The 72,089-nt window shown below is 37.2% G+C and overlaps 1 protein-coding gene across 2 annotated transcripts; it reads right to left on the bottom strand.

The window, feature by feature from the left end:
* Positions 1-24,442: 24,442 nt before the first annotated feature.
* On the bottom strand, positions 24,443-67,841 carry LOC140156827 (uncharacterized). Of its 2 annotated transcripts, XM_072179821.1 has the most exons (14): positions 67,756-67,841; positions 59,955-60,244; positions 59,107-59,205; positions 57,917-58,015; positions 56,570-56,671; positions 55,205-55,303; positions 54,264-54,362; positions 36,395-36,493; positions 35,575-35,652; positions 33,825-33,920; positions 32,597-32,677; positions 31,280-31,405; positions 30,626-30,724; positions 24,443-29,573 (listed from the first exon to the last, which is right to left on the bottom strand). In XM_072179821.1, exons 2-14 carry the CDS (start codon positions 60,132-60,134, stop codon positions 26,625-26,627), a joined length of 4,206 nt encoding a protein of 1,401 aa, XP_072035922.1. In that variant the 5' UTR covers positions 60,135-60,244; positions 67,756-67,841; the 3' UTR covers positions 24,443-26,624. The 2 variants fall into 2 exon arrangements, with proteins under 2 accessions (XP_072035922.1, XP_072035923.1); XM_072179822.1 differs by lacking the exon at positions 33,825-33,920 and having other exon boundaries at positions 24,444-29,573.
* Positions 67,842-72,089: the final 4,248 nt, after the last annotated feature.

Here is a 72,089-nt window from a genome sequence, read left to right as displayed (position 1 = left end):
TCATAGTCTTTAACATATTTATCACATTTGACAGGTGTACTGCCACATGATCTAAACAAAATCATGACACCGTTTTCAGGTACTAAATTACGATAAATCGGGGAACCTTTTTATTTTTTGTTGTTGTTGCAGGCATTCGCATCAGTATCTTTTCTGTTGTCTTGCTCGCGATATCGAAACCATGGAAGACTGCTTACCAGAATCAGATCAATTTTCGTCATGCGAGGACCTCATGCGTAATCAATTATTGCGCATATTCATGTGGATATTGGGACTGAGCGCTCTTCTTGGCAATGGGTTCGTGATCTTCTGGCGACTAAGTCCATCACAACGACGACGTCATCGTAAAAATCCCGTACAATCGTTGCTTGTTTTAAATCTTGCAATAGCAGATGGCTTGATGGGGGTCTACATGATCATAATCGCATCGGCTGATATGTACTTTCGCGACGTGTACATCTTTTACGAAGCATACTGGCAGAAACACGCATTATGTAAATTAGCTGGGCTTCTTTCTGTCCTATCTAGTGAGGCGTCGGTTTTGTTTCTTACTGTTATTAGCATTGATCGGTGGTTATGTATTTGTTTCCCATTTAGCGACATCAAGTTCACACCGAAATGGGCAGGTATTGCTATCGCGTCTATATGGATTGTCACATCAATTTTGAGTCTCATTCCGATGATGGCACCAGAATACTTCAATGACCAGTTCTATGGAAGATCAAGCGTGTGTTTGGCTCTTCCGCTAACAAAAGAGCGCCCAGCTGGTTGGCAGTACTCGGTAGCTTTATTCCTTGGTTTGAATTTATGCGCAGAAGCTGTTATTGCCATTTGTTACGGACACATTTACGTGATTGCTAGATCATCATCGCGCAGCATTGAACGCCGTAGTGGCAACGTTCGCTTAGAGCAGATTGAACTGGCAACCCGGATGGCGTTTCTTATCATTACTGATTTCATTTGCTGGATGCCAATCATCATCCTCGGATTCTTATCGCTTTTTGATGTGGCTACTATTTCACCAGATGTCTATGTTTGGATCGCAGTTTTTGTATTACCAATAAATTCGTCGTTGAATCCGTATCTTTATACGATACTCACGAGAGAATTGACCAGGCGAAAGAATAAACGACTTGAAGCTGCCAATTCGCAAGCTAATTCAACATCATTGTCAAATGTCAACGATATGATAGGTTATTGTAGATATTTTATCTCATTCATGATACGTTCGTCATATTGGCACCACCTTCATCATCATCATCATCATCATCATCATCATCATCATCATCATCGTCGTCGTCGTCGTCGTCGTCTTCTTCTTCCTCCTCCTCCTTCTCATTCTAATCCTCATTATCATTATCTTCATGATCATCTTCATATCTCTTCTCAAACAGAATCCGACGTTTTGTACGCTGCGATTAAAGACATCCGCAAGCATCGCATTTTACCCTACCTGGAGGCAAGTCGACATCAATCCTTTACATTATCAGCATATTTGAATGATTCTGCGATTCAATTCACTGCAAGAGACATCACTATTATCAGAGATGATATATTACGAGCCTTGGAATATTTGAATCACCAAAAAGGTTTATATCAATGTGTAGAGCCAGATTATATTTTGATCGAAGAGGTAAGATTTAGGAATGCTATGAGATAGGTGACGCAATATAGATATCTGGCAAGAAAATGTGAAAAAGCATCTTGATTTTAATAGCACTTTGAACGTATTTGGATCACGCAAAATGTCAGGTGCAATCGATAAAATTGTGTATGACTTATAGTAACCAAAGTTCTTGATATCTGATCCAGAAATTGCACTTACTTTGTGTACGTTTCAGCAACATCTCCAGTTGCCAGTTGATTTTCCATCTGGGGATTTTCTTCTAGAAACTCATCAAAAATGTGCGAGAGTTGATACTGTCCGTCGTCTCTGTTCTACGCTGGATCAGATATCAAGAACTATGGTTACTGAGTTTTATACTCTACCGATCCTGATGAATTTATTCAACCATGTATAAGACTTACTTTTATAATTTTTAAAGCTCCTTAAAATGTTCAATGGTAATTATTATAAATCTTGAACAACCAGACTAATAGTTAACCCCTGAGCACTACCTGCCGATCTACATTGCCTCTGATTGGTCAATTATGTGATATCTTCACTTTAAGTACCAATCAGAATGGAGCTTTGCAAATAATTCACCCCAATTTTTTTTGCGTGGTGAAATTATTCTAACAATGTTGCTGATTGGTCCAATCGATAATGAAAACTTCTTTTTGGCCAATCGGCAGGTAGTTCTCATGGAGTTAACATGATTTCCTATTTATTACAGATTGACGATACAATACAAGGTGCATTCCTGATGACAACCTGCAATTCAAGTCAAACAACGTCATCTTTGGAACGGCCAAAAACTGGTACTAATTCTGAAGAAAAAACTAACGAAGTTAATGTTGAGTTTCTACGTCCACCACGGCCAGTTGGTGATGATGTGGTATTTCCTTATAAGGACCAATTAGGTGAAATTATGAAGAAAATGAACTTGAAACTCGTGGATGACGTCTAAAGAAAATGTATCTTATCTTTTCTTGCACTGTCTGTATGACTTCTTACTTATTCGCCGAATATTTATAGTTTAGAATAGTTAGCTATACTAAAGTTAATTTGGGATGTTGAATTTCAATTTGTTGTCTGTCAATCTGTATTTGAAACCCATCATCCTCAAAAGTACCTTAAAATGTACCCATAGGGCCTACGACCAAAAATTTAAAGACTCTCCAAATTTACCCCAAAACAGGATTTTTGTTTGTCTTGGATCTCAACAACGTACCATGATATGCGTACGACTTGTGGTTGGGGAGTTACGGTGCACAAAGAAGGTCCATGATAAATTTGAATGCTGCACTGAAATCAAAAATTAAAGTTACGCCGACTTTCATGTTTTCTTATAGCTTTTAAGGGATTCAGGAAAAGAGTATTTTGCAGTTCAGGAGATGGAATATTAAAAAGGCAAAAGCCACGATCCCGTTGATCTTGTTACACACTACCCAGACGTCGCAGATAGTCCCTCCGAAACTTTTGCTTTCGAAACCCCTGATATAAACAAGCAAGTTGCTAACTTTTACTCAAAAATGCCGTACGCTTTTGGATATTTTTTTAAAAACAAAACAACAAACAAACAGAATTTGTCTATTTAGGACACGATCGCATTTGGATCTTCTTGAACTTTCTGTCGTCTTATCAGTATCATTGTTGCGTGTTCTGATTCTGTGATATGATGAATATTATGTATCACATCACCTTTACCACCACTTGCACTCCCATTAACCTATACCACAAATCCACTTGTAATTTTGTACAGTAAATAATAGCTAGAGTGACATGCTACCATGTAAATATTGTGAAGATGTTTATAGTTTTGTTCATTATTTTACAATTAAGTCAATCGCTTACCGTAAATCGGCTATGACAAAGAGTATGAGCATTTATGTCATCAGCGGTTAGACAGCGCATTAATTATCGTATTTTAAATTGCCTATAATTCTGTTTGTAACATCTTGTACATTGTAGCTTACTTTATAATTAATACCGTTTCCAAATTTGGTAGAACCTCAAAACCTCAGACCCAAACTAACTTGGATGTACGTGTAATCCGATTATCACTATGTCAACTGGATCACGCTTTTGATTTCTGCACCACGATCGAAATGATCGCAACACAAAGTCTATGGCATGCATTACCAATTCCAAAAGGTGCGTGATCTAGTTACCAAGGAGTTGTGTAACCACTTCGCTGGCGAATAACAATGCCTCATTTCAAATATATAGTTTTAGTTTTGGTTTTGGTTTTGGTCACGTGTTTTCCTATTGTCCTGCCTAACCACATGAATCATAAGATATCGAACTCATTGTTTCTACCTTTTGTTTAAAACCGAACATTTGTGACAGTCAGTTTCGGTTTTGGTTTCAGTTTCTTATAAGTGGTGTGGATCGTAAAATTATTTGATTTGAAGTTACCTACTCTAAGTATACAAAAGAAATGTTTAAATTTCGCAGTGCAATATTCACGAGCAGAGAAGTCGAACAAAGAAGTCTACATTTGAAAGCATTGATTTGGTTTGAAAGCATTGACTTGAGACTACGAATTAGCCTAAGCTGATTTCACTGTGAAAATATATAGACCATCAAAATATTTCCACAGACATTACAATAGGCACTTGACAGATTATGACTTCAGTGTTATAAACACTATTATACACAATTCTATTTATGTGCATGTCGCATGACGGAAGATCAATATCATAGAAAGCTGGTTTAAACTAACTTTTATTCAATTTATTTATTGGAGAATAGAGAGAGAGAGATAGAAGAGATCGCCAGGGAAAGAGGGTAGGGGTGTGTGAGGGGGAGGGGGAGGGGGAAAGGGTAAGGGAGAAAGAAAAACAGAGGGGAGAGAGCATTGGAAGTGGGAAGGGAAGGAGGGGGAGGGGGGCTCAAGAGTGGTGTGGAATAATAGGGAAGAGTCGATATCGAGTGTGGGGATGGGGAGGGAGGAGGATATATAGGTGGCGGAGGGAACATAGGTAAGAGGTATGGGTTGTGCTTTCCGGGGAATAATCTACAGGGAGTGTTCATTAATACTTTGGTAGGGGGGCTGGTCTTCCTCCAATTTTTCGCTCCAAAACTTTTTTGACCCCCCCTCGATGGACCGCTAAAATTTTATGACCCCCCACTTTTTACAGACAAAACTTTTTTGACCCCCCCGCCATTATCGTATAACAAACATTATATACTTAATAGTGTTGTTTCCAGTGGTGTCTTTCTTTCTTTCTTTCTTTGGGTTTTAATGGCGCCTTCAGCTACTATGGCTATTTGCGCCAGTTACATAATCTCCAGCATCCAGTACCTTCAAACAAAACCATAACAAAAACAAGCTAGCACATGGAGCTAGTGAGTTAGGATTTATACAAATTACAGCATTGTCTTCAAACATTTAATATTACATCACCATTACTACACATTTAAGTTGTTATTTAACAATAATGTATATATGTTGTAATGTAAAAGGTGAAAAAAACACCTTTTACCCACACATTTCCTGTACACTTACCACACCTGAACTATACACTATGTACATAAGATGCATCTTGACTCACAGAGCCAAGTCACAAATCTCAACAAACTCCAAAACCGCCCCTATTGGTGGACTTGATCCACCTAAAAGCCCTTTCAAAGAAAAAACAACTCCCAAGTTCTCAACCTTTTCCCTTAGTTCAGCCCTTTGCCTGCTATACTTAATACGACAACCTAATAAGAAATGTTCAACTGTATCTAACACATGACAGACCTCACAACGACCATTCGGGTGCTTGCCTACCAGGAAAAGAAAATGTTTGAGGGACCTGCATACACCAAAACGCAGTCTGTGTAACGTTACCTCATGTTTTCTGTTAACCGACCAGTAGTGCATTTTGTATGATACCTCCGGACAAATTTGTTTCAGTGTATTGTTTGCATTGTATGTATTCCAGTGCTTTTGCCATTCCAATTTGAGTTTATTTTTCAAAATATGTTTAACCTCCGATTTATTCAACTTAAGTTGCACATCAACTATTTTTCTAACAGAAGCTTTCTTCGCAACCATATCAGCCCATTCATTTCCAAACAAACCACAATGTGCCGGCACCCAAACAATGCATACCGCCATCCCTTGATCATAAATAGAGAAAATCAGCCTTTGAATTTCTACAATAATCTTATTACCTGCATCAAAAGTATTTACTGCCAGAATAGCACCCATACAATCACTTAAAATACAAGTATCCAATGGTTTCACTTCATCAATCCATAACAACGCCATCAAAATAGCCACTAATTCAGCAGAAAAATAGAAATACCAGAGGGAAGCCTAAACCCTTGGAATATTTGAATGACGGAACAACAAAACCACATCCAACATGTCCAACACTAGACTCGACCGACCCATCTGTATATATGTGCAAAGCCGTACAGTATTGTGAGTTTATCTCCTTAACAGCCATTTCTCGTTTTTCAGCAACGTCCATGTCTTTGTGTAACATTGTGTGAATATTTGTTGAAATATGTATATTTCTATAGTCCCAATATGGTATTGTTGAGGGTTTATTTGAAAAAATCTGCCATTTTATTTCCTGTATCCGAACCTCAAAAGGCAGACGCTGCCTTTTAAGCCGCACTCTCCCAGTGTAAAAATAATGTTTTTGCCAATAATCGGTGAGCAACTTTTCATTAGGATGGTTTTCATAACATCTTATTGCAATAGCATAGTTATTTGTTAAAAAATCACGCCTCATATGCAGGGGTGGTTCCCCACACTCAACTTGAAGTACAGTTAATGAGGTTCTGCAAACTGCACCTGCACATATTTTAAGTGCTTTATACTGGATACTATCAAGCTTCCTCAAAGAGTCATGGGATGCTGAGGCAAATGCCTCGCATCCATATTCAAGAATAGGTCTGATCATGGCCCTATATATACTCAGCAGCATTTTCCCATCAGCTCCCCATTCATTTGAGGAAATACATCTCAACAAATTAATTCTTATTTTACATCTCTCCCGTACATAATTCACATGTTTCGCCCAGGTCAATTTTTCATCAAAATTTAAACCAAGAAACTTAGTGACCTCTTTAAATTTAACTGCCACCCCTGCAAGCTTCACCTCAATATTAGCCTTAATTCTTTTACGAGTAAAGAACACCCCCACTGTTTTCGGACTGAGATCTTAAAGCCCCATCTCTTACACCAGCTGGAAATGTTATCCAAACTCTCCTGAACTTTTTTGGTAGCATACTTTATGTTACGATTTGTCTTCCAAACCGCCACATCATCATCAAATTGTGACACCTGCACCCCCTCCAAAATTGATGGGAGATCATTAACACATACATTAAAAATCAGTGGACTAATAACACTTCCCTGAGGGACTCCATTTTCTATATTGAATTCATTTGATAAGACCCCATTCACCCTGACCTGTATAATTCTGTTACTAAGGAAATTCTCAATCCATCTCACTATACGACCTCTAACTCCTAACATCTGCAGCTTGATAATGGCCCCTTTGCGCCAGATCATGTCATAGGCTTTCTGAATATCTAGAAAAATGGCAATTGTACTTTCCTTATTTGCAAAACCTTTTTGTATTGATGATTCTAAACTGACTAAATGGTCAGTGGTTTGCCTCCCATACCTAAAACCACTTTGCACGTTACTCAGCAGGAACCACATTAATCTTTTGTTAACCATTCTTTCCATAAGCTTACATAAGGTTGATGTCAGTGCTATTGGCCTATAAGACAATGGTTCGGTAGCACTTTTGCCTGGCTTCAACAGCGGAGTAAGAATTGCTTTTTTCCAAGCATCGGGACATTGTGCTCTAATCCAGATTAAGTTAAATATAATGAGAAGAATCTGTTTAACGTACAGAGGAAAGTGTTTAATAATTTTGTTACTAATGCCATCTTTCCCCGGCGCGGTACATTTTGTTTTCCCAATAGCTGCTTCCAGTTCTGGCATTGTAAATGGTTCATTCAACATGGAATTCTCATCCTTCTCAAACTTAAATTGACTCTCTGCTTTCTCTTTGATCTTTCTAAAATCTTCCTCATAATTTTCCGTACTACTAACCTTGGCAAATGCCTTTCCAAGAAGATTCGCTTTATCCATTTCTGTCACTGCCGTAGTCCCATCACTCTTTAAAACAGGAATGCTTGAGTAAGTTTTTGTTCTACTAATATTACGAACCTTCTGCCACACTAATACTGGGGAGGTATTTGAACTAATTCCATCACAGAACTTATGCCAATCTGCAGCCTTAGCCATTTTGATAGCTCTACGAGCTGCCGCCCGTTTTTTCTTATACTCAATAAAATCTTTTGGAGCCCGTGTTCTACGCACAACTTTCAATGCTTCTTTCTTTTCACCAACTGCCCTTTCACAACTCTCATCCCACCACGGAACAGGGGATTTGTTATTTGATATAATTTTAGTTTTTGGAATGGTTGCCCCACACACTTGGTTTAGTTGCAGTATAAACTTGTCATAAATCTCATCCACAGTTTTTGTGTCATCGGGTTTACTTATTATTTCATGACAATCTTCATCAAACTTTGCCCAGTCTGCTTTTTTAAAGGACCAAGTTGGGGTCCTAGCTCCCTGATTATAATACATTTTAACACCATTTTCAATCCATATGGGGGAATGATCACTGCCCCAATTATCGTTCATAACCGACCAAGTGCACTTACCAGCTAACTCCCCAGAACAAAAGGTCAAATCAATACACGACATTTTGCCTGTACGTATGTCAAGCCGTGTACCTGACCCCGGCCATCATTTAAACATACCAAGTTGAAATTGTCCATAACTTCCTCAATTATATTCCCATTTGCATCATTATCTTTACTGCCCCAAAGCGTATTATGCCCATTAAAGTCCCCGCATACAAAAATAGGACCCTGCAACTTGCCAAGAATTGGGTCCAGAAACTATGGGTTGAGCTTACGATTAGTGTTATAAATGTTAACCAAGCTGATTTTCTTGTGCACTTGTGACTCACAAATTTCAATGCACTGATATTCAACCTCTGCATCCCCAAAATCAATAACTGAGACCGCCATGCCTTTCCGCACCAAAATGCCACACCCACCACGATTTTTCTCGACCCCGTTGATCACCCTATCTTTACGAAGACAATCGTACCCCGGTAACGAAAACTTATGTTTCCCCATCAACCATGTTTCCTGCACACAGATAATGTCCGGCTTTACTGCCATATCGCCAACGGCTTTTTTAAATTCTGCACCATGTCCCCTAACCGACTGAGCATTCCATTGAAGAATATTTACCATAGCAAGAATTAAGAACCCCAACACAAGACCCACTTTGCTTCTATTTATGTCTGCCATTTTTTCCTACTTTTTCACTTCTATATTCACAAGACTTGTATGGGAATTGTGTTTCTGGTACTACCACACTTGTATCACTGTAAAAGTTTTCATCATCCTCTAGATCGGTTTCACTTTCGTACACCTCATCTACCTGCAACTTACTGCCACTCCTATTGTTTGCACTGCGTAATGGTGCAGTTGTATTTTGTGCGAGTCTGTAGTTCTTGTCCCTTCATTCACCCTTTTTTGTTTGATTTAGTTTATTCTTAGCCTTACTGGTTGTATTTCCATTACTGAGATGCTTTGTGTTTTCATTAGCTTCATTGCTGTTTTGATTGTTTGTGTCACTTCTATTTGCCTTACTACCACCATCTGTGGCAGTATTTCCACTTTTCCTAACACTCCCACCACCTGTGGCTGTGCTTCCATTTACCTTGGTACTCCCACCCCCTGCGGCAGCAAGCTTACTTCTATTTGTCTTTATACTCCCACCTCCTGTGTCAGTATTATTTACTCCACTTTTGTTCTTATCTAAATCAAACAGATTCTGTACCAGTGTTGTAATCACCTGTTGTCTTTGTTTTATATTCTTTTCCTTCTCAAATATGGTCATTGCTTCCATTATTAAATGAACAAATTTTGGGACTATTTCAAGAGACGGTTCACTAGTTGTTTGCGTTGACGCTTCACATACAATGGTTATTGGTATTGACACTCTAAATGCAGTAGGTACAAATCCTTGTGACAGCACTGCTTTTTCAACATTTCCTTGCTGACTTCTTTCTAAAATTTCCCCATCATTATCCTGAATTATTTGACTTCTTCCATAATTTCCCGAAGCCCGTTGTTTGACCACTTTAGCCGCCTCGGAATATGACATGTGGTTGTTTACCTTTTCTTTCTGTATTTCTTTTTCAACTTGCATCGTTCTACAACCTGCATATGCTGCCGAATGATTATTACCACATCGACAGCACTTCAAAATTGTGTGGCCCCCCGCACCTCTGGCTCCCCTTACACCTGTCAGCTGTGTGTCCCAACCTTTGGCACTTATAACACCTCATGACGGGTGGTACATATGCGCGCACTTTGTACTTCTCATAACCTAGGCTCACTTCATCAGGACATTGCTTTTTGTTAAACGTAATACACACAGAAAGGGAATTTTCAAGTTTACCATCCACTCTTCTTTTTAACCGTCTTGCCTCTGTCACCCCCAAATATTTGCACCACTCCACTATTTCCAGGTCTGTCACATCCATTGGCACCCCAGATATTACACCCTTACTTTGCAATTCAGATTTTGGATACTCAGTTGTTACTACCCAATCCCCCATACTAGTGATTTTTTTCAATTTTGCAGCCTGAGCTGTTGTGAACCAAGTAACAGCTATGCCATTCTTTGCTTTGTTCACTTTCTTGATACAATCAGTCCCTACTTTATTCAGTGCTTTTGCTATTTTAGTTGGACTTGCCTTGGACAAATTAACATCTGCACTCTGTATTATAACAATCACTGGTTTTGGGTCATGTAGGTTTGGCTGCCTGACTGTTGGAGGTGAAAACTCATCCGGCAGCCCCTCACTGTCCCCTCCGCTGCTACTGCTTCCACCGACAGAGCCACTCGAGCCACGCTTTCGTTTCTTAATATCGTTTGGACCATTCTTCCAACGACTGCGTGACTGGCGTGGCCTGTCAGTAGCCACAGCAGCAGTATCATGGTATGACAGCGAGTAGCCGCCTTCCAAATCCACTTCATTTTGCTGTACATTCAACAAATGCCTGACAGCCGTTGTTGTTTCCTGACAATCCATATCCTCACCATTTTTATTCATGGTATGCCTACCCCTGTCTGGCCCCGGGCCGGGCATGCCGGCCACGTGGCGTTAAGCGAGGCCAAGGGTTAAACCGTTGGCCGTATACAACGTCAACGACAATGAACAAACAATAACCCAAACAAATATTGTACCTCGACAATGCTGTAATTTGAAACCTACTCACCTGCTTCAAACACCGTGCTGAAACAAACCAAAAATAAAATTAGATAACTAGACAAGTCAAACAACCCGTCAAATATTTTAACTTGAACTGAAGGACCGGAGCACAACAGATACACGTCTGTCTTCTATCGCAGCCAAAAAATCTCCTTTCCAGTGGTGTGGTATCTGGGTCACATGTCATTGAGAGAGGTTAATGTTTGAAACATTCCCGGTAGGGCAATTGCGCATGAAATACAAGCACAAGGAAATTTTCATTTATACTTTTAGATTTGTCCCAAATCAGGGTGTTTATCTGATTTTACAGGTATTAATGAAATACATGTAGAGGATTTATTTTGAGGTTCATGCACATCAGCATATAATTTGGATCCGTGGCTATTATGATAGTACAAATGTTAAAATTTGGCCATATTGAAGCTTGAATGGTCAAATATTGTTAAAATTGGAACTAATTTATATTATATGCAAAAAGCTAAAATGGTCAAAAATGAGATTAATTTGGTCACACAAATGTACACAGGTATCAGTTTTGGCCCCCAAAGACCGTGGCACCTGGGCCTGTGCCCACTCTGCCCTATGGTAAATCTACCCATGGGCCTATGTGTACAAAATAATTTTGCAATAAGAATTATAAACTGCAATATTTTCTTGATTTAGTTGTATTTTGATCAGATTGGTACATAATGCATGTTTGAAGAGATATAAAATTCTATGATAAAAAGTGGCAGTATTTGTTAGACCAACCCAGATGTTGCATGTTGCTGATCATCTTTAATGTTATATTAATTAATAGATATGTGTACACTAAGTGCCATCATTTTTTCAAAGAAAAGCACTGAAAAGCAAAACTTGCTCATGTTAAAAGTGATATAGAAGGTCAAAATGCGCGCGAAGCGCGCGAAAATTTTGGGTTTTAAAGCGGAAAACTTTTTTGGCCCCCCTTTCCTGCCACCTAAAACTTTTTGGTCCCCCCCCTCTTTAAGGTCCAAAACTTTTTGGCCCCCTCCTTTTACCAGCCCCCCCACCAAAGTATTTCTGAACACTCCCCAATTCATAATCAAATCATCTACATCATCATGCATCGTTTATATTTCAGACAAATAAACAAAACATCCCCCCACCCCTCAATATATGCACATGATTTCTACATGTAGGTCTAGGCCTCGTATATATCCATCTTTTATGTCTCAACGATGTCTATGCATAACTTATCGGAACTTGGGTGCAATTTTATGGTGTCATGGAAGTGTGCCACCTACGGCAGAGAGCATCAAAAGTCGCCGGCGTTGATAGATATCGATAATTCATATGTTAGCACAATAGGCTATTATATACGTATGGTTATAGGCCATTATACTTTTGATTATATATACCCTCTTGTGTCCTCCCAGCACAAAAGTGTTATGATTGCATACCAGTTCATCTCCACATTTTAATCCCTTGATTTTTGGTTTCTGAACAATAGAGAAACCAAAACTATATATTTGAAATGAGGGAATGCCAATAATATAGTATATACACTTCCGGGTGTGATAACCACAAATCACTACGTAATAAAATGCGAAATACATCGTTAAGGGCTGCGGTATGAACGTTTGGACAGTATTTATTTTGGGACATTAGAGCACATCAGACATATCGAATTGCATTCTGAATACGAAGAATGTCATTCTGATATCAAATAATTTTGATTTTTGAAATTCGCAATTTAATACACATTTTATGGCAAATCATTAAAATTGATATTTTTGATATTTAACAGTACTTGAAGTAAACTTTATAAATCTGATGATTTATACTTAAAGTGTATGTAGGTGGGATGAAAATCCGACGATCAATTGAAAATGTTGACCTTTCGTATTGAAGATATGGATTATTTTTCCCAAAACACAAAAAAAAAATTAGGTCTTTTTGGGAAAAAATCCATATCTTCAATATGAAAGGTCAAAATTTTCAATTGACCGTCGGCTTTTCCTTCCTGCTACATACACTTTAAGAATATATCATTAGATTTATATAATTTACTTCGAGGACTGTTATATATCAAAATTTGAAAAATATCCAAATTTGTCATAAAATTTGTATTATATTGTAATTTTCAAAAATGAAAATTATTTGATATCAGAAAGACATGCTTCGTATTCAGAATGCAATTCGATAGGTCTGAGGTGCTCTCATGTCCCACAAAAAATACTGTCGAAACACAATAAACGCTCATTTTAGATCCCTTAAGCAGCTACAACTTGTGAACAAATGTATAATTGCTGTAGAATGTAGAATTATTATGTTGTTTTAAGTGAAATGAAAAAAGAAATGACCGGTATATATGCCAATCTCAACTACAGCGTTTTCTTAACTTAAACCCATTCGAGGAAGTAAGGAAAATCAATTATGGAAACATCCATGGCTATAACCGGGAGTCTCGTTTATAACATCTCATCTCGACAACCGTATTACGAGTAAATCAGTTGTACTTGACTCAAGGCCAAAATCACCTTTTAACCGAACTCACACGAATGCACAACACAAATACACTGTTTGATTAAGCTAACAAAATCTAAGTCTTTCATTGAAAGTAAAGAATGATTGATACCATTATATAACAAATGCACATACGAAAATAATCACACAATCAAATATAAACACTCTTTTAACTAATCAGTACTTAGCCAGCATTCTGAATCTTGATGGTAATAGAGTTCTTGTAATGTTCTGGACGGCTGATGTATATATCCTTATTTACTTGTCCTGCGAAAATCAGCGAAGTCCATTGTACACTTGCATTTATAAATCCTTGCGTATAAAACCCTCACACGAAAATGGTGCTGCTTTCTCCCAAATAATAAACTCCTTGCGTCGTTCTCTATACACGTTTATAACTCCTTGCGCAGTTCTCCAAATACTAAACTCCTTACGCCGTTCTCCAATACTAAACTCCTTGCGCAGTTCTCCAAATATCTTTACTCCTTGCGCAGTTCTTCTACTTGACAGACTTTAGAAGCTTTGAATCAGTTATCAGCATGACGACGAAGATCACAATAAATCCCTCCTTTTCGGGATGTCTCCACACTATCTTCTCCGTTCAGCGGCTAAATACCTTTGCTATAATTCCAATGCTGATTCAATATTCAACTTTGTGAATATTTTGCTGCACCATACACACAGCTCACTGCTTCATAAGGGAGTGTTCATTAATACTTTGGTGGGGGGCTGGTCTTCCTCCAATTTTTGCTCGAAAACTTTTTGACCCCCCCCTCGATGGACCGCTAAACTTTTTTGACCCCCTGTTTTGACAGACAAAACTTTTTGACTTCCCCCTTATCGTATAAAAAACATTATACTTAATAGTGTTGTTTCCAGTGGTGTGGTATCTGGGTCACATGTCATTGAGGGAGGTAAATGTTTGAAACATTCCCGGTGGGGCAATTGCGCATGAAATACAAGCACAAGGAAAATTTCATTTTATACTTAATTTAGATTTGTCCCAAATCAGGGTGTTTATCTGATTTTACAGGTATTAATGAAATACAGGATTTATTTTGAGGTTCATAGGCACATCATCATATAATTTGGATCCGTGGCTATTATGATAGTACAAATGCAAAAATTTGGCCATATTGAAGCTAATGGTCAACTAATGCAAAAGCTAAAATGGTCAAATATGAGATTAATTTGGTCACACAAATGTACACAGGTGTCAGTTTTGGCCCCCAAAGACCATGGCACCTGGGCCTGTGCCCACTCTGCCCTATGGCTGAGACTATTATACCTGTATAGTCTCAGCCTATGGTAAATCTACCCATGGGCCTATGTGTACAAAATAATTTTGCAATAAGAAATAGTAAACTGAAGTGTGCAGTTTACGTGCAAAGAAATCCAATGTATTTGCAATATTTTCTTGATTTAGTTGTATTTTGATCAGATTGGTACATAATCATGTTTGAAGAGATATACAATTCTATGATAAAAAGTGCCATTATTTGTTAGACCAACCCAGACGTTGCTGATCATCTTTAATGTTATATTAATTAATAGATATGTGTACACTAAGTGCCATCATTTTTTCAAACAAAAGCACTGCAATCAAAAACTTGCCCATGTTAAAAGTGATATAGAGGGTCTCAATGCGCGCGAAGCGCGCGAAAATTTTGGGTTTTAAAGCGGAAAACTTTTTTGGCCCCCCCTTTCCTACCACCTAAAACTTTTTGGTCCCCCTCTTTTAAGGTCCAAAACTTTTTGGCCCCCTCCCTTTTACGAGCCCCCCCACTAAAGTATTTCTGAACACTCCCTATCATTAAATGTCTGTGTAATAAACCTGTTGACATTTGCTTTTATAATTTATAGCAATAAAAAACCCACATCTATTAATAGCCAACTACTTCATTCACCTGCTTATATAGGCTTCTTAGCCTGGCTTGAGCATTTTGTTTGAGCCTGGTCCCATCAGGACCCAAGCGTGTCTCCACATGGAGTGACCGTTTTAACAAACAAACAAACAAACAAACCTCTTCACAACAGGTTGTGCAATCTGGGAAAATCCCAAGAATAATTATACACATTAACCTTTCACATTACATCACTTCCTGCAGGGCTGTCAACTCTCACGCATTGGCCGTGAGTCTCACGCATTGGGTCACTTTCTCACGCCAAGGTAGTATAATCCCACTCCTTGGTAGTAAATCTCACGCAAAATGCTGAAAAATGAGTAACATCTCACGCATCGTCAAAATTATAGATTGTCCCTACCCCCACCTCCGCTTTTCAGATTCCCTAGCGCCGTGGCTCAAATAATCATGGGTTAAAATGAACATTGTAGCAGTCAAGTTAGCTCAATCGATAAGGCGTTCGACAATGGTGCGAGAGGTTGCGGGTTCGAACCCTGGCGGTGCCTAGTACGCTCTCGTGGAAAAATTGAGTTAGCTTGAAATTCCCCTGGACAAGAAACGCACTGCTAATTTGTCTCGTTGTAACCCGTACGAAACTCGGGGAGCTGATCCTGGTTGCGAAGGTTATTTGTGGAATGTCTAGGGTGTGCGCTCTTGAAGCAGCAAAGTCCCCGAAATGCTGTTAAATGGTTTGTGGAATGATGTGGGCCGTAGTGGTCAGCGACAACCTGTAAAGTGTGCTGAGGCTTGTGGATCAACGTCTATGCGTTGTGCCTGTGCGTAGCGCACTATAAATCACTGCGCTTTCTTTCTTTTTTTTAAAATGAACATTGTAGTCGATAAATCCAGGTACGTCTCTGTCTCACGCCAAGCAATTCCAAAAAGTTGACAGCCCTGCTTCCTGGGGGATTTTCCTTTTATGATGCAATATAGAGAATGTTCTTGAAAAGAAGAAAAAAAACAATTATTTCAACAAAGTTAAAAAGTACTGTGCGTTTCCCGTGGCGGGGAATACCTTGCACAATTATTGCATAAAAGTAAGGGGTAGCGTGTCTTTTCAATGTTGGGAAATATCTCGTACAATTATTGCAGCAAAGTAAAGAGTAACGTGTGTTTTCCATGCAAGGGAATACATCACAAAATAATTGCAAAAAAGTACAAAGAATATTGGGTGTTTTGCATGTTGGGGAATACCTTAAAAACTATTGCAACAAAGTAAAAGTAATGTGTGATTTCCGTGCCGGGGAATACCTCGTACAATTATTGCAAAAAAGTAAAGAGCAGCGTGCGTTTTCCAAAGCAGGGAATACCTCTCAAAATCATTGCCACAAAAGAGTAATGTGCGTTTTCCATGGAGGGGAATACCTCGCAAAATCATTGCAACAAAGTAAAGAATAGTGTGTGTTTTCCATGTTGGGGAATTCCTCGCAAAATTATTGCACCAAAGTATGAAGAGTAATGTGTTTTTTCCATGGTGAGGAACTTATTATTTTATTTTTTTGTCAAAGAAACTCAATTATCCCAATTGTGAATAAGCATAGTCAATATAAACTGGCCTCAAAAAGAAACTTATAATTTTTCACAAGGCCATATCTTAAAATCCTCTCCATAAAAATGAACAAAAGTTGCACACAGAATTACTTCAATACTCTACTCTAAACACATGTCAGTAACCAAGCAGTTGTCCAACTGACACAACAGTAAAATGCACTGACATGGAACACCTTTCTGGACCAAAATTCACATCCCAACAGATTTCTTTTGTTGGGTTCCAATTATTCGCCTGTGAATGTGGTCCCGGAAGCTGTTCCGTGTCAGTGCATTTTACTGTTGTGTCAGTTGGACAACTGCTTGGTTACTGACATGTGTTTAGAGTAGAGTTATCCTGTGTGTAATTTTTGTTCATGTACAGGCAAATAACTGGAATCCAACAAAGAAATCTGTTGGGATGTGAATTTTGGTCCAGGAAGGTGTTCCATGTCAGTGCATTTTGCTGTTGTGTCAGTTGGACAACTGAGTGGTTACTGACATGTGTTTAGAGTAGAGTATTGAAGTAATCCTGTGTGCAATTTTTGTTCATTTTTATGGTGAGGATTTTAAGATATGACCTTGTGAAAAAGTATAAGTTTCTTTTTGAGGCCAGTTTAGTTTTGTGTGCAGTGTAATCCAACCCAAATCTCCCAATTATTTTAAGGTAACGCTGTGTTACAAAAGTGGAAACCAATTCATGAATTTGCCAGACAGGTTGTGTTTCTTTGAAAGCTTATTTTATTTTTAAATTTGACCAATTAACTGCTTGGAGCATATAAGTTGAACTGCTAAGGCAGCTTAGCACACAAAAAGGTTATCCTTTGATATAAAATTGGATTGAACTCATATTGGTCGAGCTAAGTTTTAAAATATTTTAGAACTCACAGCGAGACCAATAAATATTGGGCATAAGGCATCCAATTTTATCAGTATTATGTTTTGGATCCAATATTTCCACACACTTGAACTCATCAAAACATAATAAAGTTTAACCTTAGCAGTTAACCTTTTTGTGCTCCATGTAGTTTTAGCACTGAGTTAATTAGTGTTCTAAGCAGTCAATTTGTTCTAAAAATTAAACAAGCTTTCAAAGAAACGTTTCTGTTCAATAACACGCAACACAACAAGTGTGGCGTTTTGTAAAAACCTTTTGTGTGGGGGTTCCACCTATTTTACATGTTCGGTCGAGTATCAGAAACCCTTTTTTGTGTGCGTCCAACTATTTTACATTTGCAGTAGAGTATCGGGGTCGGTTATAGGATGGGCCACAGATGAAAAAAATCCCAGTGAGTATCATTTTGGCCTTGTGCTACCCCAATAATTTTCAATTTTACACTATATTGGGGTTAATTTAGAAAATAAAATCTACATGTACAAAATGAGCTGGAGATTAACAGTGTGGTTTTGATAAAGTAAAAATATACATGTAAAACCCTGTGTAAACTATGGAGTAAGGACCCTTTGCCTTTTCCCTGGCAGGACAGTGTCAGCATCCTTTACTTAAGGGCTGGGGTATGAACGTTTGGACAGTATTTATTTTGGGACATCAGAGCACATCAGACATATCGAATTGCATTCTGAATACGAAGAATGTCATTCTGATATCAAATAATTTTGATTTTTTGAAATTCACAATTTCATACACATTTTATGGCAAATCATTAAAATTGATATTTTTGATATTTAACAGTACTTGAAGTAAACTTTATAAATCTGATGATTTATACTTAAAGTGTATGTAGGTGGGATGAAAAACCGACAATCAATTGAAAATTTTGACCTTTCGTATTGAAGATATGGATTTTTTTTCCCAAAACACCAAACAAAATTAGGTCTTTTTGGGAAAAAATCCATATCTTCAATATGAAAGGTCAAAATTTTCAATTGACCGTCGGCTTTTCCTCCTGCTACATACACTTTAAGAATATATCATTAGATTTATATAATTTACTTCGAGGACTGTTATATATCAAAATTTGAAAAATATCAAATTTTTATAATTTGTCATAAAATTTATTATATTGTGATTTTCAAAAAATGAAAATTATTTGATATCAGAAAGACATGCTTCGTATTCAGAATGCAATTCGATAGGTCCGAGGTGCTCTCATGTCCCACAAAAAATACTGTCGAAACGCAATAAACGCTCATTTTAGATCCCTTAAGGATGCTACAAAAAATATTTATCAAGGTGCTACTGCATTTTCTTTTTTACACCTGGCCACCAGAGTAACATCTGATACTAAGTTCTCTACTATGAAAAAAAGACATTACATGTGTTGTTTCAACAAGGTTAGGCTGTGCACAGTAAAGCAATTCATATCTTTGTTAACACTTTTGAAGGGGGGGTGAAATGAAAGTTCGTCTGTGTTGGTAATCTATAGAAAATTTCTCTATTTATTCAGTTTCAATCACTTTTACAAAGTCATCAGCTGTTTTTATCAAAGTCTAGTTATAAATGCAAACCTGTAACCTGCAGGGTCAAATTTAACATCCTTAAACAACCTCATTTTGATGTTTAAACAAATTTCATATTAAGTTCAAAACATATGACAATAGAAAGCACAATAATAAATACAATTTTCATGGTGATGTGACAGTGACATCAGTGTGCATTTCATCGGGCACAACTTCAAATCGCTAGCATTCATTCGAAGTGATGGCTTTCACACGTACATGCTTAAAACGCTGCTTAGATTTGTGTGTGAAACAGCTGACCTAACGTGTTGATGTCACTGCCACTTCAGGGTGAAAAACTGTACAGGCATGACTTGAACTGAATACATATTGTTCACACACAGTGTATGATACAAGCTATTATGTAACAGTTATTTTTGAAAGAAAAAAACACATTGAAAGATTAATTCTTGAAAGATCCAGATTCATCCATATATGTCCTAAAATGAAAATAAAAAACAATGAAAAATTGGTATAATTATATATAATTGTTTTACCTGCTAAACTTTGAAATCTAAAAACACTATTTAGTGGTCCTTTCATGAGCTAAGTTAATAACACGTAACTTAGTGAAATTCAGCTTACACCTCATTGTCAAGTAGTTAAAACATTATTCGAACAAAACTTAACAAAACTTATAATGCATCAAATGCTTCCAGCGTACATATATTACAGATATATTTTGCCTAAAGAGGGTACATACATTACATATATATTTAGTGTCAAGAGCAAGCAACATGAAGATCAGCCACCTCAACCAAGCATTTAAATCTCTATAGGCTTTTAAAATATGCAAAATATGGATCACATCCACTCAGTCAAAATCATGAATACACGCAACACAACAAGTGTGGCGTTTTGTAAAAAACCTTTTGTGTGGGGGTTCCACCTATTTTACATGTTCGGTCGAGTATCAGAAAACCTTTTTTGTGTGCGTCCAACTATTTTACATTTGCAGTAGAGTATCGGGGTCGGTTATAGGATGGGCCACAGATGAAAAAAATCCCAGTGAGTATCATTTTGGCCTTGTGCTACCCCAATAATTTTAAATTTTACACTATATTAGCCCAAAATAAAGGTGAAATTGTGTGTTTACCAGGCCTAGCAAAGACAACACGGTACACAACATATTGAAGGACAAAGATACTGCAACTGTCATGTACTATAATATGTTTATTTCAATATCATTTTCCCAACACTTAAGTACATATTACGTGGGAAATGCACTGTCTTTTCTTTTTACAACAGAAATTTTTGTGTTCCAAATTATGGTTCCATGTTTTGCAATCATCAAATTAATGAAACTACAACAAGTTTGATTCTATTTACATGGATGTGAACGCATTTAGCACAAATACAATATATTAAACAATAAGCATTCATAATTGATCATATCAAAGTTCTGAACACTCTCTATACTAAATTTCTCATAGTAAAAGTCACACAAATGAGCACTTATTACTTGCTGTATACAAATGACATGGTACATTGCTTAAAAGGTAAATATATCGCCACGAGAGAAAGGCACTGCTTTCAGAGGTAAATCTTACATACACTGAATGTTGCAATATATAGTAACCCTGGTAGTTTACAGGATAGGGCATATAACCTTTCTTTGGCAGGTCTAAGCACCCTGTACGACTAAATAATGCTATAGTTTGAGATATAGCCAAGTCAATGTTTGGTTTTTTGCAAGTTAGCAACTGGCAGGAAGATCACATATATCATATTTCCATCAGCACATTCAATACAACTTTGGTCATATATTAAGTTCAGTAAACCCTGTTAGTTAAACTGATAGGCCCTATGAAATTTCCTAACTAACTAGTTATATGACTGTTTACTAAGTGTTCTGTGAAAATGAAAGATGTCCATGACTTCATGGCTGAATGAGCCCAAATGGAAGACAAAAACTCCCCTTTCCAAAAGTCACGAAGTAGGCATGTGCTTTGTTAACTCAAGGTGTATTGGGGCAAGCAATGGGACTGGCCACCTTACAACACACTGCGCTCAGTTTTGAACCAAGAAGGGGATTTGCATGACTGAATGATCATAAATTTTATTACACATGAGAGTAAATATTCTCTTGGTGAGGATTGTAAACTGCACTCAACCACATGTGTTTTCCATTACTACCAAGCCATGAATCAACTTTCCTGACAAGCATATGCCTACTTTATGACTTTTGAAAAGGGCAGTTTTTGGCTTCCATTTGGGCTCATTCAGACATAAAGTCATAGACATCTTTCTCATTTTCACACAACATATAGTAAACAGTTATATAATTATTTCCAAGTTAGTTTTACTGATACAGAATGTAACCTTACAATGTTATGATGAATTATTGAGAGAGGGACTTATTTCTTGTGATGAGTTTATAATATGTTCAGTAAACCCTGTCAGTTATACTGATAGTCTCCATGAACTTTCCCTGGATGGTGTCAGCACCTTATACTAAATAAAATCTACATGTAGAAAATGAGCTGGAGATTAACAGTGTGGTTTTGATAAAGTAAAAATATTCATGTAAAACCCTGTGTAAACTATGGAGTAAGGCCCCTTTGGCCTTTTCCCTGGCAGGAGAATCTCAGCATCCTATACTTAAGGATGCTACAAAAAATATATATCAAGGTGCTACTGCATTTTCATTTTTACACCTGGCCACCAGAGTAACATCTGATACTAAGTTCTCTATTAGGAAAAAAGTCATTACAACTGTGGTTTCAACAAGGTTAGGTTGTGCACAGTAAAGCAATTTATTGTTAACACTTTCTTTTTTTTTGGGGGGGGGGTGGTTATCATAAAATGAAAGTTTGTCTGTTTTGGTAATCTAGAAAATGTCTCTATTTGTTCAGTTTCAATCACTTTTACAAAGTCATGAGCTGTTTTTGTCAAAGTCTAATTTTAAAAGCAAACCTGTAACCTGCAGGGTCAAATATAACATCCTTAAACAACCTCATTTTGATGTTTAAAATCATACAAATTTCATACTAAGTTCAAAACACATGACAATAGAAAGCACAATAATAACAAACTATACAATTTTCATGCCGATGTGGCAGTGACATCAGTGTGCACTTCATCGGGTGCAACTTCAAGTCGCTAGTGTTCGTGATGTCTTACACGTGCACATGCTTAAAACACCGCACAAATTTGTGTGTAAAACAGCTGACTTAATGTGTTGATGTCACTGCCACTTCAGGGTGAAACATTGTATAGAACTGAATACACATTGTTCACACATAGTGTATGATACAAGCTGTTATGTACTGGTTATTTTTGAAAGAAAATGCACATTGAAAGATTGATTCTCGAAAGATCTAGATTCATCCATATAGTCTGTTCTAAAATAAAAATAAAATAAATGAAAGATTGGTATAATATATAACTGTTTTACCTGCTAAAACCTTGAAATCTAAAAACACTATTTAGTGGTCCTTTCATGAGCTAAGTTAATAACACGTAACTTAGTGAAATTCAGATTACACCTCATTGTCAAGTAGTTAAAACATTATTCTAACAAAACTTAACTAAACTTATAATGCATCAAATGCTTCCAGCGTACATTATATTACAGATATATTTTGCCTAAACAGGGTACATACATTACAGATTATATTTAGCCTAAAGAGCAAGCAAGATCAGCCACCTCAACCAAGCAGTTAAATTTCTATAGGCTTTTAAAATAGGCAAAATATGGATCATATCCACTCACAGTCAAAATCACGAATACATAGATAATTATAATATACAATATAACAATATAAAGGTATCAAGGTGCATCTCTAAAAAGGAGAGCTACGCTCTATTCAAGGTATTAAAGTCGTTGTTTACAAAAGGTAGAAAAAGTAGCATGAAAATACATACAAAGACAAAGCACAAGATACATACACAAACGCTGTAGATTTATATTAAGGCATGGTGACCTACACTTGTTTGCTTAAAAATTATGCTCCCAGATGCTTAAAAACTTTTTTAATTGGTCAAAATGTTTTAATAACATTAAAATGTCTGTTAAAAAATATCATGTAAACGTTTTAAATACTATAAACATGCTTTAATAAATGTTAGAATATTGTTGTTTTGCAAACGTTTACCGAAATATTTGGTCAACAGTTCCATTGTTTTACAGCAAATTTTAAAAATGTTTTCAAAATGTAAAACATGACTGTTATAACCCTTTCTGTAAATCGCCATTTTCTAACATTTTACACAAAAAACACTTTCTGGTGTTTGCAAGGCAGCTTTCCCACAATGGCTGAAAGTTGTTGGTATGTTGGGTATTTTTTGTTTGCACATAGATTCACTTGCTTCGCTCCTCTTTTATCAGTCAAAAATCCAATTTCGCCAATTATTATGTTATGATGAATCGAAGTGTGTGAAAATATTGGATCCAACACATAATAATGATAAAATTGGATGCGTTACACCCAATATTTATTGGTCTCGCTATGAGGTATTTAAGGTATCAAAGTCGTTGTTTACAAAAGGTAGAAAAAGTAGCATGAAAATACATACAAAGACAAAGCACAAGATACATACACAAACGCTGTAGATGTATATTAAGGCATGGTGACCTACACTTGTTTGCTTAAAAATTATGCTCCCAGATGCTTAAAAACTTTTTAAATTGGTCAAAATGTTTTAATAACATTAAAATGTCTGTTAAAAAATATCATGTAAACATTTTAAATACTATAAACATGCTTTAATAAATGTTGTTAGAATATTGTTGTTTTGCAAACGTTTACCGAAATATTTGGTCAACAGTTCCATTGTTTTACAGCAAATTTTAAAAATGTTTTCAAAATGTAAAACATGACTGTTATAACCCTTTCTGTAAATCGCCATTTTCTAACATTTTACACAAAAAACACTTTCTGGTGTTTGCAAGGCAGCTTTCCCACAATGGCTGAAAAGTTGTCGGTATGTTGGGTATTTTTTGTTTGCACATAGATTCACTTGCTTCGCTCCTCTTTTATCAGTCAAAAATCCAATTTCGCCAATTATTATGTTATGATGAATCGAAGTGTGTGAAAATATTGGATCCAACACATAATAATGATAAAATTGATGCGTTACACTAATATTTATTGAGTCTCGCTATGAGTTTTTAAATATTGGACTCAACTACGTCTTGTCCAATATTTTAAAACTCGTAACTAAACCAATAAATATGGGCTCAATAGATCCAATTTTATATCAAATGAGAGCTGATTTTATATGCATACAGAAAAAAAACCAGATAACGCAAAATCTGGGTCAACTAGGCCAGAGGAAAAGGGATTTTCCTTGTATCACCTTCTGAAGATTTACAAAATACTATCATATTATCAGCCCTTGTGTTTTATGCCCTCTTTGAGTTGGAAGAAAAGCAACTGTATTTAGGGATGACTTCAAAACCCAACCTCTAGTTCACTGCCAGCCAGCTGACAGAACCTGCAGTTTAATCATGTTCTATTGTTCTTCTATTGTTCAGAACAATACAATGGGCTATTCCAGTTGAAATCCATATACCCCCTATGGCAAACATGACATGTGATTTCCCACAGAGGAAGAGTGAATTTAAAATGGGACTACCTGAATGGGTAGCTCCATTTGATATTAACACCCCTGTATGGAAAATTAAGGTCATGTCTTCCACAGGTGGTGTATGGATTTCAACTGGTATAATAGCCCAATGTAGTCAAGCTGCCGCTCCTACCAGGGCGCCAGTAATTGACCAGCAGGTGGGGTTTGAATTAAATTCATCAAAAAATGAATTCAAAACTAGACTCCTAATTTCTTTGTTTGGTCACAATCAATTATACAACTTTGGTTACTAACATTGTATGTAAGAAAACATGATATACTTATATAAAATATATTTACAAATTTTACATTATTCTGCTGCATCAAAAATGCAATACTTCATCGACATTTGCATATGGGATGGACTTTCTATTAAGTTGGTTAAAATGAGGTCAATTTGACCAAAAAAATAAACATTTAGTCTGTTTATAGTGGGCTATTCCCGTTGAAATGCATACATCCCCTATGAAAGATGTGACCTTAATGCCATAATGTACGATCTTATAATATGAAATTGGTTATTTTTTCACAAACTTTTTTTTTTTTTTATTGATATTTGTAATGTTTACACATGTCCCAACTTACACCTAAATGGAATCAGCCAAATTTGTTGTGTTTATCAGAGCAAATTTGCAATTTAATGTCATGTTCCACATAGGGAGTGCAAATTTCAAATGTGGTTACCTGAATAGGCGACTCAATTTGAAATCTACACATCCTGTGTAGGTGATTAAGGTCATGTCTTCCATAAGGGGTGTATGGATTTCAACTGGAATAGCCCATTATATACTGGCACCTACAATTTCTGTGTTTGTCAAAAAAAAAAAACCCAAAACCTTATCAAATGGAAGCAATGAAACGAGCCTTTAGATATTTAACATGCTTACAAAAGTGAATCACTTTGATATTTAATGTTTAGAAAACGTTTGCTTTTTTAGTTGCTGTTGAAGAAAATAAGGTTTAGAAATTGGCTTGCTTTTTTTTGAAAACATAAACCAGATCTCTGCACCTCCTTCTGGGGTTTCAGACAGTTCAAACATCAAATTTGCAACAGCCTTGATTGATTAGTCTGGTCTTGTTTTGAATTCACAGAACTTATTCACTCAATATTCTTAGCTTAGAAGTTATCATCTGCCAGAGACATTAATCTTGCCTGTTTCAGGAGCAAACCGCCTGCCCAAAATGACGGGTGGAAAGGTGGCTGGGTAACACCATGATTCTACATTAGAATTTTTAGACCTGCCACTGGAATGGACTTGTCTCTTTTTGGTCCTTATTATTGTCATAATAAATCTTGACAATTAAGCTTGCTTTTCCCATAAAAATTATTACGTGCAAATTTGGCAGATCTATAATTTTTTCAGCAGAAAATTATAAATACATGTACTCATTAAGATGAAACTTTGAATAATTGATACATATACAAACAAATCAACTTTTCAACAAGCTAATAATCTACAACTACTCCCCCAAAATTAAAATCTGTGGTTATAGATAATTTCTATACAATTTTCACAATACATACATGAACCTTGTTGGTCCTTACTATTATAAGTTATAACATTTTAAGCACACTTTCAGGTGTATCCTTAGTGTAAGACATTCATGAGTTAGACTAGTGTAAAGACTCTATTGAGGAATTAAGCAGCTTACACAATAAAGCTGTATAATCCTCCACATAGAGGGTTTCTGTGCTAGGCTAATGCTGAGCAATTTTACACAAAGGATAACCCCACTTTTCACCTTTCATAAACTTATCTCATAGGTCCTTCTCACTAAAGGTCTTTGCCCTGGCTTTCCATCTTTTGCTTGAGCTATGATTCCAGCTGCTTGCATCACACCAGTACTCAGAGGCCTTCCTCCTGGTGCAGCATGTGGCATGCTGACTGAAGCAGATGCCGCCATCTGCGGTGTATGCGGTCTTTGCCGTTGTTGCATTGATCTGGTATTTCCACTGGTGTTCCCATTCACATCAGATGGTGCTAGACTCATCTGCTGTGCAGCAGTAATGGGTTTCTTATTTAGTAGTGCAGATTGTGGTCTACTATAGTAGCTTGAGTCATTCTTCTGTTGGTGAATCACATGCTGTTGGTCTGAATGGTGAGCACTTTGCTCTTGCCTTCTAGTTTGCCTATCAGATCTCACTAGGCCTACTTGAGGTACAGCAGAAATGGATGATGGTTTTAGTGGTGCAGAATGGCTTCTTGACTTAGAACTGAAGGCATCTTTGTCATGTTGCTGCATCAATTGAACTGAGGGACTTGAACTTTGCACAGATCCCTGCGAATTGTTATTGGTATTGTCATTGCCAGGAAGTGCTGCTTTGCGACTCTGCGGTGCACTTTCAGGTCTTTTTGCAATGGCTGGTTTTTGTTGATATTGTTGAGATCCAGAAATAGATGCTGGCATATTTGATGGACCTCGTGGTGCAGATTGACCACTGGCAATGTATGATTCCTTCTGCTGCAGCAACTGCACTGAAGGACTGCCACTTTGTGAAGGACTGCCACTTTGTGAAAGCCTTTGTGAATTGGCTGGATTAGGACTTTCAGCTCTTCTATTCATGGCATCATGATCTTGCTGGAGTCTTTGAGCAGCAAGTTTGTTCCATGCAAACTGCTGCATTGGACCTCTAGATACACTTCTATCCACCTGTTGCTGTTGAACTGGAATGTTCTGTTGATAAGCTGCACCTTGCTGTGGCTTTGACATTTGCTGGTATCTCTGTTTCTGAGGTGTAGTACCTCCTCTTACAACAGGTTGTTGTTCTTGAGGTACCTGACCAAAGGTCTGAGTTGAAGTCTTATCAGTTCTTTGTGCCATACGAGATGGGGATGGGGTTGATCTTGCAACAAATGCAGCACCACCTGCTGCAACAGTTGCACCACCTGCAACAGATGGTTTGGATGATCTGAAAGCAGGTGGTTGAACAACTACAGTTTGTCTTGGTGGAAGGTACCTTGAAGGAGGACCACTTTGCTGTTGATTAGACAATGGGTTTGTTTGCTGCTGAGCTGAATAAGCTGCTCTAGAAGTCACATACTGTTGAGGTCCTTGGAGAGTGCTGTACTGATTGGAAGCATACTCTGTTGGTGGAGGAATATCCATAGTACCAGAGGGTCTATGTCTGGTTGCCCATCTATTTTGAGCCCTGCTCTCTAAGGCAGATGCCCGCACCACTATGTCATCCATAGGATCATGATGCATTGATAAAGCAGTACTTGCTGCAGAGGATATACCAGAGGAAGATTTGGAGCAGTCGCTACTGGGTTTTCTTGCCACCACTGCTGCATCCCCAGGCGAAGACGACTGAGAGGTACTTGGTGAGCTTTCACTTTGGCCAGAAGCTGGTTGGCGAGAATTTGGCTGCAGAACAGGAGCATGGAGATGAGATGTATGTGGTATAGGTGCTGCTGCTCCACGCTGGGGAGAAGAAGTCAGTGTCCCCGATGAAGAATCAATGGTCATGTGGGACACAGTCACCAATGAGTCTTCCGATGATGTAAGGGATAAAGTGTCTGTTTCAGAATCGCTATCAGCGGAAGACAAGTTAGCAGGAATAATGCCATCTGGTGCGTATGACCCCATACGATGAGGTTCATTGACAGTAACAATAGGTGGACGGTATGTGGCTTCAACCATGGCTCTTCCAGATCCATCGCTGTCATTGTTGGACAGATTAGCCGCAGCCCACATTTCATGTTGAACGGCTCGTGTGAAACTACTAGTCCTCTTACTTTGAGTCGTACGCTGTGCTGATCTTCCTCTGTCTGCTGATCTTGCTGTTGCAGTTTCTTCTTCCTGTGGACCGCCAGTCTTTGACCGTGCAGGCATAGATCCGTATGTTGGTACTTTGAAATTGACTTGTTTGGTGGGAAAGGTATCAACTTTCTCTTGAGAATGGTCATCTGCAGAACTATTCTCTGAATTATTATGAATTTCTTCATAGATACCTGTTGCTACAGCAACTTCCCTATCCAAAGACCGTGACCTACCAATAGTTATCTGTGGCCTGCTGTATTTACCAGTCCTAACATTCCGTCCACGCATCAACGGCCTCCTCCTTTGTAGCATACCACCTTCATTACTTCCCAATTCCTTATCATCATCTTCTGGACATATTTCATCTGCACCCATTTCACAGTTTTTATCTTCATCACCATCGATGTCCTCTTCATTCCGGGTATCACCTTTACCTCTTCCAATCACAATGCCCTGTATATCTTCACCATCAGTATCTGTAATCTCAGTCTCATCCATAGAATCCATATTTCCTAAATCACTCTCAGACTTAGATCTGACTCTCAACCCTCTACCTGCTTTCCCTTCTCTATCATTCAACACCTTCAGCTGTTTCTGCACATCTCGCAACCTTTCCTCGACCCACCCTCTCAAATCATCTTTAACCAAATCCAATCTTGCATCGTTCTCTTCTGCCCAAGCAGCTCGTTCTTCAATGGCACGTTTATCGATCCGATGCAGACACTCCGTCGCTTCCGCTTTGATGCGCTCCTGACACAGCCTATCCATGCAGGCAGCTTGGTGCATCATTTTGCGATCCATCTTATGCAACTTGTGCTCAAAGCGGGCTTTCGCCGTTTCCAGCTCAAACAGCATCTTCTCTTTGCTGGCTTCAATCTGGTTCTCAAGTTTTTGGATGCAAACCTTGCAATCACTGTGACTGGTGGTGAGAGACTGTGAAAGAGAACAAAAAGTCCAACTGATAAATAATTGAAAACATTGAACAACATCATGAGTTGGTTAATCTTTTTAATATGTATCACTTCTTTTTACTCTTCTGAGTGAGAAACTTATGGTAAAAATTTGTTAAAGCATGTTTGAATGGTAAGCGGTGTGAGATCCAAACTACTAAAGATGCCAGAAGAAAACTATGGAAATAAGTTCTAAGTTATAATCTATTTTTAAGATCTAACTGATATTGTATATAAAATGTTCATGCATTGTCACATTTTTGTGAAAAGGTTCATCTGCATGATTGTGTTTTATTAGATACAAAATGTTCTCAAAAAATGTTACATGTAGAAAATTAACCCCATTTTGGGAGTGTACAACAAAACAATGTCTTCTTTTCAGATATTATTTATTCATCCTTCTTGTAAGTGCCTGCTAAGTTTCAACTCTGTATCTTAAAAGCAACTTAACCTATGAGCGCAAGATGACAGGGGTGTCAAGAGTGGCTAACCAACAAAATATAGCACAACAAATAATGAACACAAGGACACCTTTGTTTTCATTCTTTTTACTTTTTATTTATTTCTTTTTTTTTTTCATGCTTGAACTTATTGCACAAAAGAAATGCATTGACAAATATTGCACATCCAAACTGAAACTCTTGAACAAGTTTTATTCTCTGTTCATCAGGATAAAATACTGCATCTACCATGCTATGGCTGGGCCTACTCAAATATTCCACCAAATGCATGGTATTGAACTATGTGTTGCATTATGTCACATAAACAGTATGCCAGAAATGCAGGCTAAGTATGCACGTTTTGAACTTGGCATTCATTGGGATACTTAATATAGGGTACATAAAATATATCATGAAAATGACATTTACATTTGTTAACATGAACTTAGATTATTTTCAAATATCTACAGCTAAACCTTTTTTTTTTTTTTGGGGGGCACCTGGTACAAGAGTTTACACTTTAATGAAAGAGAAAAGGCCAACAAAGATTTTTCGTCAAATATTTCTGGTAATTTAGGGTTTTTTACTTGCTTACCTTTCCGTGTCTATGCCCATGTATCTCGGATTGTTTACGCAACTCTTGTCTCAATAGAGTTCCTTGAAGCTCTCGCCACTTGTCATAATTTTCCTCCATCTGAAAGTCATAAAAAAATTGTTGATCTATACCATTCTCCTGTGTCCAGGTACTTGCTTCTAGTTGTAATTTGTAATAATTAATTTTTGTTCATTCTATATTTATGCATAGACTTTGAAGACATGGACTGTCACCTGCGGCATATCCTTTGAAGCTATGCTCGTCTTGCATGAAAATAAAGACAAAATAGTCTTCAAACCTCCTGCTGAATTGATTTACCATACAAAAGGTAAATAACTCAACTCTCGTCCACTCAATTGCATTATCAGTCACAAACCAACAGAATGTTGTGCTCTGAGCCTCCACACAAGCATGATGTTGAGACCAGGGCTTAGGTAATGCAAGTTCAACTCACTGAATGTCAGAGATATTGTTTGATAAAATGCAACAGTGAATAAAATTGATGTCAAACTTAATCAAATAAGCAGTTTTTACCATGGCATTTCTTGTCAATGGTAATTGTTTTGGCAAGATTGCCAAGATGTCAAGATCATTATAGTATAAACTACTGAAACAAATTTGAAGAACATATAATTGGAACCGAAGCATCCTTACCAGCATTCTCTCTTCTGTTCTCCTCCTTGCCTCTTGTCGTTTAAGTTTTTCATCTTCATTGATCTCTCTCCTTCCTTTCACTCGTGGTGCAGGTCCAGCATGATCTGCCTCATCCTCATCGTCATCCTATTGTGAACAACAATTACATAGATAAGTGAATATAATAAATTCATAACCTCCGCGTATCACACCATATGTGCTCCCCAATCAAATTGCATGTTAATGTTAGATAATATACGCACACCAGCGCGGAGGTTATTGATATCCAACAATGACCTCCGCATGCGATGTAGCGAGGAATTACACAGTACAATGACTTACACGTGTGTGCATATGTTGCGCCGGAACAGTTCACGCCGCATGTAACTATGATATCTGCACATGGTGTGATTGCGCACTGCTGTAATAGGTAAGTCCGTTTTAGCCTGTTCGATTTTTTGAAGGGCGAAATATAAGTTGTGATTAAAATTGTTTATTTCAACAAATTTCAGAGGATAAAATCTTGAGATTTGGTTGAGTGATGAGTTACGAATGACAGTTATGAATTCGGTTAAAGCCTTAATGTACGATTTCCGTTAAATTTTAATTTCGTTATTCTTTATTTAAAATGTAGAAATAATATTAGTAATAACTGACGGGAAGGGTTGATGTCCATTTTAAGTTGAAATAACAAGGTAAAGTGAAAGAAACCCCACTGGTTATTTACTATGGGAGGACATATTATCATAATTTTTAAATTATGATAATATGTCGAACTTTGCTCTGTTGATCTACAAAGACAACAAATTTGGCCGATTCCATTTAGGTGCAAGTTGGGACATGTATAAACATTACAAATATGCAAAATTAACCAATTTCATATTATAAGATCGTACATTATGGCTTTAATAACTTTGCATCAGTTAGATGTCAGGCATTGTGAAAAATCTAAACATTTCGCTTTGGCCCTCAGAATATCTCTTATCTCTGGGTTCCAAAGGCAAAATGTTTAGATTTTTCACAATGCCCTCCAAATAACTGATGCGCAGTTATTAACCTATAATCAAACACTGGACGACAGGGAAGACCTCTTTATCACCAGGTCCCATGCCAGCTGAAAGCAAAGTTCCCCTTCCTTGTTAATGGTGGGATGCTCAACTCGTTCCCATATGGCTCCTCTGACACCTCTCTTGAACCACCTCTCCTCTTTGTTGAGGACAAGTACTTCTTCCTCGTTGAAGAAGTGATCAGTGGTGGATATAATTATTACAATCAAGCGCAACAGTAAGATCAATTTTAATACAGCAATGTATGTATATATTCAGATGCTTGACTAACCTTGTCCTTTTTCTTTTTGGAATCTTCTTTGGAAGACTTGTTTTTGCGAGGCTTGTGTCGGGATGTGTTACCCCTCCAGAGCTGAAAAATTAAAAGCAGATCACTTACTTCTTTACTACTATAATGTCTTAAAGTCAAATGGCAAGAGAAAGAATTCTAGTTCACAGATATATTTGGATAACAATTTCTATGCAAGAAAATGACCAGAGTATACACAAAAGGTTACATAATGCAGAAAATGTGATTTAAGATGGAAAGCAAAAGCTTGAACTCTATGGCAAGAAAACTGGAACAAATTTGTCACAGTTCAGCTACTGACAAATGGAAACAAATACTATTGCATAATACAAAACAAAGTGAGAGAGTGCACTGGGACATTTCAAAGCATGAAGAAATGAGCGTGTTTATGAGAGAGATACATTGTACTGGCAACACAAATTATGCTTTCAGGAAACTTCTGTTTTCACCACCGAAGCTTTAGTTACAGGTATTACTGTAATGTTTGATGGTGATTACAGAAAAATAACAGAACAAATATCAACATTGAGTCATTCATAGAACTATTGATATCAAAAACACAGTGTAAAAAAAGAACAAGACCTTGAATTCCAATAAAAACTTTACTTTGGGCATCGAAAAACATACTTCTTCTATGGACCCACAGACTTTGTACATGTAAGTAAGGTCAGTTGGTTGGGATTTTTTTAAATATTTCTTCAAGTGGCTAAATAACAGAAAGCTAAAAAAATTTGGAAGATTTTTGTGAACATATTTCTACAATTTTCTGATTTTTTCAACAAATTTCAGTCAAAGCAGGCCCAAATCAGTCCACATCAGCCAAAAAATGGCTACTTGCGTATGGCTTAAAAAATTCCCAAAACACAAAATTTGGTTCAACTGGGTCTGTAGAACAGGGTTGTTTGTTAAATTTTTCATGGAAAAATTGCATAATATGAACTGGATATCAAAATCTTCAAAGAATTTGGCTAGAATTCTACATAAAGCAGCCACCTATCTCCATCTGAATTAACTTTTGATGTAATTAAATAAATGTGAATTTCAACTGAAACAGCAAAATTATAAACAAAAGCTTTGACATCAACATGAAAAGAAATAAAAGAAATACAGATAAAATAAAGTTCTTTGGGGATTTCTTTACAGTTATTAACATAAAAGCATATACACAGGTAAAGGTTAAGCACATGTATGGGCAACCATAGAATCTTACCAAGGAATTGTTAGGGAGAAATGTTACATTTCTACCATGTTTTTTAGAACTTGATTGAAAATTGATAGGGTGAAGATAGCAGAGAAATCCTTCTTCCTACAGATAAGATGATCAAGTGTGTGGAAAAGAAAGGCATGATGATAGTTAGAATGTGGTTACACATGATATAAGTATGATTATGATATGTTAAAATGACAAATACACACACTGAAAAATGCTATATATTTCAATATATGTGACATGATCAAAGGGAAGAGTCAAATGTCAACTCTGGTGGAAAATGAGTTTTACACATGATTCTAAAGCGGACATTTAGAGTTTTCAGAAACTGAAAACCCCATGTTGATACAACTTTTCTTTGCGAAGTTACATCAATTTATCAATTGCTGAAAACAATATAATTTATAAAAAAAAGAATTTTAACACTTTCTTTGTCAATATCTCAAAATCAATATTAGCGACATCAGACTCATTTCCCTTGATCTGATCCACTCAGCCCAAAGTCGGAAATCTTGAAAATTGAGTTACTACCATTACTTATTTGCTCAGTACCAACACTTACTGATGTTGAATCCCCAAGTCTCTTGAATACTTGGTAGCAAAGTTATGAACGTGTCATACGTCCATTTTGTAATTTTTTTAAATTGTTTTTTCTTCTAACTTTCTGCCTTTGTTATATTTCTGCTAACTTTAGCCTAATTTAATCAGATCTGGTCACATTTAGGTACTGCATACATTGCAAAACATAGAAGTATTGTACTGTCCACCTCATGTAAGTGAAAGTCGAGTAGTAAAATGTATGATAAATGACTCCATTAGATTAGAATGAGAAATGTAAAAGCTGAAAAACACCACAAATTGAACAGAAGGATGTTATGTTTAAAACACATCAAAACAGATGGGAGTAATGTTCAGCAATGATAAGTGAAATTTGAGTAGTGAAATGTACAATTATGACATCATTAGATTAGAATGAGAAATGCACAAAACCGAGACAAACACAAAAGAATGTATTGTCAACACATTTTCAAAACAGATGGAACGCCAAGCTCTTATAAGTAACAGTGTATTATAGTAAAATGTCTGATCATGAAATCAGATTACAATGAAAAATTTAAAAGTTGATGAAGGAGCAAGTAAATTCTTATATTTCAAATTAATAATGTCCTGGATTGATACATGAAAATGATGCAGTCACGGCTGCCAGAATGGAGGATTTCAAAGAAGCTTCTTCTTGGGAAATTCTGGCATTTGATTGTTTGCTTCCCCATTGCTAATGTGGAAATGTATCTAGATTCCATGCCTGCAAAATGCAGTAAATGTTTTGAAATGTGTGTGTGGTGAAAACCACACCAAGTGATGAAAGTTTAAGTTGCTACAAAGACAAGCATGGAGAAGACATGGATCATTAGGCCTATGAGCAAATAATTGCATACTTATCTACACTACTACTGTGCTAGTGAGGATGTGACTTGCATGTATGCGTTTCCAGGGGCTCAATGTGGTCATTCAAATTCACAAGCCAGTTTAATTAATAAGTATCAACAGAGGCACAAAATTCTGCCATTTATGAAAACTGAGAATGACATACAAGAATTCCTGTCGATCATGCCACTGTTTTTCCATGTGACAAGAATGTGTTGATTCTGGCCAGATTTGAGCTGTTGGTTTGTCCATGTGTGTCCGGATCCATGTCTCATATCGCATATTGTGCCTGTTTACATGTAGGGGTGGATGTTTAATTACTTACCCTATGGGCGGATAGTATCATGAGTACTGTTTCTGCATGGTTGTTTCTTCTAGCCATTTCAACAGCTGTGATATCATTCTGAAAATTTATAGAAGGATAGTTGGAGATATTAATTTTCTTTCTTTTTAAAATCCATGTGTTTTAATTACTGCATATATTAGGTACAGTGCCACTGATCTAAACCCATGTCTTGTGTAAATTTTTGCAGAAAATATCTTTGTGAGCTGTCGATTTCACCATAGCATTCATATATTTTTAAGAGATCAAAACATGTAAAAAGCAACTATATATAACACCTGCACATGTATTAAATAAAATGTGTAACCATTCATTTGAATAAGGCTCACCCGTACAGTTGAACCAACTTGCCCATTTCTTGTCAATTTCCCAGATTGGACAAGTTCTTATGGTTCCTAACAAGCTCACCATCATTTGAACTATAGGTAAATTAGGTAATTCTTGGCCACACTCGGAACACTAGTGGCTCTGTAATAAACACACTACATGGATGCAACAGGTACATTTGAGCTTATATGAAAATTACCTAATTTACATATAGCCAGAATGACTTGAAATATTTTTGCCAATTACTATGATAATTCAAGCTGTAATCAATAAGTGCCCTCAACTGAGATTTCTCTTTCATGGCTTGATATCATATAGGCACCAAGTTAATCAAGTAGGGTTGTTTTACAACTTGCCAGGCACATTAAATACTCTAAATTGCCAATAGCCAAGTGTCCCATTCAAACTATGGTTTCCAATCGCACAAACAATCAATGAATCTACACTTATAGCGATACATGTTTTCAAAACTTACATTGTTGCGTAAATTGGTATCACATTTTGCTTCTAAGAGAACTTTGGTGATCTTCTGTTTACCAAGGCCAGCAGATACATGCAATGGTGTGTTGCCATCCTGGAAGTAGATAAAAGTATAAATGGAATAAATGAATGGTACAAACAATGAGGTAAAACCAAAGAGTACCAACTTTGCCATGTTTGCCTTGGTGTCACTCATCGAGGGCAAAGCGTGTACCTCTGGTTAATTTCGCTATGCGGCAGACAAATTTTGATTCCAAGTGTGTGGTTGTTTATGTTCTGGGTGCAACATGATGTGTCAAAATGCCTTTGTAACGCTCAAGCTTAAAGATGCAAATTGTCGTTCAATTTCCGGCGATTGACTTAAACACTATTTGCCTGCCATGAGCAACAAAGCAATAAGGCGGATTTACCATAGCATAACGCAAGGAGGGTAATTTTGAGTTGGTACTCTTTGGGTATGAAGGTAATGTGTCAATAACTAATAAATGTACTCAATACTGTTTCATTTATTTTATCAAGGGCATGATCAATTGAAGCCTGCAGGCACTAGGAAAAGTGGAACGGCGTAATTTTCCTATTTTTGGCATCAAATGGCTTCAAATGGCATCAAATAGCTTCAAATGGCATCAAATGGCTTCAAATGGCATCAAGACGGAATCAGTGATGCCAATTTGGAATCAGTGATGCCAATTTGGAATCACTGATGCTAATTTGGAATCACTGATGCCAATTTGGAATCAGTGATGCTAATTTGGAATCACTGATGCCAAAATGGAATCAGTGATGCCAAAATGGAATCAGTGATTCCAAATTGGCATCAGTGATGCTATCTTATCATCAGTTTGGGTGTCAAGTACTTTTTAAGCTGTCAATCAATCTCATCTTTTCTTGTTAGTTTATATCTGTTTGTTTAGCACCAGTGTTGTGCTGAAACCAATGGGCTGTGAATATAAACAAGCAGCAGCTTCATGTTTTGAGTTTTTTATGGCTCAGGGTCATGCAAGCCTATTTATCCTACATGTAGAGGCCTGATATATTGATTTTTTCCACATAATGTAAAGACAAGTACATTTTTTAAAAACCACAGGAAATCTATTAATAGTATTACTGAAAAATAAAGTGGAGTAGAACTGAGAAATAAGCCAGAGACTTGTCAAGTATGTCACAGACTCCATTATTGTTACTCTGAACTTTTTGTATCTAAAATGAGAGAGTCTGCATATATTTATAAGACTAAGGAGCTTTTAAAAGTTCATATTCCTGGAGTTTTTAACAAGATTTGGGATATTGTTCCTAATCTTTACACCCTTGTATTGCCAAATTATTCAAAGTCAGAAGCAAATTTAGTGTTATAATTATGATTTGCTGCATTAGTTGAAAACATATCGTTAAATGCTGGGGGGGGGGGGGGGGAAAAACATTCTTGCAGTATTTTTACATGAATGTGCCAATATTCAGTTTACATTATATTTGATAAACAGTGGATTTGAATGACTTCTGCACTCACTATTTACTGATTGCCCGGAAAGTAAGTTTTTGTAACATGTGAAGCTTATTTTTAATGCCTGCACTCAGTCGATCCTGGAAATCTTTCCAGGATATGTGCTGCACTACTCCAGGCAGTATGCCATAATTACAGTAATAATATGTTTTTATTATAAAAGTGCTGTTATAGGAAGATATATTTTGACCTTTAATATACAAAATTCTAATTGAATATTTTATTCGCAAGTTCATCAATATGATTTTCCTAGTCAGATTTTGATCAACAGTAACACCCAAGAATTTAAATTTATCACATGATTTATTTCTGTGTTATCAAGTGAAGGTTTAAATTTGTCTTTAACTTCATTAGTTTTAATATGATTTCCTAATAGCATATATATTGTTTTAAAGAAAATAATACATGTAGCACAACAGACTCATGTTTATTTTAAGGTTTCATTATTTTTTCTTAATTTATTTATTTTTTAAATTCTTGTTCAGTTATTTTTAAGGTTAAACAAAGTGTTGAAGGGCTTTACCTCCAGAAAAAATATATTATTTCCTTATACGTAAGTAAATATGTCTACTTATCATGTGAAATAAAAAATCCGGAAAAATTGTGTGAAAATGTGTTTTTAGCCTATTTTTTAGCTGTTATCAAGCACTATTATTCGATTTGTTTACAAGCGCCAAGCAACTGTCGTCTGGGAGAGTGATTGACATCTTTATTATTAGAGAAGAATGGAATCTGTATAGTTCATGAATATTCATGTAGTATTTACACAACCTGTATCCCAGCCATTTTTGCCTAGTTATCGTAATCGGTCATATAAGACGCCCATATGATCCATGGTGTTAAACTGATATTCAACAACTTTATATCTCTCGATCTTTGCGATCCGAAATATTGAATTTCAACTTTAGGCACATCTCTAGCAAGGTAATAAATACCTGTCACAAATAGAGGTCTTCAAATGTTACTTGCAACGTTAAAAATGTGAATAGAGAACAAATCGGGTTCAAACATGCTTCAAAAATATGAAGGTAATTCTCAACGCCTACTACCAGAATAGCCGGAAGAGGGCAGACTTCATAAGGGAGTGTTCATATATTTTAGTGGGGGACAAAGAATTTGGAACTTATTTCGGGAAATTTCCTGGGTTTTGGTTTTTTTTAAATTTTATCTTCCTGTTCGGTGTTTCGGTTGGCACATTTTCGGGGCATTTTCATGCACTTTACAGGAGTTTTTCGTGGTTTCTCTGTAGCTGCCGTCAGGGGCGTAAATCCGTTTTTGAAAGTGGGGGGGACACACTGACAGTGGGGAAATCAATAAATACATTAAAAATGGCCAAAAAGCGGCCATTGCGTCAGCTTATGCTTGACGCAGGGGGTGTCTGAGAGGGATGTGCCCCCCTCAGAAGTAAGAAACTTTTGCAAAATGAAAACCTAATTGAAGCGATTTGTTGGCCCATTTTGGCACTATTAGTGTGTAAAATTTTAGTTTAAAAAAGCCAAAAATTTGTGAAATGACAGTCCACAAAGCCTTTCGTAGAAACGTTTTCCCTATTAATTATTGTAGGCCTATACATGTAAATTACATAAATTGGCAATGTGAAAAGCAGAACTTTTACTTTTACTCAGATGGTTACTTGTTTAGCCACTACGCAGAGGGTGTCTGAGGGGGATGTGCCCCCTCAGAAGTAAGAAACTTTTTCAAAATGAATACCGAATTGAAGCGATTTGGTGGCCCATTTTGGCACTATTAGTGTGTAAAATTTTAGTTTAAAAAAGCCACAATGTTGTGAAATGACGGTCCATGAAGCCTTTCGTGGAAAAGTTTTCCCTGTTATTGTAGGCCTATAAATTACATAAATTGGCAAATGTGGAAAGCAGAACCGAAAATGGCTACTTGTTTACACACTACGCAGGGGGTGTCAGGAGGGATGTTCCACCTTGAGAAGTTGGACAATTTTGCAAAATGAAGGTCCAATTGAAGCCATTTGGTGCATCATATTTACACTATTTAAATCATTGCTTAAACAAAAAAAGGGTCTGAACTCAATTTGCAAAATTTTAAATGTTACACAGGTCCACTGATATGTTAGGCCTATATGACCCGCCCCCTGAATCCTAGACTATGCCATAGTCGAATTTTATTAAAAATATGTTATTATTAGTCATGATGAACCCATTTCGTTGAACTCAAAATTATACTGATGTTTATTAAAATTAAAGTATTCAATAGTAAAATGTTAAAAAAAATAGTAAAATGGTCATAAAGAGCTAAAAATATCAGACGATTAGTGACAATAAAAGTAATTGAATGCAACATTATCTTGCATAATTATAACGGCTCACTTTAATACTGAACAATTCTGATTTTGGAATCTACCAGTTTATTGATAGCGAACCCCGAAATTGGAAGCTAACAAACAGAGGGAGTAGGGTGACTGATCAGATGTGAAAATCTATCAATTGTGCACACATTAATTAAATCAGAGTTTTAAGCTTAAATACAATATCCAGAGTATGCACAATGGGCAAGTGGACTACGGGGTAGTCTACCTGAATCCGCGCCTGCGGGTGTAGCCTAGCGACCACTTGTTCGTAGGCCTATATACACAAGGGGGGAGGTGTCTGAGGGGGATGTTCCCCTTCAGACGTTGGAAAATTTTACAAAATGAAGGTCCAATCGAAGTCATTTTGTCAAAATTTTACTTGAGATTTGAGATTCACAATTACTAAAGCATGCATGGATTGATGTTGACAGCATTGAGTCCGTCTTAATACTGACTTTTTTTTGGTGATAAAATGTGACAGGCCCTGCATATAGGCGGGCCCGCAGGAATTTTCACACGCTTATGGGCCCACCCACCTTCACGCAATGCCTAAAATAACCACAGGCCTACACCGGTACCGACTGTGCGGTTTTTTGTAGGCATGGGCAGTGATGGGCATACTCAATTACCATGATTACATGCAATTTAACCTTTTTCTTCTTTTTTCGCCCTTTTCTCTTCTCTTTTCTCCCTTTTTCTTCTCTCTTTTCCTTTTTTTTTTTTTTTGTGGGGACCAAAAAGTGGGGGGGGACATTTGATATTGTGTCCCCCCCACTTTAAAAAGTGAGGGGGACGTGTGTACTTTTCCCCACGTACAGGGTATAAATCCCGGGGTATAAATAAATAAATGAATAATAACATATAAAAAAAAGAATCTGGAACTTCAACGTCAAAAACAAGACAAATTGTACCCTGCTAAAAATATCAACCCATATCCTCTCTGAGAATAAAAATAATAAGACTCCAACCTCACCTGCAAAAAATATTTTTTCGGGGATAATTTGGGATAAGTTCGGGCCTATTTTATTGCGACAATTTTCAAAATCTATAAGGTGAAATGTGTCGTGGGATGTGCGGCAGATTTGGGGTGCATTTTCAGCCATTTAGTTTAGACTCTGTTGTATTTTTAGCCATGATTTTATTGACCCTCAGTGTCATGAAAATTAGGTTCAAGAAGGGTATTTTCAATAATTTTCTCGAAAAAGTAAATATTTATGAAAACTTTCAGTCCAAAAGTTGATACAATTTTGGGTCTGTTTTCTTCAAATTTGGTTTAAAATCGCACCGTAGTTTTTTCGGAGTCACAGCCTCACATCCTTACCCAAACCAGCTTGAGAAGGTTCCCCGGTGTGTGCAAATTTGTAATTTATAGGCCTACACTCGTTATTTAAGCCTAAAATCAAAGTGTTAATACCATTAACACTGCCATGGCCCGCTTTGTCGTGATGACTGGCTTCCAAAATGTAGGCCTATTTTAAATTATAAATCTGGTCCCGCTTAGAGGTGTGTTTTTACCCGCTGGAGGTCTCTCCTCGGGTTCGTGGATGTGCCACAGTTTTGGGGTAGGCCTACCTTTTCAACGACTATGATGGGTGGGTTTACCGCGAAGACCAACTTTTGGGCGCCTTTTGGCAAAAGGGCCGTTAAAAAAGCGCCAAATTAGGCCAAATTTGGATGACTTTGTTCCCCGCGGTACAAATGTTTTGAAGAGACCCGCCCGAGGTGTTTTTATTTTAAAAATGGTCGGGCCTGCTAAAAACCTCCCGGAATCAAGCATGGGTAGGCCTACCAAAATGCCTTGAGACCCCCCACCCAGCGCCGGGACCTACATGACATGATATTCTCCATGAGTCCACCAGAAAATATAAAAATACAACATTTTGATAGGCCTACTATATTTGTCTGTATAAAGAGCTAGGCGTGCAGGATTTGCCGACTCAATGTTCATTTTGAACCATTAATATTTGAGCCACGGCGCTGGGAATGTGAAAAGCGGGGGGGGGCGGTAGGAGCAACAAATTATTCAGGACGATGCGTGAGATTTTACTCATTTTCCAGCTTTTTATGTGAGTTTTATTACGTGAGGCGTGAGATTATACTACCTTGGCGTGAGACCGTGAGAAAGTGACCCAATCGCGTGAGACTCACGGCCAATGCGTGAGAGTTGACAGCCCTGCTTGTAGGCCTACCGCGTATGTCTACTGTGATGACAGTAGCGTGAGCTGCCGGGGGGGCAATTGCAAAATTGCCTATTTGGGCCCCCGCCCCCTAGTGCAAGGAAAAAAGAGGGAAAGGGGGGGGGAGAAAGAGGAAAAAGAGAGGAGGGGGGGAGAGGAGGGGCAGAAGCCAAACGATATGCAATACAGCTCAATAGGCCTACCATATACGATTATGATAAGCCTGGCAAAATTGTCTATTTGGGCCCCCGCCCCAGTGGGAAATTTGGTGGATATTTGGGCCCCTCCCCATAGGGCCTACAGTCTTGCCCCTCCTGGAAAAAATCCCAGCTACGCGCTGCGTGCTGGTCTGCAAAGTTGCGGAAGTTCATTCATAAATTTCCCATTTCCACTCGACAACAACAGACCAGCACGCAGCGCGCAGTAGCTAATCCCCGAGCTAATCAGAGACATGTGCGTTTCTCTTTCAACAGAAAATAATGTGACCATGTGACTGACACGATGTACGCTTCAAATAATTATGCTCTCGGCCATAATGGAAAATATTTATAATGAACACTCCCTTATTTAGCCACACCTTTCTCGTGTTGCCTGGTATATCAGCAAAATCCTACACTATCGCCTTCCCTTGGTAAAATCCCTGATAAAAACTCGTGATATTGAAATTGAATTTCAGCGCCAGAACTTCCGTCATTCTAGCATCATGGATGGATAGGCTATGCAGTGGCGCCGCTAGGGGGGCAGTATTTCCCCAATATTTTTTCTTTCTCATCCAGTTTTAGGCAAAATCCCCACAATTATGTAATTTTCCACTTTTTATGGCAATTTCAAGTGCAATAAGTGCCCCGCCTCAAATTCACTTCCCCGGCCCCATGCCCGAAAAAAATTCTGGTTCCGCCACTACGGGTATGGCCATAGCTAGGCGCTGTTGCTCTTGGTTATGCTGGACGATGAGAAATTTAGCCGGCTTGTTCAATTCCGCCAATTTTAGAAATTTTAAAGGTAGGCCTATATACAGTGTAGGCATGTATATAGCCTATAGAAAAACGGATCACAGTCAAATAAAATATAAAAATCGTAGGCCCAATAATTTTACTAATGGCATTTATTGAGCTGCTCACTTCTTGAAAATCCTATGGTTTAATATTGATATTATATAATTGAGCTCCTTGTCAAGCTCCTCAGTAGGCCTACACATAGGAGAGTGACTAACTGAGCTCCCGATATTTTCAGAAATGAAGGCCTGGCCTATTAAATGAATAATTAGGATTGAGGCAGCCTTTTGTTTCATTTTACAGAACTTTTTTAATCCCCCAAAATTAGTGGGTTTTTTTAATGGGGAGTAGGCTTTTAAAACGAAATTCAAATTTGGCAATATTTTCCATTGCTTAAAGGAGTATTTCGTGATCCTAGCATCCTCTATTTATGTCATTTTTCATTAGATATCCACGAAAAAAACCTATTCCCAAAATTTCAGTTGATTCCGATTTTGCGTTCGCGAGTTATGCATGATTAATGTGTAGGCCTATTACACTGCTCCATAGACAATACGTTGTAATTTCGTTCTGGTGCACCAGAACGAAATTCAAATTTCACGATATCTTTGCTAAACGAATGAATCTGCAAGAAATATTTTGTACATAAACATTATGTAGCCAGAGGTTTCCAGTGATATAAAAATCTCAACTTTTTTTGAGAAAAGTGGGGGGATGAGGCTGTGGATCACGAAATGCCCCTTTAATGAATTGATCTGCGTGAAAATGCCTAAACATGTGGCCAGAGCGGGATGACTGGTATAAAAATCTTAACTTATGAGAAAGGACGAGGCCTATGGGGTTGTATGAGGCTGTGGATCACGAAATGCCCCTTTAATGTGTGCTAGGTAAAGTCATTCTTCCTTTCGACCTGCCAAAATTTAATTTTATTCCTCCCCGCCCCGCTTGCCAAAAAATTGCTTTCTCGAAAGGCTGTGCAATCAGTACCGGTATTAGCCTACTAATTATAAGCCAAAATTTCCAAGCGACTCGCTAAAATCGCTTGCCTCCGCCTCGCCAGCCGAAAATCGCTTGTCCGCACCCCCTGGACTGCCAAATTTTGTGGCCCCTCCCCTTGGCCTGCCAAAATGCCCCATCCCTTTGCATATAGCCTATATATAGGCATATGCCAATTTTTTGGGATCCCCAATTTCCATACCCATACCCATACCTTAAATGGATTTCTAAATATCTACCTGTTGCAAGCGCAGCATTGGCGCTGGATTTTAAGCTAGAAAATACCTAAATATTTTAAAATCCAAACTCGGCAACACCACTTGCCCTCGGCAACACCACTTGGCAAATACAGCCCGTCAGTAATAATGTCGTACGTAAACATGTGTTTTAAAAGAAATGAGAGTGTCACTTCTGTCCAAAAAATTTCGAATTTTGGCCTTGAGCAGCGACAATCAGAGGTAAGAAAAACACAGTATGACGCAGCTTGAAATATAGAATCACTATATCAATTTTAAAGTTTGTACTTCAAAGCACAAGCCGAAACGAGGTGAAATGGTTCGAAAAAAAAATTGATTTCGCTGTATCTTTTTATCGCGAAACTAGACAATTTGGCAGCAGCGAGTCGGAAAAATAGCAAATATCTCAATTTTCTGCTATCGAAATGAAAATTTAAATAGCACCTGCATGCAGAAGAGGGTTTATAGAAATAATGTAGGTCAGAATTTTGTCTATGAAATCTTGCACGGAATTATTTTTACTGGTTACAAAACGACATACAAGTGGAGGCCATTTTACTTCAAATTCGGCCAACATTTTAAGCTTACATAAAAAATCGAGACAACCAATATCAAGAATGAATATGCACATTCTTTTATTGACTTGTTTGTAATGTGGTCCAAGTTCCCAACAAAATCGCCACTTCCAATGAGAAATTATGGCCGTGTTCCCAAAAATCTTGATGCTCGGATATTGAAAAAATTTGAAATGTTTGAAAAGTACATTTCATTTTGAGCCAAGTGGAAAATTCAAGCATAATAATGACCCTTACACTTTCAGCTTTTAGACGTAGTTTGCATTTTCTCTCTCCGATATTTATTTCCAGAAATAGATAAGTTTAAAGGGGGCTACGTGCATCCCATTTTGCTTCTGAAAATGGCAAAATTGTGTATAACCTTAAGCTTTACAATAATACAACCAATTTTTAAATCTATCTGATTTTGTTCCATTATTGGTCCACACCAGTCTTAAATTTGGTTCAAAGCAAAAATATATACTTGATTGCACTTTAAAGTATTTATATTTTAACAGTTAAAATTCACATCCAATGAACTTCTGTATTAACTTATTGATTTGCATTGATGACAAAGCAACTAAGTGGAAGCTTTCATTGGTATGGAGCTGAATGAGATATAGGCCCTACATCATGTAGTGGTAGGCGCTGCCAGGAGTAGTGGCAGTGTGAAAGATGGTCAGTGTAAGTTCCGCCAGGCGTACGTCTTGGTGTATGTAGCGAGCTAGCTGTAATATCCGCAAGGCATATGTTGCAATGTGAACGCTGCTATATGCCTGGCACCCGTGTAAGTTTGACCTTTTTTGATTGGAATGACATTTCACATGGTTGCAAAAGGTCACGGAAACACCGGAAGTGGTAGCCGATATACGCCAACCAGAAGTTAATGCTTGGTGGAACTGGTCGGTGTAGTACTAGGAGTAGGTTAGGTGTAGACACGTGGTAGGAGTAGGGAAAATATTTGTGAATTTTTATCAATGTTAGCGCAAGTTTACGGCGGGTGTAACTTAAAATAGTTACACTATTAGCATGTGTAGTATCAACAATATTTATTTAAATTATATGTTAATTCAAAATGGTATTGGTTAAGTATAGACGAATCCAACGGTCAGGATCTGGTCGGACATCTTTGGGTAGCCGCTAGCACCAACCTGGTGTTTTGAGCGTCCAATTGTGCAAATAAAAGCCGCCTAACACCAAGAGAAGATGCAAGGACGAGGAGGGTTAATAGAATAATAGCTAATAATATATATAATAGAGATAATTCCGCAGGTAATCCCGTCGCATCTATTCATACATATAGTCCTTTTGTTCGCAAGTACATCAATGCATAGATACCGCGTGTAGTTTAATCCCGATTATTATGTCACTTCAACAGCGAATAGACCACGTGAGAAGCTGTGTGTTTTGTCGAAGGAACTGTATTGTGTTTTTAATCATTCATTGTCTACCTGTGTTTTCGCGGAAGGTGTAAAACGGGTGATGGAATGCAGTTTAAAATTTCCGCCAAGGCCGAATCATTTCACATTTTTGGGTGCATTGTGGAGGGAGCCTAACCAAATTGGAGTCGTAGGAGACTATGATTTACGATCGTTCAGACATATTATCATAATCTGAAAAATCATGATAATATGTCGGACCAACAGAAAATCATTCCGTTTTACTACAAATAGGGCGAATTTGACAGTTTGCTCATAGATTTAAGTTGGATCATGTGTAAGTATTACAAATATTACAAAAAATCGGTTTTGAAAAAAATAAAACGTATATTCTGGAAAAAGATCGTACATAGGCTTTAAATATCAGAAATTAAAAATATATCAAATGTTAATAATTTGTCATTAATTTAAATTTGTATTATATCGCAAATTAAAAAAACAACAGAATTATTTGATATCGGGAGGACATTCTTCGTATTCAGAATGCAATTCTATATGTCTGATGTCCTCTCAGGTCCCACAACAAATACTGTGCAAACGTTGCTATCCGTGTCCTTAAACATTAGAAACATTACATTACTCACTTTTGACTCACAAACATGGGTACATTGTATTGCCACCATGGGGCTTATGTTATGTGTATGACATCCTTTTTGTATAATTTCTGACAAATTCTTACAAGTTCTTTATAAATTCTAAGTAGAAGTACTGATAAAGTTGATGAACCTAAAATGTTAAGTGACGGTAGAGCTGTCATCCTTTACATAATCCCACAATCATCCACCATAAAGATTGTGAATTTGCTAGGAGTTTCCTGTTATAAAGCACTATTATAAAGCATTGTCCATGGGTGTGTGCAATTGGTTTCAATTTTGTTTCCTCACACCAAATGACCCTTAGAATAAAATGACATGAACAAATATTAGAATTTGACCCATTCCAGGAAAATAAACCTTCAATGCATTAAAAATGTTTCCCCTCCTTTTTCTAGCTTAGTTTGTCTATTTCTCATATATATAAATATCAAATTAAAATGATTTAAACATTGTTATCAGCCAAACAATCAAACACACTAAATATCTAGAGGAAATTTCACCTACAGCCTCATCCTGGGAGTTTTCATCATCCTTTTTGTACATTTTCTGACAAATTCTTACAAGTTCTTTATGAATTCTGAATAGAAGTACTGATAAAGTTGATAAACCTAAAATGTAAAGTGATGGTAGAGCTGTCATCCTTTACATAATCCCACAATCATCCACCATAAAGATTATGAATTTGCTAGGAGTTTCCTCTTTTTTTAGGGAGCACTGTTATAAAGCACTGTCCATGTGTGTCATGGGTGTGTGCAATTGGTTTCACTTTTGTTTCCTCACACCAAATGACCCTTAAAATAAAATGACATGAACAAATATTAGAATTTATGACCCATTCCTGCAAAATAAACCTTCAATGCATTAAAGAAACATTTTCCCTCCTTTTTCTAGCTTAGTTTGTCTATTTCTCATATAAGTATCAAATTTAAACATTGTTATCAGCCAAACACACTAACTTGATCTGATGAGTCAAGATTAAAAGAGGAAATTTCAGCTGTACAGCTTCATCCTGGGAGTTTTCATCATTCTTTTGTGTTTTCTGACAAATTCTCACTTTTGGCTCCAGGAATCCATGGTATCACAAATGGGGCTTATGTTATGTGTACATCCATGGGGCTTATGTTATGTGTATGACATCCTTTTTGTATCATTTCTGACAAATTCTTACAAGTTCTTTATAAATTCTGAGTAGAAGTACTGATAAACAGGGTAGCATTAAGGCCCGAAAGTCTGGTTGTTTTCCCGTGTTTTTCACTCCCGAGCTTGCAGAAAATCCAAATAATAGTGATGGTAGAGCTGTCATCCTTTACATAAGGGTTCATACCACTAAATCGGCCTGTGAAGCGGTTTCCTGCAAAAGTTTATCATGACTATAGTCCCAACTTTGCATAAAAATTGTAGAAAATCGGTACAATATTAACAATTTTAGTGTTGAAAATTGTGTTTTACTAGAACTTGTGAATGTGATCTCTACAAATTTGAAAAGAAAATGCAAAAATTTGAGTGATGTATATGATTATGTGCGCATGAACACACAAGGTCAAAACGCGGTTAGCAGTCTGATGAATACACAGGAAAATCTGGCATCTGGCCTTTTTAAATGGCGCTAATTTTCTCAAAAAGTAGACCTAAAATGTTGTATAATTTTCAGATATTAAGCAGAATTTTGTTTTGATTAAGATGATATCAAATATATGTTTCAAAGTTGGAGGTAATTCAACTTATGGCCTGAAACACAACCCTTTTTTGGCACGTAAAGTCTATGGAAAGCTATTTTATGGTCTGTACCCATAATCCCTTAATCATCCACCATAAAGATTAGGAATTTGATCTGAGTTTCCTCTTTTTAGGGAGCACTGTTATAAAGCATTGTCCATGTGTGTCATGCTGAGAGCGAATATACCTATAGGTATTCGTCTCAGGTGTCATGGGTGTTTCAATTTTGTTTCCTCACACCAAATGACCCTTAGAATAAAATGACATGAACGAATATTAAACTTTGTGACCCATTCCAGCAAAATAAACCTTCAATGCACTTAAAAAATAGTTTCTTTCCTATTTTCTATCTTAGTTTGTCTATTTATCATAATCTTTTATATATGGGTGACCAAATTAAAATGATTTAAAAACATTGTTATCAGCCAAATAGTCAAATATGCTAAATATCTAGCTTGAGTCAAGTTTAAAAGAGGAAATTTCACCTAGAGCTTCATGAGTTTTCATCATCCTTTTGTGTGTTTTCTGACAAATTCTTACAAGTTTTTTATATTAATTCTGAGTAGAAGTACTGATAAAGTTGATAAACCTAAAATGTAAAGTGATGGTAGAGCTGTCATCCTTTACATAATCCCACAATCATCCACCATAAAGATTAGGAATTTGCTAGGAGTTTCCTCTTTTTTAGGGAGCACTGTTATAAAGCATTGTGGCTGTGTGTGATGGGTGGGTGCAATTGGCTTCAATTTCATTTTCACACACCAAATGACCCTCAGAATAAAATGACATGAACAAAATAATATTAAAATTTATGACCCATTCCAGCAAAATAAAAGTATATTTGTTTTTTTACAATGAGACTTACAAATTTAGCCAATTGTTATATTTATTTTCTTAGTTTGTCTATTTCTCATGGCTTGTATAGTAATCAAGTAAAAGTATTTTGTGATCCTAGAATCCTCTTTTTATGTCGTTTTCATTAGATATCCACAAAAAACCTTTTCCCAAAAATTTCAGTAGAGATTCCGATTTTGCATTTAGAAGTTATGCATGATTATGTGTATTACACTGCTCCATAGACAATGTGTTGTAATTTTGTTCTAGTGTACCAGAATGAAATTCAAACTACACGATATTTATTCTAAACGAATTAACCATTACTGAACCAGGTCTCACTAAATCTCTGAAGTTGGAGCACTAGCAGTCTTGATGTTGATCATGGTAAATCATATGGAAGACTAAACCTAATGTAATGTTCAAAATAAATCAAACCAGACTCAATGCTGGATGATGGTGATTTCAAGTGGGATTATAATTCCTGGATGTAATTCCATAATGTAGATTGTCACCACTTGACTTGTCGTTAATCAATAGTTATCAATTGATCATCTCTGTCAATGTTCATGATAAATAGGCCCTTAATAATTTTTTTTTAAACAGCATTTTTTTTCCTTTTAATTTTTATTATAATACTTGTTTAATTCAAGTGCACTCAATTATTTTTTTCACTTACCATTAAATCCTACTGGAAGTGATTTATTGTACATATAATATAATTCAGTTTTCATTAGGGGCCTACTTACATCTTGCGAATGGTAGTGAGCTTTGACAAAAATTGCTTTGATCATTTCATAGTGAGCGTGTAGAAGAATTCAAATATCACAGCTATACTTTTGTAGGTTCTGTGGTTCTTGAGTTATGTTGTAAAGAAAGCTGAAACAACAACACTAAGCTTAATCGACTTAACTTGAGAATCATTTTATACTTAAGAGCCAGTCTCCCTTATTATGTACCCAAATCAGGGGGGTTGTGATACAAAAAAAATAGAATTTTCTCTAAAAAATAATTTTGGTACATATTAGCACCAACAACTCACATGTAAAATATGAGCGTGCACAGCGCCCTCATTCAGCTTGAAAAAATTCTTGAAATTTCAGCCTCTCTGAGCCTTACTTGCAAATGGTAAACTTTGGAGGTGCATAACATCGTGCGCCATCATCATCCCAACCTGCATTTTGCATTTTTTTAAAGTACCAAATGGTTACATTACAAAAACCAAGAAAAGAAATTGGGATCTTGATGGCGCACAAAATCAGCAAATCCAATGATTTGATGAAAAGCGCCCTCGTGCAAACTTCAAAGCATCATAACGGGCTGCGCCATCAAGATCCCAAGTCCGAACAAGTTTGAAATTAAAGACCTCCATGGCAAGTTTCATTTTTCAGCAAAAATTTTTTGGGATTTCGTTGAATTGAATTAGTGCGCCCACATGATCCCACTTTTTTTTTACTTGTTATTAGTTATACATAAGCCCCTTTATCCAATCATCCAAAAAGTAAGATGGGATCTTGTTGGCGCACATTTTTATTATGGGTCAAAGTTCTACTTTTGTGCTGCACATAGGCAAAGTAATGCCAATTCGGCACAAAGTATGAACTTTGACCTCTATTGAATTAGTGCACCCACATGATCCCACTTTTTTTTTACTTGTTATCAGTTATACATAAGCCCCTTTATCCAATCATCCAAAAAGTAAGATGGGATCTTGTTGGCGCACATTTTTATTGCGGGTCAAAGTTCTACTTTTGTGCTGCACATAGGCAAAATAATGCCAATTCGGCACAAAGTATGAACTTTGACCTCTATTGAATTAGTGCGCCCACCTGATCCCACTTTTTTTTTACTTGTCATCAGTTATACATAAGCCCCTTTATCCAATCATCCAAAAAGTAAGATGGGATCTTGTTGGCGCACATTTTATTATGGGTCAAATTTCCACTTTAGTGCTGCACATAGGCAAATATGCATCACTTTGGCACAAAGCTTGACCTTTGACCTCTTTTATATTAGTGCGCCCACATGATCCCAATTAGCTGTTGCTTGTGTTTTATCTACTGGTCGCCAAAGAAGCTAGATGATGACTAATAAAATTGGGATTTTGTTGGCGCATCTTTTTGTGATGCAGTAAAAAGCCCACATTGTGCAGCGAGTGGGAAAAAGAGGTCAAATTGACCTCCAAAATGAGGCTAAGTCCATTTTCAAAAAATCAGAAAAATATGAAGATCAAGGGATCCCAAGCTTATTTTTTCAGTTCTTGCAGAGAATTACTTCTTCTTTGATGAAATGCTATTCGGAGAGTCAGGTGACGTTGGCGCGCAATAATACAGGCGTGCAAATATGTGCGAAAATAGGAAATTTTGACCTTTGACCTCTGTTAACTCGGTGCGCCAACGAAATCCCAAAACATTTTTGCTGAAAAATGAAACTTGGCATGGAGGTCTTTAATTTCAAACTTGTTCGGACTTGGGATCTTGATGGCGCAGCCCGTTATGATGCTTTGAAGTTTGCACGAGGGCGCTTTTCATCAAATCATTGGATTTGCTGATTTTGTGCGCCATCAAGATCCCAATTTTTTTCTTGGTTTTTGTAATGTAACCATTTGGTACTTTAAAAAATGCAAAATGCAGGTTGGGATGATGATGGCGCATTTATGTTATGCACCTCCAAAGTTTACCATTTGCAAGTAAGGCTCAGAGAGGCTGAAATTTCAAGAATTTTTTTAAGCTGAACGAGGGCGCTGTGCACGCTCATATTTTACATGTGAGTTGTTGGTGCCAATATGTACCAAAATTATTTTTTAGAGAAAATTCTATTTTTTTTTGTATCACAGATGGGTACATAATAAGGGAGATTGGCTCTTAATGTATTAAAGGAGGATTTTGTGATCCTAGCATCCTCTTTTTGTAAAAATTTTCAGTAGATATCCACGAAAAAAGCTTATTCCCAAAATTTCAGTTGATTCCGATTTTGCATTTGGGAGTTATGCATGATTATGTGTATTACACTGCTCAATAGGACACTGTTGTAATTTCGTTCTGTTATACCAGAACGAAATTCAAATTTGACGATATTTTCGCTCAACGAATTAATCTGCAAGAAATTGTTGGTACATAAACATTATGTAGCCAGAGGTTTCCAGTGGTATAAAAATCTAAATTGTTTTTGAGAAAAGTGGGGGAATGAGGCTGTGGATCAAGAAATGCCCTTTTTAAGTAAAGATATAATACCTTCAATGGGGGGGGGGTCTTTTTTGCGGTAATTTTGCGCAAAATTTGTTGATTTGCCCCCTGAAATTCACTTTTCCCCCAATACCCCCCCCCCCCAATAAAAGCGCCGCCACTGAATACCTTTTGAAACTAACAAAACACCACCCCACATTGTAGCTCTTATTTCGAACTATATGACCATCTAATTTTGTTCACACCAGTGCCTTTTGCCATATAATTTCATTTAAATTAAGACAAAAAAAATAGCTTCAAAATTGCTAATGTTAATATTTTTGTATGATGACCTCTTTGGAAATCAGTTCTACTACTATGTAATTTTTGTCACTGAAGTATTTTAAATCCTGAATAAAAAAAGCACAAACAAATATTAAAGAATATAATACCCTGAGTCTGGGCCCTGACCAATGATTTGTTGTGCTATTAACTTACACACAAAGCTACTGACCTTTAAGAGCACAACACTCATGCTTAACAAATAGACACTTTACTTAAACAAAAGATGAGATTGATTGACAGCTTAAAAAGTACTTGACACCCAAACTAATGATAAGATAGCATCACTGATGCCAATTTGGAATCACTGATTCCGTTTTAGCATCACTGATTCCATTTTAGCATCAGTGATTCCAAATTAGCATCACTGATTCCAAATTGGCATCAGTGATTCCAAATTAGCATCAGTGATTCCAAATTGGCATCACTGATTCCAAATTGGCATCACTGATTCCATTTGATGCCATTTGAAGCCATTTGAAGCTATTTGATGCCAAAAATAGGAAAATGACGCCGTTCCACTTTTCCTAGTGAGGGCAACCATGGGCATAAACATACAAGCCAAATACATTGCTCATATGTCTGGTATTGGTAATCTGGAGTTGGTGGTGGTACAGCCTTTGCCATTGGTATACCACTAGCAATCACAACATGACCATATTTGATCAAAAAAATTTTGTACCATTACATAATTATTTTTCATCCAAGTTTCAGAAAGATGCTCAACCCTTCACAGTATTACTATAATACTAATTTAGTTTTTCATTCTAAACCACACATTTTTAAATTAAAAGAATTTCTATTTTTTCTGAACGTATCCAAGTAGATGGGCTTGATTTATTAACCAACCACTTTTTTAAAACAAGTTTGACTTCAATTTACCATTTTGACAGACATTAATATTTCCATTCCAAGCCCAAGAGCAGACTGCCTTATGGGTGGCTAGCTAGGACAATTGACTCGATGATGCATGTCATTTGTAAACCTTTACCTTGTTTTTGATATTGATATTACTTCCAGCACTGATGAGAATACGTGTACAGGTGATATGACCAAATAAGGAAGACACATGAAGTGGAGTATCGCCATTCTGTTCAGGAAACAAAACATTAGAAATGTTGATAAATACACAAAAACAAAACAAAAATCACAATGAAATTTGATCAGAACAGCAGTTATTGAGGCTTTTTTATGCTACTGTGACTACTACTATAAAAGAGGACAAAATTTGTGTGAAATAACTGCCCTATACATCATTCTTAAACAGTTATTGTTTTTCCTTTGCTTTAATTGGTGCAGAGCACAGCTGGGAGCTGCACGTTTGCGTGTATTATTTGCTTTTGCGTAACTTGGTATGTGCGATGTAATTTGACGCATCGGTGTGGTGCGATATTTTGGTCACGGTGTGATGTTTCGTGCATGGGAGTGACTGATTTAACTTGACAAAATAGCCATAAAGATGGAACACAAATTACATGCAAACATGATTTTACCAGTGATCTGTTTAAGAATGAGAATAAAAGTATTGTTTAGAGACCCAGCCGTGCCTCTATCATAATATAATATCCTGATATAACTCTGGAGATAGCATTACATTTGTGCCGAACAATTTGACATGTCGCATTGTTGTTCCATTAAAAATAATACTATATGATGTGTTATATCAAGCAATAGAGGCATGTCTCAAAACAACACTTTTATTCTATTATTCTTAAAGTTAATATTATTCACTCATGAATTTATTAAATAATGGTGGAATTAGTGCAATAATTTGATGACCATCTAGAAAATGATTTCTTTACAGCTGCTGACATGCAAACAATCATAAGTTTCATTTTCATAGTCCCATGATGAAAAATTTGTAAGCACACAAAGTATGTCTACAAAAACATATTTATTGCTTCAATTATTTTTTTAGTCCAATATACTTACATTATTCTTTGTATTAGGGTTACTGCCAGCACGAAGGAGTAGTCTAGTTGACTCATTATGACCATTCTGACATGCCAGGTGAATGGGTTTATGTCCATGCTAGGGAAGAAAGAGAAGGTGTAAGATATATGTAATATACTTAGACAGAAAAAAAAGGTGAATTTATAACATGATCTGATAAAATTGACCAAAGTCAGCAATAATGAAATTGAGTTATAGTCAAAATTAAGGAGCGAAATACAATACAAACATATGACAATCAACATAATGATAAAAAAATAGGTACCCAGGTGTTAGCCAGCCAACCGCCCACCCATCATTTTGGATGGGCAGTTTGCTCCTGGGACAGGCAAGAATAATGCCTCTGACAGATACTGAATTCTAAAAAATAATGTGAGAATATGTGCTGTGAACTCAAAACAAGACTAGACAAATAAATCAAGGCTATAGCAATTGGCTATTTGAACTGACTAAACCCCAAGAAGGTGCAGAGGTCTAGTTTATGTGTTTAGGGACTTTTAATGAACATGACAAGCACTTGTTAAATCCTCGCCAAGAGCCCGATAGGTACTGACCAAGTTATTCGACCCTTCCAGACAGTTTCTGCTCTCCCAGACAGGTTTTGTGTACCGCTCACCCCATGAAAAAATGACTTGTAGCCTGCAAGTTGCATCTGTCAGTAAACTTGTTGGAGGTCTATTTGATTAAACTGAATTATTTTGTTTGCACCTGTCTCCTATCAATTACAACATGTTTTTGCACCACAAGTACAAACCAGCTAAGAGGTTCTACATACAGCTGCTGGACATAGTCTGCAAGCTAAATACATATTGGGCTATGCCAAGTTGATATCAATACACCCCTTATGGGATATAACCATAATCTCCCATACAGGACTGTAGAAATGGAGTCACCTATGCAGGTAACCCCATTTGAAATTACTACATCCCTGTGTGGAAGATTATGGTCATGTCTTGCATAGGGGATTTTACCTAGAATAGCACATTATGTGAAGTGATCCTATGGTCTTACATTGGACTTACAGTTCTTGATACAGAAAAAATTTCAAACAACAACAAAATACAAATAACGTTCAAAACTTCTGTTAACAGTTTCTCAGTAACAACTCCCCATGCTTTTATTGTGTTACATCAGAGCTTCAAATTTGGCGAGAATTAGATTATTGATTCACCCAATGATTCTCCATAACTTAGTTTGTGAGAATCAAGATTGATTCTCCTAAAATCATATCTATTCCACACACAGTATGTTACTTGATTCTCGCTAGATGAGTCTATGCGAATCAATTTTTATTTGCACAATGTTTGACAAAATTGCACCCCTGCAATTATTAATTTGATTTACCTTATTGTTGACATGTACATGTGCTTTTCCTCTCTTTATCAGCATGTCTATAATCTTGCTGTAACCTCCCCATGCTGCTTCATGCAAGGCAGTGTTTCCATTCTAGAAAATAAAATATATATGCCATATTAAATTATTCAAACCAAAATAATGTGTAATAAAATGTTTGTGATAGATTGTAACTCTAGAAAATGAACAGCCTCTTATTATAAACATGGCGTGAAAAAACCTTGGTGTCCCCGATTATTTGAATACCAACTCCCCAGTCTTCAAATTTACTGCATTCAAACGTTGACCATGATCGCTTTTGCGCCATCCTCCCAGTGGTGAAGATCTCCATTCTCATCCCGTACAGTTGTTTCATTTTTTGGTGTTTTCTCATATTTAATTTATTTTGTCTTTCCCTATTTATTTCATTTTTCCTTTCTTTTTTTATTGTTTTCTTTCTTTCTTCCTTCCTTCCTTCTTTCTGTGTTTTCATGGTTTCCCCATTTGTGTGACGTCAGTCCAACAAAGAGAATACTATTTCAATCCAAAGTGTTCATTGACTGGGAAAAATAAGAATAATGGCCAGTTATGGTGGTTTCATACTGCATACCACTGAGCGGCATGATGCTTTCAACATTATTTCTGCAAGCAGCAGTCACCAAGCAAATGGTGCCGCTCTGTGCACATTGGCAAAAAATTGTATCCTGTCCTCATACGTCAGAGCGGCGCCGCTCCCGAGTTGACTTGATTCAACTCCTAGCGATTTGCTGCTTTGAGCAAAGGGGTGGAGTGATCAATATATCGCCTTGCCGATGGTCACCGCTGGCATTGCTAGGCTGATTAGATATGATGTAAGAATCGTTGTCAGAGCGGCAAAACGACATGACAGTATGACAGGATTTAGGTTAGGGCAAGAATTAGGATTAATAGATTAGGGCTAGAGTTAGGATTACAGTTGGGGTGACATGGTAAATCACAGACTGTTCTAAAGTAGGTCCCTTGAGAACCTTTAAATAGTGGTCTCAGCAAGTTGATATACACCACTGCAAATATATTGGCTATTCTTTTGGACATTCATACACCCCCTATGGAATACATGACCTTAATCTCCGATGTAGGGGTGCCGGTTTCAAAGGGGAGCCACCTATATTCAGGTATCCCCATTTGAAATTCATGCTCCCTGTGTGGAAGATTAAGTTCATGTCTTTCATAGGGGGTGTATGGATTTCAAACAGAATAACACATTTTGGAGCAGACGACACTGAATGTGTGGCCCAATTTGAAATTCACACTCCCAGTGTGGAAGATTAAGGTCTTAGGGGGTGTATGGATTTCAACTGGAATAGCCCATTTGCCTACCTCATCCTGCCTATCCACTGCACATCCTTCATAGAGTAATACCTTCACTGTGTCAGCTTGACCATCTAAAACAGCACGGTGTAAAGCTGTACAACCATTCTATAACAACACAACATTAAAATAAGGTTTATTATATAATATTATAATAATGAAGAGAATGTTGACATGATCAAAGGCAATAAGTCACATGTCGACCTTCGTCGAAAATGAGGTTTGCAAATGTTTCTAAAGAGGACATTTGGAGCTTTCAGAAACTGAAAACCCCATGCTGATACGACTTTACTTTGCGAAGTTATGTCAATTTATCAATCGCTGAAAACAATAAAAAACAAAAGAATTTTAACACTTTCTGTGCCAATATCTTAAAATCAATATTAGCGACATCCGACTCATTTCCCTTGATCGTGTCACAATTAGGCTATAACATACACTCCTCACTTCTCTGTTTATGTTCCTACAAATGTATATCCTTGTCTTACCTAATATCATGCTTATTCCATATGAGGTAAGTAACTTCATTTTTGCTACATGAGTTTGATGAAGTTGTACACATTGAAACTTTTTTTTGTATAATATTACTTTTGATCAAACTAGATTTTGAAAAGTTGTTACCATTATACACAACACTTTTTGATTATTTTTTTCCATGTAATATTCTTTTCTTTTGTGTACGGAACCTGAAACACACTAAACATAAATTACAAACTACAGTAATTAATAGGTGGAGAATTATATTCTGCATATCTTGATACCGTACCTCATCTGACACAAATTTACACAGAATTTTTTCTTGGAACACAAGAGTGCAGCGAGTGACTGTTGATCATCTGTCATGGTGGAAATAAAGGAGGAAATACCCAAGTTTGACACTTTTCTCATTCAAACTGGTATCACTTAGGGGAATAAAATTGCATTGTGTCAAATGAGGTATCAAATTAACCATCTACCTGTACCTGTACCTGATACAGTCACTCACTCGCTGATGAAAGTTAGAGTACCATCTGAAAATTCCGAGGTAGGAATTAATTCTTTGTGTTTGGATCAAAAGTTCAAATCAAAATCATGATATGACTTTTGTTTTTAAGTGTATACATTTAGCAGGTAATATATTACATCATCCCTGGGTGTAAATCCCTACAGATGTCACAATCACCTGCCTCTCATACATCATTTCTAAGTCTACACTATACCTTATCTTGTAGATCCAGATCACACCCCAACTGAAGACATAACTTGAGGGCCACAGTTTTTCCTAAATTGGCAGCATAATGCAGAGCAGTTCTACCATTCTGTAAATGAAAATAAATCATCATTTTCCTAACTTATTTCACAATTTCACATACATGTAAGCCCATAATATATGCTAATTTGATCCTTTGATCTCGAAATAATAGAATCTTCAGTAGCATTTGCTTTGCACTAAATTCACAGCATAAGCTCCCATAGTTCGTTATGCTAGCTGCATGAAACTTAGCTCTTCAAAATATTGACAATATTCTGTGATGTATCTTGCATACAATGTATGTGGTGGAGTATAGGCCCTAATACCCATGTGTTGAAAATTGTACAATTTTAATTGCAAAGATAAATACTTTTACAGGTTTCTATTAAGTTTTTCTCCTCTCATTTCTGATTTCTTGGTAACATTGGATCATTATATGAAATTGCACTTTAAAAAGTATCTCTTGCCCATCACCCTCTTTGAGGCGACTTAGATCTGATCCATGAATTTCATATTGATCTCTATCTAAAGTTTGTTCAGCTTATATAAGGCAGAAAAAATAAGACTCATAACACTGTGTACATATATAAAATGGTGTGCATGCTGTCGGGCGCAGTGCTTACGCTAGGTGTGCATTGTGTAATGCATGACTAGCGCACACTTTGTATTTACGAGAGCGTGAGTTGGGACTTTATTGACATGCACAGTAACAAAAGCCGAACAATTTCCGCCTTATATAAACAAACTTTAGGAAACAGTAAACAGTAAAGACACCCCTTAATGCTTAAAAAAATTCAATTTCAATCATTACCCTACCTCATCAGTGTCAAACTTGACCCCATTATTGACCAGTCCCCTGATGGTCTCACAGTCTCCCTTACTAGCTGCAAGGCATAGCTGGTTAACAGGTGGCAGGGATGAGGATGGTGCTGTTCCACTTGACGATGGTCCTGCTCCACTTGACGATGGCCCTGCTCCACTGGATGTTGCAGACATCCTTCACAATGCTCTATCACACACTGCCTGTGTTGTAAGGCACTTGGGTTTTGTATCTACATTGCAATCTTATAGCCTTACATCGCTTTTGACACTATTCAGTTTTTCTCCTGAAATTCAAACGAGCACAACTATATTTGAGACGGAAGGTAAATTATGAATAAAATACTGGACTCATCTTTTTGAATTTTGCAAATTTTCATCCAATCCCATTGGACTTCATCTGGCAGTTCTGCAAAGATGCTTTGGTCACAATGGGGAATGATTGCTTGCTACAAGAGGAAACTGAATATAATTAAGAACTTGCATATTTGTTGTGTGTATTGTATACCTTGAATGCTTACATTAGGGTGCATCAAACGCCCCTCATGTCACAGAATTTGTTGTCCCTAGTCTTAAAATGTGCCTATGATCATAAAAGTAAGCTGCGCAAAATTTGAAGTGAATCTGAAATTGTCTAGTGGGGCCTCCGAGAGCCTAAAGTTATTGCATTGGATCTATGCATTAGAGTTCGTTGACCCCTGTGTAATTTCAATTAGAAGCTAGCTTTAAAATATCCGCTACATGCAAACCAATTGGTCTCACAAGCTGAAATTACACAAGCTGATAGTCCGGGGGTGGAGGCACTCGAACATAAACTGTCTGTACGCATGCGTGACCAACAAAACAAGTATAAAGAGGGGTGGGTTTTTTTTCAGGCAAGGCAAGTTACGCCTCTGATGCAAAACACTGATTTTGAAGAATATAAGGGTAGTTTTCTGAAACTGGACAACTTGTTTAGAGTACCTTTTCACATTTTTGGTAAATTAAGAATTCAAAAGAGGGTACATTTTACTAGCCAAAAACTCATTAGGGGGTAAATTCTATATAGGTACCTTATTAAGGGGCTAAATTTGCTGGTAGGGTAAAACTCGTTTAAGGCGGTGTTTAAAAAAAAATATGGTCACGCATGTGTACACACTATCATATTTGAATGGCCCTCTGGGCTGATAGTATGAATGATCCTTTTCGAAACAACTATTGAAATATTGACTAAAAGTATGAAGACATGCATTTTCAGGACGCATAGAAATGCTTGTTTTTGTCTAAAATGCGGCAAAAGGTTGTTTGACACTGTCCTGCTGAACGCACTGTTATTTATAATTATGGGCCTATATTTCAATATTATCCCGAAGAGGATCATTCATACTATCAGCTCATGTAATTACAACTGCTGAGACCAAACAGTTTGGATTTAGCGGGTATTTTTAAAAAAACATCGGCTAGCTGCTAATTGAAATTGTATAGGAGTCAACAAACTTTTATACATAGACCCATTGATGCAATAACTTTAGGCTCTCGGAGGCCCCACTGGACAACTTCTGATTCACTTCAAATTTTGCACAGCTTATTTTTATGATCATTGGCACATTTTAAGACCAGGGACAGAATGATCATATTGAAATTAACCAAATTGAGGGGCGTTTGATGCACCACATTAAACACAGTTATCAGTGGGAGCTGGTAGCCTAATGGGTAGAGCGTCCATCTAGAGATCGGAAGGTTGTGGGTTCGAGTCCTATGCCGGCACAGTTGGGTTGTGTGCCGGTTGGGATTTGTGTTTATTTGTTGTCCTGTTAAATTGTAACACTTTGGGTTGGTAAACTGTTCTTTCTTTCTTATATATATTCAGTTTCCTCTTGTAGCGAGCAACCATTCCCCATTGCATTGATTTGTTCTTGTGCAGGATGCGATCCCCATTATCTACTTAAACTGAAGATACTCAAATTTAATTTTCTTGTCATTTTGGTTATTATTTTTTATTGGAAAAAAAAAAATTGTGATTCTCCCTAACAACGTAAAAAATTAGGGGGGGGTAGGGACAACAAATTAATTTTACAATGCGTGAGATTTTAATCATTTGATAGTTTTAGGCGTGAGATTATACTACCTTGGCGTGAGACCGTGAGAAAGTGACCCAATCATGCATGAGACTCACGATCAAACTTCTTACCAAGTTAAAAATTTATGCAAATTTCCTAGCACTGCCCCACGCACCCACTGCATGACAGAACTGACGAATCGTGTGCGTAGGATCTGTGAAATTTGTGTAAAATTTGGTAAAAAACACCTCGTGCATATTGTCCGTCTCCGTTGAAAAACTGGATCCTCCGCAGTAAAATCCATCATGACCACTTGAAATAAGCTTCCAGCTAAGTCAGAAAAAATATACCATGTCCAACAAAAAATTGTAACCAAAATTGCAGATAAATGAAATTTGAGTATCTTCAGTCATCAAAATTTTTGCTCGTTTGACACCAGAAAGAAAGTCCATTTTCAAACGGCAATATTTTCCGAACGGAACCATTGATTTTCATTCTGTCTTCGCCAGGACCGAGCAGTCATCTTGAATAGGCCTATAACAAAATAAATGAATATGTCTGAGCCCTGTAAAGGTCATAAATTCATTCGTAAAACCATGTCGGGTCAATTGCAACGATTCTGCTCGGCCGAATAAGACCACATGTTTATGACGTGTTGGGTTCATGAATATTTAATGAAAAGCACGCTGCTGCCTGACACGGTAAAAAAAGGTAATGGGGATCACCAAAAGTTCGATGCTAGATGCACTTTGCATGCTTAGTGGTGCCTGGCGTACTAACTGGATCCTTTATTTCTAACTTTGTACAGCGTGAATGGGGGTAGTTCGTTCGTGCAATGGAATGCGTGAGAGTTGACAGCCCTGATTGTATGATTGTAGGTATGCTAGGTGAATTCAAATTTGCCATTAAACTGCATCATTTTATATATCAAATTAAAGCTCTTGAGTAAACAAAGCCAAAACTGAAAACCTTTTTTTCATAGCACTTTCCGTAGCAAAGTTACATCTTGTCAAAGATTGACTTTCATCAAAAAGATTCAGCTAGCAAAATCCCCCAAAACGGCATTTCGGGGGTGTTTCTAGATCTTAGTCTCATTATGATAGCAGCTTTTTTTAATGGAACTGCTATCAAAATCCCTCTAAAATTCCATGTGCGCCTGTCTTATCACCATAAAAAATCATATATTTGGGTCAAGTGAAGTATAGAAAGCATATTTATGTAGGTTTCTTTCTTCGGCCAGTTGTTTTAAATTTCTATGTAAATATGCATTGACATTGTCGGCGAATTTGACTGACTAGCAAATGTGTTAACCTTCTGAATGTTTAGTCAGCAGGGCGGTTTTCCATAAGTCGCTAACTTGTGTGGGTTCTTGGCGCATTTAAATTGCAGGTGTGCCATCGTTTTGTTGTAAGTCTGCGTCAGTGTCATCATTCTGCTTGAAGTCTATTGTGTCTTTTTGCTTGAAGTCTACAGTGTATTTGTGTTTGAAGTCTAAAGTGTCTTTCTGCTTGAAGTCCACAGTGTCTTTCTGTTTGAAGTCAGTGTCTTTCTGCTTGAAATCTGCAGTTGCTTTCTGCTTGAAGTCCACGGTGTCTTTCTGCTTGAAATCCACGGTGTCTTTCTGCTTGAAATCTGCAGTTGCTTTCTGCTTGAAGTCCACGGTGTCTTTCTGCTTGAAATCCACGGTGTCTTTCTGCTTGAAATCTGCAGTTGCTTTCTGCTTGAAGTCCACGGTGTCTTTCTGCTTGAAATCCACGGTGTCTTTCTGCTTGAGATCTACAGTGTCTTTCTGCTTGAAAACCACAGTGTCTTTCTGCTTGAAAACCACTGTCTACTGCTTGAGTGTCTTTCTGCTTGAAGCCCACAGTGTCTTTCTGCTTGAAATCTACAGTGTCTTTCTGCTTGAAAACCACAGTGTCTTTCTGCTTGAAGTCTACAGTGTCTTTCTGCTTGAAGTCCACAGTGTCTTTCTGCTTGAAGTCTACAGTGTCCTTCTGCTTGAAGTCCACAGTGTCTTTCTGCTTGAAGTCTACAGTGTCTTTCTGCTTGAAGTCTACAGTGTCCCCATTTTGCTGGAAGTTTACAGTGTCATCATTTTGCTTAAAATTTACAGTGTCATCATTCTGCTTTAAGTTTACAGTGTCTTCTCCCATATTTAAAAACATCTTTTCTTGCAAACGGCACTTCTGCTTTCTGCCTCCTAGTCCAAGTGGCAGTTATTTGCGAAGGCTTAATATACATGTACGTCTCCTTGTTTATACCAACCAAGTTGTCTTGAATTTTGTGTAACATATTTAGTCGAGCACTTTCCCTCCGCTGCTTGAGTGTTTCCCAACCAAGCTCAGCTATCATCTTGGTGACGCTTGCTTCCCTCTTGTAGTTCCTCATGCAGAAGCGAGCTGCTTTTCTCTGAACCCCTTCTATTTTCTTGATTTGTCCCGCTTTGTAGGGATCCCATGCACAGCTTGCATATTCAAGTTTGGGTCGAACTAAGGTGATATAAGCAGTTGTCTTTACCTCCTTTGGGCAGAACCACAGATTTCATCTAATCATGCCCATAGTACGATTTGCCTTTTTCACTGTGTTGTCTACTTGTTCAGCCCAATTTAGCTTGTCATCAAGCTGTACTCCTAAGTATGGATGAGAGTTAGGAACCTGGAGTTTTTGGCCAAAGAAGATGTAGTCTCTGTGTGGAGGTTGCTTTTTATGTGATATCTCCATAATGGAACACTTGGTGGGATTGAAACTCATCTTCCATGTTGACTGCCATTTCTCAAGCTGTTTAAGGTCATCTTGCAAGGAATCCATGTCTTCCTCTGAGGAGATATTTGAGTACACCAAACAGTCGTCAGAGGAGAGCGTGGCCTAGCGGTTAAGGCGTAGGACTGTGAATCCAAGGGTCAAGGGTTCGAATCCCAGGTCCGGCTCTTTGTGTCCTTGAGCAAGGCACTTCACTCTACTTGCTTAGTGCTTCGGAGGGCACTTTAAGCTGTCGGTCCCGTGTACATGCATATTTTCTCACATTAATGTAGTGTGCACGTAAAAGAATGTCACAGGCTATTCGAAAAGAGCAGGGAATCATCCCGGTACTGTTGACTGTACTTCAAAAATACACTCAATCTACTCTAGGTTCCAGAGTAAAAATAAGTACAGCTTGTCTGTACGCAGTGCGATAATACTCATACATATGAGGTAGGCACTTACAAGGAAGAAAAAGAAGAAGAAGAAGAGACGGACATTAACTAAGGTTTGCCTGGGATTCCTATACCCTGAGTAAAGATAGTCACTTGTGCTGAGCATCAAATTGGTCACTTATTCGCTCACTGTGCAAAATCCGACATCTACACCAATTACAGTCCCCGAAACTGTCTACTTTTTAGCCGACCTCAATTCCGAAACATTTAGTGATAGTTAAAAATGCGATCCCCAACCCTTTGGTTACCTTTGGACGAATTTGGCGAAATCTCCGTGGAGTCTCCGTGTCTGAAATTCCCCGGTACAAACATCAAAAATGTCGCAATTCTCAGTTCCGGTAATGATACTATATCCGCATCGCTGTTTTCATACATGAATATATGCATATCTTTGACCCCTGTAAGGTCAAAAACGTGGCGTTGATTTCAACCAATCCGATCCACCGTTTAATAAGCAGCTTGATACTGACGTCATATCTGAGGTGACCAGGAGGCAGGAGCTACCATTTTGGTAAACTGAACTCGACTCGTGCGTTCTTTTGGTTGACATATTCGAACAAAATTTTCAATAACGGGTAATAGTATGATTTCAATTTTTTATTAATGAAGTTACTTGTAGTTTTGAGGAATGACAAAGTTGTTTTTGGAAACTTAGATGTTTGTTTCAACTGATGATGTAGGATCGCAAGGTGAGTGAATTAGTGAAGAGATTTGCTTGTTTGAGTGATAGTAGGATACGGGATGTAGGCTAGTCCTCTGTGTTTGACCGGCTCCGGCGTCTCAATTCCACGACGTCTCAATTCGTACCTGCTTACCAGACAGCAATACTGCGTATTGCTGTATGGAACCAGATATAGGATTCCTACTGATTGGGATACGGAATTGGTTGGGATACGGTAGGTAACCTAGGCAAACCTTAGTTAACACATTTACTAGTCAGCGAATTACGCCGAGACCGGGCCCCAACACAATGCATATTTACATAGAAATTTGAATTTTTTTCGAGAATAGGTGGGTGAAGGAAACCTACATAAATATGTTTTCTATACTTCACTTGACCCAAATATATGATTTTTTATGGTGATAATCAAGTCGCACATGGAATTTTAGAGGGATTTTGATAGCAGTTCCATTAAAAAAAGCTGCTATCGCCATGAGACTAAGATCTAGAAACACCCCGAAATGCCGTTTTGGGGAATTTTGCTAGCTGAATCTTTTTGATGAAAGTCAATCTTTGACAAGATGTAACTTTGCTACGGAAAGTGCTATGAAAAAAAGGTTTTCAGTTTTGGCTTAGTTTACTCAAGGGCTTTAATTTGATATATAAAACGATGCAATTTGATGAAAGTTGTGAAAACAAACCCGACCTCCGCTGGGAATAAACCGAAAAGGAAATCGCCATCAACAAGGAAAAGGGACAGAATAAGACTTGAGAAGTGGAAGAAGAGAAAGACAAGGGACAATTTGGTATCCAATTGTCTCCGATCATCACCATCATCTTCGCCTAAGTTCTCTTCATCTCTATGCATTAATCTGAAACCTATCAAGCCAGAAGTTGTAACTACTGAACTGAATGACAATGACAATGTTTCTCTGGAATCACAGTTATCTCAGCAGGTACAGGTGATGGATATTCCCACCCCGGCAGATTTAGCGTTTGACATTCCCACCCAAGAGAAACCACACTCGCCTGCCCCGCACGCCGTTGATTCGGATCTGGACTCAACCGATCCTGAATTTGATGAGTTTTATAGTTTGCTGGAACGCGAAGCTTTGGATGAATATGACTGTGTGCCTGCGCCTGTTGACCGGTGTTTTAACTTGAACTGTCTTGCCCCAGAAACGACTGTTCCTGGAGGGCTCAAGAAGTGTCAGGCCGCGCACTGGAAGATTCACCGCACGGCTTGTGGCAAAATAATCTAATCTGCGTAGCATCTTGTTTTGTTGAAGCTGGATAAATTGTGTTTTGACTAGTTATTGACCGCTTCACTATAAATATTTTGTGCTTTTATTGATTTTTGATGTGACAGTGTTACTTCGCTGGTAACTGTATGACTGCATCTTCGTGAATTTATTATCGCTGAAACATTGTACTCTTTTCGTGAACATTGTTATTTGTACGCATTTAATGCGATATTTTACACCTTTTTGGTGGTGCGCCTGAAATAATAGGCGGGAATTCCTTGCTGAACTGAACTGAACTGAACTGAACTGATGGCAAATTTGAATTCACCTAGCATACCTAGATACGGTTTGCATGTAAAGTTTATGGGAGAAAATGTGCACCCAGCTCATCAAGGCTTATATTAGAACAATGAATGAACTCCAGTCGCGCGTCACCTCTCATGCTCGAGATTGATTGAGCTTTGACAAAATGTTTGACATTACAATTGAGTAACGAGTCTGAGTAAGCTTAAATTTGCACCCGCCCTGATTTACGTAAATTGCTTGACTAAAATACTAATTTGTTCCATCAATTTGTAACCATCAAACTGAATTAGTAATTGTGATAAAACAAATGAATAAACATGTCTAAATTAACTAACAAACTACCATCAAACTTACTCTATTTTTGTCAAGTTTCTGTCATCAAACACTGGCTACTGAATTACGCCGGCCATGTTTACATTCGCAACCAGTAATGCTAGAAGGAAGTTCATATATTATGCTATTTTCCAACAGTTGGCACAAAATTAATTCCTTATATTGAAATAAATCTTTTTATATTATATTTGACGCTTACAATACACAAATTGACCCAACTATCCACAAATATTATTAAAATAAAAGTAAATTTATCCGCAATTCATAGATTTCCAAAATTAGAAGCACTGTCAGCAAAGCCTTCCCATCATTCCCTCACAAAGGAAGTTTGTTCTTGATTGATTGGTTGATTGATTTTGGCTGAAGTAGTGGTACTTTATTGATTCAATGATTGATTGATGATTTGGTTGGTGGTAAAGTAAATAAATGAAATAGGGCCTATCTCGAACTACTTCAAATTATAATGATTGATTCTAAATTAGGCTTTAAAATAAAAAATTTATAGGCCTGTAGGAGAATTTGGGAAAAGAAAAGAAAAGAAAAGAAAAGAAAAGAAAAGAAAAGAAAAAAAGAAAAGAAAAGAAAAGAAAAGAAAAGAAAAGAAAAGAAAAGAAAAGAAAAGAAAGAAAAGAAAAGAAAAGAAAAGAAAAGAAAAGAAAAGAAAAGAAAAGAAAAGAAAAGAAAAGAAAAGAAAAGAAAAGAAAGTAAAAAATTGAAGAAGAAAAAGCCTTGTTTTCAGAGAATAAATAAATTGAATATCTTTCGTATGAAATGGGAAGGTTTTGTGTAAGAAAATAATGTAACAACAAAGTAATTATATATCATATCCCTGCATATTGTTGTCTTTTCGTGTGCCCATGGACAAACAAAGTATTTAAACGAATTTAAAAAATATGCATAATATTGTACTTAGTCATATATTATAATGTAAAAGATGCTTTTGTATTTGTGTTGTGTATGTTGCTTTTGTTCTTTCTATCTTTTTTTCTCAAGTTATTTGTCTTTTGTCAAGAAGGAAAGAAAGGAAGTGATTATGGACCGTTGACACTTGCTAGACGGGCTGATGCAAAAAGATGGAAAATTGAGTTTATATGCTTTTCTATGGGGTTGACCCATAATTTTCATGTTAAGGGGGGGGGGGGCTGAAATTTTTGAGATCTGAAAAGGGGGCCCGAAAAATGTTCGCGATGAATTTGTTTTTGCATCAGCCCCCCGCCCCCTAACAAGTTATTGTGAACGGTCCCTTAGCAAGAATGAAAAAACAAAGCAGCCCAAACTGACCACTTTGTCGCCGGGCGATTTTCTTGATCTATAAACTTTGTTACCGGCACATTTAATGGAATTCTGGATTGCAACCATCACCATGACAATTTCCAACTTTGTAAAACTGAGTGAATCATTCATACAAGCTCATACACTACAATTTGGAAGACATGATTATCTTTCCAATGTACATGCAGTAGAGGTCAAATGCATTTTAAAAATGAGCATTTCCGTGTGTTTGCCCCAGGCCAAAACTTTCACAGGCACTATTATGATTATAGGCCTAAAGGCTACAATCAAGTTCAAAGTAACAATTAATTATTTTGAACTCCGAGAAACACGGACTAGTATGACTACTAACTGACACAGATCATTGCAATGCAAACAGCAATATTATGTGTCGTTTTGGTTTGGTCTCGAAAAAGTACCTTTAATAGGCTTATTTGTTTTCAGGGATGGCATATATGCCGCGGCATAGAGTGATTTGGCACACTATATTCCATCACAGATATCATCATCATCATCGTTATCGTTGTCGTCGTCATCATGATCGTCATCATCAACATCATCATTATCATCATCGTCGTTGTCATCGTCGTCGTCATCATCATCATCAGCAGCAGCACAGTAGCGTAGCTAGCCCCTGTCAAAAAATGAAAGAAAAAAGTGCACCTCTGACAAAAAATGAAAGAGAAAATCAGGGGGGCAAAAGGAAAAGAAAACGGGCAAGGAGCCTCTTTTTTCCAAAATTCAGCCCGATCGGGCCAAAATAGTATAAAATACTAAATTTTTGCGCGCTGCTCGCGCACATTGTAAAGATAAAGCCCTTTCCATCCTGATAATGGGCGAAAATAGTGCGCACATCTTCCCAATATAGCCTTTTTGGCTCTATGTAGGCCTATTGTATAATGCAACTTTAATTTTTTTCATCTATGCCCCCGAAATTATATTTTGTTTTTGCCTCCCCCCTGACCAAAAAAACTGGCTACGCCCCTGCAACAGTGTCGTCGACGTCGTCATCGTCAGCGGCGGTGACCCGGTGTCATTATCACCGCAACCACCACTCATCGTCATCATCATCGTCATCTCCACCGTCTGCATTATTTATTTTTAAAATGTAAGTAATATTATAACTAATATAGCTCTGTTATTCAGCATGATCGCGTTTACGTACATTACATAATTTTTGTAATTCTGCAGGTTGTAGAGTTGCTCTTGCTTCTTCTTCCGCCGGTGAAGTCCCAGGGTGATGTTTCTAATAATGCTCATTTCCTTTCTTGTTTGTTTCCTTCAAACGCGTTATTACTTGTAGGGAAAGATGAAAGAATAGAATCAAATTAGAACTGAGGATTCTAACATGGAAAACAAATTAAACAGAATTGCGGAAAATAAAGTTGGATTCAAAGCTGTCCGCTCATAAAAGATTCAGTAGAGTCGGTCGGTTACCTGTTTTCTCTCTTTTGTTTTGTTTTATTTTGGTTGCTTTGCTGCTTTTTTTTTGCTATATATGCTTTGTTTTGCTCGGCTCTGCTCGGCTCTTCTTAGATATACTCTGCGTGGCGGATGGCGTTGACGGTTGCGTTGCTTGCTTTGGGTTGCGTTGCGTTGATTTGCTTTAATTTGGCTGCTCTCCGTTGCTTTGGTTTCCTTCTTAGTTTGCTTTGCTTTGCTTTACTTTACTTTGCGTTGATTTGCTTTAATTTGGCTGCTCTGTGTTGCTTTGCTTATTCTTTGCTTTCTCTTCCTTCTTAGTTTGCCTTGCCTTGCTTTGTTTGATCTTATTTAGTTTTTGTTATAGTTTTCTTGTTGTTTTGTTTGTTTATTTTTGTTTTGTTTTGTTTTTCAATACATGACATTTGAATTGTGGCACTTTTTGACAGATGCCTATATCATTAAGCAGGTGTCAACATAGATCACATCAATCGGGTTCAAAAAGTACAGCACGGATAGCCCCGGCCTCTGGACTCGACTGGGCGAGTATGTCCGTGGTTTAATTATTGTCTGGCTGTGCGTTGGCTGAAGAGCATTTGATATTTTCACACGTCCTTAGATGAATCAGAAATAATATGTATAGTTCAATGACTTGGTCATGGTCAGTATACAGGGTGATTAGTAAGTAGATAGGGAGATTAACAGATGGTCAGACAGGTCAGATTTACTCTAAACATTTGCATTAAGTAAATGAGGAACGGCCAATTTATAACCGTCATTATCTGATGTAACTGTCGCTATCTACCGTAGATAGCAATTATTCATTTATATTACGCCATAGGCTAAATTGATATATTTATCCACTGTATAATTATGTCATGTAAAAGTTTATTCACTTTGCAGCATATTACGTGGGTCAACTGGAGATACATTAATTATGCAAATAAATATCCAATTATGGAATAATGGCACACACTTTTTACCTTTCAACCGTGGCTTTTAGTTTGCTAGTAAAATAGGTGGATGAGGCAATGAAATCACTGGAGTATGTCTATATGAGTAAATGTATGAAGTTATGAACCTACCATACAATAATTGTTCCCAGTTTTATTCAGATTTTACTTAACGTCTCATATCACGATCACTGAAATGATATCTCTACTCTATACCCAGCAAACAAAACGTTTTCGAAAACATTCGCAAAGGTTAGAAAACATACCAGGAACGTGTAAAATACAGGTTACATAAATGGTATATTTAAGATATGAAACGTTGTAAAACGTTTTTGAGTTTTCTGGGTACGGGTATAGCTACTAGAGGCTTAATAGCATGCATATGCCGCTCATGATTGCTCCAGTTGTTCAGGTTTGCTATTCCTTAGGGTCTCTAGTCCTAAGATTCGCTCATCCTAAGATTCGCTAGTCCTAAGATTTGCTAGTCCTTAGGTTCGCTGGTCCTAACGTTCGCTAGTCTAAGATTCACTATTATACCGTAGTCCTTACAGAGCTTTACATGTTCGCTAGCCCTAAGGTTTGCCATTGTCCTAAGATTTGCCATTGTCCTAAGATTTGCTAGGCATTGGTCCGCTAGTCCTAAGATCGCTACATGTAGTCCTATAAGGTTCACTAGTCATAGGGTTCGCTGGTCTTAAGGTTCGCTAG

Source organism: Amphiura filiformis, chromosome 7, assembly GCF_039555335.1.
Source record: "Amphiura filiformis chromosome 7, Afil_fr2py, whole genome shotgun sequence".
Lineage (NCBI taxonomy): Eukaryota > Metazoa > Echinodermata > Ophiuroidea > Amphilepidida > Amphiuridae > Amphiura > Amphiura filiformis.
The sequence above is the reverse complement of the archived record's forward strand: the minus strand, read 5'-3'. Positions and strand labels throughout refer to the sequence as shown.

Bases quoted from the DNA above. Each gene is read 5' to 3' on its own strand.
- LOC140156827 (XM_072179821.1), bottom strand. From the start codon at position 60,134: ATGTCTGCAACATCCAGTGGAGCAGGGCCATCGTCAAGTGGAGCAGGA. The intron at 35,653-36,394 runs GTAAGTTTTGAA...ATAAATTTTCAG, and splicing joins ATACCAATTTACGCAACAAT to AATGATATCACAGCTGTTGA. The intron at 29,574-30,625 runs GTAAGCAAGTAA...TCTCTTTCACAG, and splicing joins ATGGGCATAGACACGGAAAG to TCTCTCACCACCAGTCACAG.